Raw genomic sequence first — 64,134 nt, 5'->3', positions numbered from 1 at the left:
GAGGAGGAGGAGGAGGAGGAGGAGGAGGAGGAGGAGGAGGAGGAGGAAGGGGAAGGGGAAAGAAGAAAGAAGAAAAGAAAGAAGAAAGAAGAAAGGAGAAAGGAGAAGGAGACAAATAGTCTAAGAATGAGAAAAGTCAAAAGAGAATGGCTTCCTTTTGGGTACCCCGTTAGTTTTATGATGCCTATACATGCAAGTGTTTGTGTAAAATGAGAAATTTCAAAGGCATGTCATGATTTTCTAGTACTCCAGCTGGTCTATATATTATAATCTTTGTGCATATTTAAAACTGATGGGCAAATTACATCAAGAAAAAATTCAGACCCCGGAAGTCCACCTGCAACTATAAAGTTCTTAAATTCTCTATTTATTTTCTTTTCTGCCTGCTTTACATATGATGTTACTTTTCTATTGAGATAAAAACCAGTTTAGATACAACCTTTTTCCCCCCACTCCCAAACTGGTGAGTTTCTATGAATATCTCATGGCTATGGTTCTGAAGCAAAAGCTATAGGATCTCTGTATGAGTGTGTATGTGTGTTTTATGTGTACAAACACGTATTTTGTTATGTGTGTTTGTCCACTAGATACCAAATTGGCTTAAAGAGTACACATAAATAAGAAGCCTAAATGCTTTTCAAATTCGTGTGACTTAAGTAAAATCCTTAGTAAATAAGGTGACTTTAAAAATATTAGTTAAGTAGTATTAGAAATGTCTTAAGAATTGTTAGCATTTTTATTTTCATTAATTAATCAAGTTGTTTTATACTTACGGGTGCAGAATACTATTATAAGGTTTCAAAATTTGCCAAAACACTTATAAAATTTTAACTCCATCCCAAAACAGAATGGTCTTTCCATGTGTAATTTTTAATAAATAAAACATTTATTTTTTGGTTTAATGAAAACAGATAAATTCTGAGTTATGGGTAAAAAACCCGTATTTTTAACCTTAAGGTTTTACTTATGTGAACAACTGAAATTCATAGTTTTAAAGACAGTTAACAGCAAAATAATTTCAAATGATAATATTCAGAGTTTTATAAATAATCTAGGTAAACTATTAAATAACCAGGTAAATGTACTAAAATAAATGCTTGTAAACAAACTTGCCATATAATATAGAATCTAAGGTTATGTTAAATAATAGATATTTTTCTGCCAGGTTTATATCTCATGTTACTTTTAATTAATATTTTTAATTAGTTAAGTGGGTAATTACCAAATTAAAAATTATGAAAAAAAAATTTAATATATTTTTATTAAAAGGTAAATTTTATCTAATCCAAAGGTTAAAGGTTATATATAAAACAAGATGAAATAAACCAAGAAATAAGAGAGATGTAAAGAAAGCTATAGATATGAAGAGGTAATTTGGTAAGAAATCCTGAAAGCAATATCATATGAGAAAAAATTTGGCATGATGAATTTTTGTCCTAAAATGAAATGATTCATTGTTAGAAAAAGAGGGCTATTTGAGACAAACCAGAAAGTCCAAAAATGTTGTGAATGGTCTCTGTAAGTCATAGTAATATGAGTAAAAAAGGAAATTATAAAAATGTTATATGATTAAGTTGACTATAACTAAAATTATAATTGTTTTTCTAAAAATTGAAATTTGATATAAAATAGTCAAATATAAAACTAAAAAACTGATTAGAGGAAGATTTTATTAAAAATAATGAGTTATGGTGAGAAGTTTTTAATTTTAAAATTCTATAATGTTTCTTTTTGAAATTATTCAGATTAATATCTCAGAAACTGCAACCTGTTGCTTCAGTTCTTTCTCTCTTTTGCAAGGCCTGGGATGGTAACTCTCTCTTTCACCTTTTGTTGGTTCCTGTAACTTTTTAAATTAATTATCTAAAGTAAGGGAGAGAATTTTTGAAAATAAGCAAAAGAAAAATATTTTGGATCTTCTCTTGTGGCATGTCTGTTATATCTATATGCTTGTATGTGTCACGTGGAAGTGATATTTCACTACCAAACTATATGAAAGTGCTCTAATCAATTCGTTTAAAGAAAAGAAAGTACCTATCAGACTAATAAAAGCTAGCTCAGATCCTTTTTAGTTCACATGACCTTGGTAATCTTTGGTAAGCTTAATTTGGTAAATTTAATCTCAAAATTATCTCTAGTAGTTTAAAATTTAAAGAGGCATATTATGCTACATTACATAACTTCAGTTTTTTTTTCACTGGGAATTGAATTTGGGTTACTAAGAGTTAAAATAATAGCCAATAAAAGGTGTTTTTGGTGAAGTTTGTAAAAACACAATGATGTGGTTTTTGCTAAAAAAAATATGTAATTCTTTTGCCTAGTTTGGTGACTGTTTCAGAGTTGCTTTAAAATAAAGAAAAATATCATATAAATAAAACCAAATGAGTAAAGACAAAAATGAAAAGGCAGGTGACAAGAAAACTTGATTATTGAGTGGCCACGTGGTTACCCATCTTAAAGAGCTGCAGCTGGGCTGCATTCAGTTACTAAAGGTAAAAGCTACAGTGGAATTTAGAGATAGATCATACTCATAGTCCCAGTGAATTAGTTCACCGAACTAATTAATTACAGAAATGCAAATTAATAAGAAAAAAGCAAAATATTCAATCTCTTGGTTATTGTTATCTGTAACAGCTAACTGAAAGTAAAAGAGTGCTGGGTTTGGCCTTAAGGATGGGCCAAGCTTAGATGTGGGTCTGTGTCAGGTCAGGCTACCAGTCTGAAAGCTACACACAAAAGGAAAAATTAAGCCAGGGCAATAAAACTTACCTCTTAGACCTGTGGTTACCAAGAAGTTAGTCAATGCAGGGGAAGGGCAAGACCAAGTAACTATTAAAAAGAGTGTATAATGCAAAGGAATTGTTCCATTTTGTAGATTGTTATCATCAGTTTCCTGAGAAATCTTTACTGTAGTGAATTGTACAAATAACTACTGTAAGAACAGAATCCTTCATTTTAAATGCTACAGAATGAAAGGGCTTGTTTAAGTTGATGCAAGGCCCATAGCTTACTATTAAACATTTGTTGATGAGTATACGTAATCCAAATGCACAGGAGGTTATTCCTGAGAAAACAACCAGCCCAGTGACCAGATAAATGCCACTGTAAGATCTGTTTACCCTAAGAAGGAAACTGCCTAACTCTCCCTAAAAATGCCAAGTACAGCACCCCAGATGAAGCAGTTAATATGCTTCATATTTGAAAGTCCGGTGGGACTGGCTTTATGATGACACATCCTGTTCATTCTCTAACATTAAAAGGCCCCACACCAATTTTCTGCATTTACCCCAAGTTGGGGAAATTTAAGAAATATCAAAAGGCAAAGGTTATAATAAGAAGCTAATATTTCGTGAAGCAAGGCTAAGGCAAATTATGATAAAGATTGACAAAAGAGACTGAGTTCCTTGGCTCAACCCGCGGCTGGGGACCCAGATCCTCTTTCAAAGGAAAAGATAAAATAGACTGTGGGTAGGAAAAAAAAAAGGTTCTGGACCAAAGCATAAAAATGTATACATTACTAGAGTTATGAAATTTTAGATGTTTAAACAGATTTCATAAAAGGTAGTTGTGACTCCTTTACATAAATGGCTATGAAAATAGGTAGTATATCTGACAGGGAAAGGTTTCCTTATCTAGTACCATAAAACCGAAGGCATGTAAGTCTATCCTATGAGAAGTGTTCATTGGACTTTGGAGAAAAAGTTAAATATTGAATTTGAACTGAATTGAACATGGACACAAACAATGGTCACCAAGTCCCAGAACAGGTTGTGTGAACCCATTGAGGCGTTTATCCAGTGCTGTTTCAGAGAAATCTCTATTTCGATCTATTCCTATATGTTAGTTAGTGAAAAACAATAGACAATCGCGAAAACAAATGACTTTTTTGTGTTTGTTGAGCCCAGTCATAAGGGCCCTCGTGACCGGGCCTCATGCCAAATAACTTGTTACAAAAAGAGCTAGGGTCCCAGACTGCACCCAAGTCATGAGACTGCTCCTCCTCTGCGGACGGACGAGTAGCTGACTCTGGAGCCCAGGCTGTTGCTATCCAGTCTGGTGGTGAATTCTCCATAGTCTAGTGAGTGTAAAAGTCTTTTCCCTTCTCCCCTTCCCATTCAATTTGCTTATTATGTCAATTTGCTTATTATATTATTTGCTTATTATTATATCATTTGCTTATTACACCTGTATTGCCATTTACATGGTATAAAGTTTGCTTACTCTTAAAGGTATTGTGTATGTATCTTTTCTTCTCCCATCATGCATTTCCTGCACAGAACATGGACATGCTAAATACATAGGAACTAATAAGATTGCCTGAGCCCACAGAATATAGGGCAAAAGCTGGAGTGCTAGTCAGGAAAAATCCTCCACTTCATAGCGCTTTGTGGAACATTTATTGGAGCTTATGACAAAAGACTGTAAGCACTTCCCAATGACAACTACTGGACTAGAGAATTTCCACCTGAGGGGCATTTACCACCTTGCTATGAAATGTTAACTGAAGCTACCCCATGCTAATGGAAGTAATGGTGCCCCAAAGAGTTCTATAATAAAATAAAAATGGTTTAAATAGAATCTTACTACCTAGGGATGGTAGAAGGAAATTCTCGTGGGCAGGGAGCTTCCATTTTCCCTAGAAGTAACTTTATGTGAGGAGCTGCTAGATTCTACAGTACCTAATAAACAGCTCTCATCTAAGAAGAGCTACTTAGCATGTGAATAGCAGTTCCAAGGTGAACAAACAACATCTTGTTTGGAACTGTGCTGCTCCAAGGAAAATTCTAGAAAATTTTTCTCTTTTCTGTTTTTTTATAGTTTAGAGCAATTGGATGAAGTATGTTTTTGTGAGCAAATTTACGTTTCTCTCTGAATTCTCCAAAATTCAGAAACTATGAGTATTCGAATTTTATGAAAATATAGTTATTTACATAAGTTTAATAAGAGTCTTTTCTTTTAAAACAGGACAATTTGAGACACTGGTTATTCTACCAACGTTTGACTAGAATAACATATTTTTACGCAAAGTTTCAGAAAGTCAACTTAAAAGGAGCCTATATGGCAATCAATTCTTGCTACAATTTATGCAAATAATCAGGCAAAGTATAATAAGCCTAAAACTTATTTTGCATATAAATTAGTCTTACTGCAATTTCTCTTCAATGGGAAAGAAGGGCTAGAGAGAGGAAGAAATTGTTTCAAAATAAAACTATAACACTTTTTACTATATTTCAGCCCTGACTTTTGTTTTTGAGTGCAGATTGAATCATGAAAGATGTAAATTTCCCTCATTTGGCATTCCACTGGGCCCGATTTGTTTTTCACTGCAAATGCCCTGCTGTTTAAGGCTACAGAAGCCCCCTCCCTCTAGGCCCAGGGACTATCATGGAAGAGGTTGGCACATAAGATTGTAAGGGCTGGTTTTGAGGGATAGAAGTAGATCAAGGTCAGACACTCTAAATCAAAGATGGGTACAAATACGCCTAAATGGCTAGTAAAACAAAGGACTTTGTTTTCTGAGCTATTATGTGGCACCTTTTCATTCACCTCAACCATAAGGAATCTCCTGCTTCCCACAGAATTAAGAGAAAATAATTACTAGGAGGATGATGATACCTCATGACCAAGCCTCCTTAGTATAATACTCCCAGTTATGAGTTGTGCAGATGAATATATACATTTAAAATTTATTTTTCAGAACAATGTTATGCTTTATATAGTGAATTGTTATATGTCTGTAACTAAAACCAAGATTGCAGTAGCTCAACACACGGAAGTTAAATATAAGTCAGTTTTGTAACTTCGCCTTTGGCTTTTTGATTGTTGGTTCTTTAAAACAAACAAAAAAAAAAATTAAGGGATAATGAATGCCTGTTCATGTTCATTCCTATCTGGCCTAGAATATTTAATTGACCATAAGTCTCTTGACTCTAAGTCTCTTTGCCACAGGGTGTCCCACTAAGGGACAGGATGGACCTGGGGCAGACAATCCTGTAGCCCTGGCAATGCTATGGAACAAAATAAACATTTGGTGGCCATTGATGCTATCTCTGGCAAACCTTGGCCAGAAGGGGGAGAATGTAAACCAAAATAAAATTCTAAGGTCCCCCAACCATATGAATGGCTTTATTACATGTGAATCCTTAACCTTGACAAAAGAAACTTTCTAAATTGATTGAAACCTGCCTCAAATACTTTTGGGTTCACAGTTTGAATAAAAATTAAAAAAAAAATTCAAGTGACATAATGTTTTTCTGAAATCCAAATGCTTAAACAAGAATAAACAGAGTTTTAAAGGATATTGGTAATTGTATCTCAAAAATATTTGAGAAACATGTTATGTTGGGATAAAAGAGAACCTTAAAATAATATCTGCTTGTTGTAATACTGTGTAATATTTCATAATGAGGCATAAACACTTATCATTACCTTTGCTAAGTACAGGGAGTAATAATAATAATAAAAAAAATTTCAGGGTCCTTTTATAAAAAAATGACTACTATATCAGATATTATGATGTGAAGGCATTCCTTTACAGCTTATAAAAAAAGTTTTGAAAAGTATAACCAATATGTAATTAAGGTCTCTTTGAAGCTATCTTGTTGCAACAAAATTTTCTATTGCACTTCTTATTTGAAACTTTTACTACTTAAAATATTTTACTACTTAAAACTTGATATTCTTCCCTGGTGTATTCAAGGACTCATCCAGTTGATTGAATTAGTTAATTGTTTTTCTTCTTCTTCTTCTTTTTTTTTTTTTTTTTTTTTTTTGCAATTTAAATGCTTGTCTCACCTTCATGGGTTATTACACTTCATAAGGAAGAGAAGAAAAATTAGAAGACAATAAAAACAAATATTTCCAACTTCAGAATTTTATTTATGACTATATCATTTTATAAGAATTTGTAATTACTTATGTTTTTGTAGAATTGTAAACATGAATTGCAATAGCTTGCACATGATTAACACACTAATTGAAATAAGAAAAATGTTGCTAAAATGTGCTTTTAAATTTTTTAAGTAGTGAAAATTCCATGTAAAATATTTGTATATATGTAATAATATTATTTGGAGCAGATAATATTGGTTTATGCCTCAAAGCATATTTGATGTTTTATCTGATTTATTTGGTTAAGATTAATTAATCATTTAATTAAAAATTTAGAAGCTCTATTTATAAGCTTGCTGTGCAAGTATATTACGACAGTTTATATATAGATAATAAAACAGAATTAAGCAGCTAAAACCATCTAATACTACAGTTGGTTAAAGAGGTCAAAAAAGATGAATGTGCTTTTTTAAAAACATTCATTTATTTATTTGAGATAAGGTCCCACTCTATCACCTAGGCTAGACTGCAGGATTGTGAACATAGCTCACCGCAATCTAGAACTTCTGGGCTCAACTGATCCTTCCACCTCAGTCTTCTGAGTGGCGGGACTATAGGTACATGTCACCATGCTTGCTCATTTTAAATTTTTTTGTATACATGGTGTCTTGCTTTCTTGCCAGGGCTGTTCCTGAACTCCTAGGCTTAAGTGATCCTTCAGCCTTGGCCTCCCAAAGTGCTGGAATTAGAGGTGTGAGCCACCATGCCCATCTACCTTGGTCAATTTAATATCAATTAATGACAAACAAAACAAAGCACACAGCACAACTCATTTTTCTATTTGTCTGGTGCTCATTCTTCTATGCAATAAAGGACAAGTGGGTATAATGTGCTAATATGGAAAATAAAATAATTTTAAAAAATAATATCTTCGAAGCCAAGAAAAGACAAAAAAAAGAAGAAAAGAACCTTGAGAACAAAAGAAATGAAGAGCAAAATGATAGATTCAACCTCAACATTATAGAAAAGTAAGTTAATTGTAAATGTGCTACAAGCTCCAAATAAAAGGGAGCCATTGATAGAATTAATACAGAACCAAAGTCAATTTATATGTTGACTTCAAGAAAGCAATTTTACTTGTAAACAGGTCAAAAGTTAAAAGATAGTTTCATCGTGTTTTGTTTTTCAAGTTAAGAAGTAGAAAAGACCATACCTTGGCATTGTTATCTATAAAAATCTTATGTGTCTATATTAATATTAAAAAGAGACTTCAAAACAATTTATATTCCCTGGGACAAAGAGGGATGTTTTTTAATGATAAAGAGACTAGCTCACCAAGATGACATAATAATCTCAAATGTATACATGCTTAATAACAGAACTTTGAAATATATGAAGCAAAAATCAAAATAATTGAAAGCAGAAATAGATAAATTCACACTATAAAATTGAGATTTCAACACACATATGCTATTCATTTACATAACATTTATAGGGACAACAATTATGAATATAGAAGGTTTATATTGTTAACCAGTGTTTTCTAAATTACATTTATAGAACATTCTACTTCAAAACAGAAGAGCATGCATCCTTTCCAGATGAAAATGGAATATTAATTAAGATATGGTATGATTTAATTGGTTTAAAAGGAATAAAATCATCTGGCTTTGTTATTCCTATGGAATATAGTCAGAAATAAGAAAAACAGACATCTGTAAAATTCCTAACATTAGAAACTTCAAGCCATATTTTTAGGAGTGACTTCCACTTTTGGGAAGATGGAGGATAAATACTTTTTCCTATTCCTCTCACTAATCATAGCTAAAACCTTGTACATTATACATAAAATAAACGTAAAAAGGCCTATATAGGTATAAAGAAGACAGCAAACCAGTGAGGGACCTCAGGAATTAAAAAACAACATAATGATAGTTTTTCTTTCATATATACTAGACTTGGAGTTGAGAAAGCTGTCTGCTTGAAAATGCCAATGGGCAGACAAAAAATTCTCCAGAAAATGGCTGTTTTCTCTAGCCAAAGGATCAGGAGAAAAGCAGCCTAGCTAGAAAGAAAACTTTTACCTAATAACCACTCTACTCCAGCAAACACCAAAAAACAAATCAAGGAAACAACATTGACAAAAATGGTGGCCCCATCCCAAATGAGTCAGCAAAGACTGAATTGGAAATCTTGATTTTCACAATCACAAGTTTGTTAAAAAATAACTGCTGTCCTGATGGTAGAGAAAGTCAAATAGGAAACCAATACATCACCATCAGCCTGTAACAAGTCTTCTGTCCAGCAATGTCAGTGAAAACCACATGAAGAACGTGGACTTTCACCCCACTCATCAGTAATGTAGTGTCCCTCCTCCTCGATGCCTGGGTGGCATCAGAGAAAGCTTACTGGAGAATCAGGAATTTCACCATTACCCCGTGATAACAAAGCCACTCTCACCATAATGTCAGTAGATTTCATGTGCGACACCAACACATCAGCACTCACCTAGTGTATCAAAAGACCACTCCCCTTGGGTTTCAATGAAGGATGAATAAGGAACCGGACTTGTATTTATAACCAGGTGCTTTTCTTCCTCGGCTGGAGCAATGTCACAGAAAGCCAGTTAAAACAGAAAGTTTAAAGAAAATTTAGTGTCCCACAAAATAACACAAAAATTTCAAGTCTTCAATAATAAATCACTTATCATACCAAGAAGTAGGAAGATATCAGACTTGATTAAAAAGGTGAGCAATAGATGCCAACAATGAGATGACAGAGATGTTCATATCATCTAAAAATATTTTAAACAGTTATAATAATTATGCTTCAGTAAGCAATTACAAACAAATGTCCTTAAAAAACAAAAGGATATGTCAACAAAGAGTTGAAACATCTTAGCAGAGAAATAGAACATATCAACAGGAGCCAAATTGAATTTTAGAATTTAAACATTCAATTACCAAAATATAAAATTCAGTGAATGGGTAGAATAGAGGGGAGAAAAACAAAACAAAACAAAACAAACAAAAAAAAAAAAACGAATGAGAGACTGCAGGCAGAAATTAAACAATCTGCAAAACTGAAAAAATTACACACAAATTCTCCAGCAACCTGTGAAAATATAGCCATATATCACTTAACAATGAGGATATATTCTGATAAATACATCCTCGGGTGATTTTGTCATTGTGCAAACATCATAGAGTATATTTACACACATCTCAGTGGTATAATCTACTATACTACAAAGCTTATTGCTCCTGGGCTAAACTGGTACAACATGTAATACTGTACGCAACTGTAACAAAACGGTAAGTCTTTGTTTATCTAAACTTATCTAAACATAGAAATGGTACAGTTAAATCATGCTATTATGATCTTATGGGACTACCATAATATATATGACCCATCATTGACCAAAATATCATTATGTAGCAAACTATCATATAGTGAAATATCTACATTTTCTGTCATCAAAGCACTGGAATAAGACAAAAGACTGGGGTAAAAAATTATCTGAAGTAATAATAGGGGAATGCTTCCCCAAATTTGGCAAAAAACATAAAAGATACAAATTCAAGAAACTGAATGAACACCAAACAGAATAAGACTAAATAAATCGATGTCACTAAGATACATCTTCATTATACTTTTGAAACTATAGAAAAAAAAACTGAATTATAATTATTATAATGACAGAAATTTTTCTTCACAAACAATGGAGGCCAGGAAAGCTCAGAATCCTATAGACAGTGAAAATTGCCTTCAAGAATGAAAAGAAAATCAAGATGATCTCACAGGAGTGAGAATTAAGATAATTTATTGCCAGTAAATCTATAGTAAGGGTGAGTAGGGGCAGAATAAGTGGGAATTCTTAATTGGTATAAAAAATATAGTTAGAAAGAATAAGATCTAGTGTTTAGTAGCACAACAGAAGGACTATAGTTAATAAGAACTTATAGTACATTTCAAAATAACTAAACAAGTGAAACTGTTAATATTAACATATATCTAGTAAGAGTAAGAAACTGGAATGTTTCTAACAAAAAAAAAAAGTCCTTTAAGTAATGGATATCCCAATTACCATGATTTGATTATTACACATTGTATGCTTGGATCAAGATTTCACTTTTACCCCATAAATATGTACAGCTGTTATGTATCTATAAAAATTGAAAATTAAAAAAAGTAAATAAAAGGGAAAAAATTCTTTAAAAGTAAAGCAAAAAATGAAGAAACAAAGGAAAAATTTGCTAATATGAAACACTCTTCTTCTCTTGAGTTGTCTAAATTATTATTGACATTGAGTCAAAAATTATATCACTGATTTATTTTGTTCTTATTACATGTAGAAGAAGCATTTAAGACAGTTATAGCAGGGAGCAGTAAAAATGTAAACAGAGGTAAGATTTCTATATTTCACTTGAACTGATAAAAATGATAACACCAGTACACCATGATAAATTATGTGTGTGTGTGTGTATATATATATATAGAGAGAGAGAGAGAGAGAGAGAAATACTTGGCGCAACCACCAACAAAGCCTATAGAAAAAAAGAAATAGATATATACATAAAAACACACACACACAGAGAAATGCAAGTCAAAAAACAGTTAAACTACTCATTATAAAAGCAGAAAAAATAAAAAATTAAAAGAGATAAACTAAAATAAAAATAAAATGATAGGCTTTAAACCCAACATCAATATTTATATTAAATGGAAATAGTCTGAATTGTCCAATAAAAATATTGTCAGAGTGGATTAAATAACATGACTCTATTATTTTTGGTCAACAAGAAATTCACTTCAAGTATAATGTTATAGGCAGGTTGACAGTAAAAGGATGGATAAAGACAAATCATGAAAATGTGAATCATATTAACTTGTAAACAAGCCTGAATAAAAGATTAGATGAAGTATACTTCAGAGCAAAGACAATTACTAGAGACAGAGAAGGACATTATATAATTATAGAAAGGGCAATCTACCAAAAAGATATAGCAATCCTAAAGTTCATGCACTGAACACCAGAGCTATAAAATATGTGAAGTGAAAACTGAAAAAAACTGAAGAATAAATAGACGAATCCACAATAATGATCAGAGACTTCAACACCCTTCTCTGAAGAATTAGTAGAGCAACTAAACAGAATTTCAGCAAAACTCAGCAACACCATCAACCACCAAGATATAATCAATATTTCTAGAGCATGCCAAGCAACAACAGGAGAATACACATTAATTTTAAATGCCCACAGAACATAATCAAAGAAAGATAATATTCTGGAACATTAAAAAAATTCAAAAATGTAAAACCCTAGAAATCATACAGAGTATGCTCTCTAATCACAAAGGTATCAAACTAAAAATCAATAACAAAAAGACAACAGAAAAATATTCAAACACTTGAAAATTATCTAGACACTTGTAAATAATCTATGGGTCAAAAGAGTCTCAAAGGAATTTGTGAAAGTATATTGAAATAAAAATAATGGAATAGACAACATACCAAAATTTGTGGGAGACAGCTAAATCAGTTTTGAGAAAGAAATGTAAAGCTATAAATAAAGATTTAAAAAAATTAAAAGCATCAAATAAATCATCTAGTCTCCCACTTAAAGAACATATATAAAAAGCTGTAAAATGAATGCAAAGTAAGCATAAGAAAGAAAATAATAAGACTATAAGTGAATAAAATAAAAAATAAAAACATAAATATTGGAAAACGACCGAGTTTATTCTTTGACAAAATCAGTAATATTAACATGTATCTAGTAAGAGTAAGGAAAAAAGAATAACCAAATTATTAGTATAAATATCAGGAATAAAAATAGGATACAATTATAAATCCTAGAGATATAAAAAAGGCAAAAAAGAATACTATATACAACTCTAAAACATACAAATTTGACAACTTAGACAACCTGGACCAAGTCTTGAAACTATTTTCACAACTTACCCAAGATGAAATAGGTAATTTGAATAATCTTATAGCTATTAAGCAAGTGGATTTTTAAATTATAAACCTCCTGAAAAAGAAAGTTATATGCCCAAATTGTTTTCATCAAGAATTATATCAAACTTTTGAAGTATTAGTATGAGTTTACAAACTCTTTCAGATAAGTAAAGAGGAAGTAACAGTCTTTAATTTATTTTATAAGACTACTATTGTGCTGATATCTGATATCAAAAAAAGAAAGCACAAAAATTATAGAGCCTATCACTTGTGAATATAAACACAAAATCATTTTTTAAATGTCAGCAAGTCTAATTTAGTAATAACAATCATACACCATGACCATGACCAATTAAGGTTACACTAGGAACATATGACTAGTTCAAGGGTCACTAATTAATTAATTCCATGACACATTATTTTAGCCTAGAAGATGAAAATCACTTGATTATAACAATCTATGCAGAAAAAAATGTGAAACATATCAACACCCATTTATTATAAAAACTCTCAGGAAAACAGGAATAGAGAGGTATCCTCCTTCAGCTTGGTAAAGATAATCTACAAAAAACCCTACATCTAACATTGTACTTAATGGTAAAAGATTGACCGATAAATCAATACTTGCAGCATAATCAGAAAAGAACAAAGTTGACTGAAGACATAGGAGCCATAGTCTCTGCAAAGTTTTGGGGTCCCCTTATATTTTGAGTACATAAGAGGGATTAAGCAGGATTCGTAGGGATTGAACATTTTACTTAAAGAGACTCTTAAGTGTCATCCAAAAGAGATTGTTTTCATTAATTGTTTTAGGGAGTTGTATTAGTGTCCTATTACTGCTGTTACAGTTACCTAAAATATAGTAGCTTAAAATAACATAATTTTGGTAGGAGAGCAGTCCAGGATGAGTCTGACTGGGCTAAAATCAAGGTATTTGGGGATTTTGTTGCTTCTGAAGGCTCTAGAGGAGAATCTCTCTTTGTGTTTCAAGCTTCCTGATGCCACCTTCATTTGTTTGCTCATGGCCCTTTCTTCCATTTTCAAAGCCAACAGTGTAACATCTTGAAATCTCTCCCTCTCTCTCTCAGAGGCTGACTCTCCTGCCTCCGTCTTATAAGCATCTTTGTGATTACATTAGTTCCATTAAATAATATAGGATAATCCCTCCATCTCAAGATGTTTAATCACATCTGCATCTGTAAAGTCCCTCTTGACATATTCACAGGTTCTCAGCATGAAACATGAGCAACTTTGAGGGAATAACCTTATAATGGTTCCCACAAGTGTTGAAGTTGGAACAAATTAAATATATACAAAACATAATTTCTTATCAAAAATAGGCAAAAATGAGACAAATCTTATAAAATAGAGAAACTACTTGTTGGTCCATTCTCATGCTCCTAATAAAGATGTACCCAAGACTGGGTAATTTATAAAGAAAAAGATGCTTAATGGACTCACAGTACCATATGACTAGAGAGGCCTCACAATTATGACAGAAGCAAATGAGGAGCAGTAATGTCTTACATGGCAACAGGCAGAAGAGAAGTGCAGTGCAAAAGAGGGAAAATTCCCCTTATAGAACTATCAGATCTCATGAGAACTCACTCACTATCATGAGAACAGCACAGGAAAGACCCACCCCCATGACTCAATTCCCTCCAACCAGATTCCTCCCAATTCAAGATGAGACTTTTGGGTGGGGACAGAGCCAAACCATATCATTCTACCCCTGGCCCCTCCCAAATCTCATGTCCTCACATTTCAAAACCAAATATGCCTTCTCAACAGTCCAAAGTCTTAACTTATTTCAGTATTAACTCAAAAGTCCACAGTCAAAATTCCCATCTCAGACAAAGCAAGTGCCTTCCACTTATGAGGATATAAAATCAAAAGCAAGTTAGTTATTTCCCAGATACAATGGGGGTACAGGCATTGGGTAAATATCCAATGGAAGAAACAAAGGGGCTATAGGCCCCAGGCAAATCTGAAATTCAATAGGGTGGTCATTAAACTTTAAAGTTCCAAAATAATCTCCTTTTTACTCCATGTCTCACATCCGGTTCATGCTAAAACAAAAGGTGTGCTCCCATGGCATGGGAAGTTCTGCTCCTGTGGCTTTTCCAGGCATGTGGAGCAAGCTGTGAATGGATCTACCATCTGGGGTCTAGGAGAAGTGGCCCTCTTCTCACAGCTCTACTAGGCAGTGCTCCAGTGGGGACTCTGTGTGGTGGCTCCAACTCCACGTTTCCCTTCTGAACTGCCCTAGCAGAGGTTGTTTATGAGGGCCCCACCCCTGCAGAAAACTTCTGCTTGGACACCCAGGCATTTCCGTACATCCTCTGAAATCTAGATGCAGGTTCCAAAACCTCAATTCTTGACTTCTGTGCACCCACAGGTCCAACATCACATGTAAGCTGCCAAGGCTTGAAGTTTGCATCCTCTGAAGGAACAAACTGAGCTGTGTGATGGCCCCTTTAGTCACAACTGGAGCTGAAACAGCTGGGATGCAGAACACCATGTTTGGAGACTACATAGAGCAGGTAGGGGGACTCTGGGCCCAGCCCACAAAACCATTTTTTCCTTCTAGGCCTCCAGGCCTGTGATGTCAGGGACTGCCATGAAGGTCTCTGATATGCCCTGGAGATATTTTCCCCATTGCTTTGGAAATTAGCATCTGGCTCCTTGTCACTTACATGAATTTCTGCAGCTGACTTGCATATCTTCGCAGAAAAAGAGTTTTTTATTTTCTACTGCATCAGGCTGCAAACTTTGCAAACTTTTATGCTCTGTCACGTCTTGAATGCTTTGCTGCTTATAAATTTCTTCTACCGGATACCCCAAATCATCTCTCTCAAGTTCAAAGTTCCACAGATCTCCAGGGCAGGGGCAAAATGCCACCAGTCTCTTTGTATAACAACAGTGACCTTTACTCTAGTTCTCAACAAGTTCGTCATCTCCATCTGAGACCATTTCAGCCTGGATTTTATTGTCCATATCACTATCAGCCTTTTGGTCAAAGCCAATCAAGAAGTCTCTCAGAAGTTCCAAACTTTCCCACATTTCCCTATGTTCTTCTGAGTCCTCCAAACTGTTCCAACCTCTGCCTGTGACACAGTTCCAAAGTCACTTTCACATTTTTGGGTATCTATACAACAGCACCCCACTCCCAGTAACAATTTATTGTATTATTAATTCTCACACTGTTAATAAAGACATACCCAAGACAGCGTAATTTACAAAGGAAAGAGATTTAATTCACTCACAGTTCCACATGGCAGGGGAGGCCTCACAATCATGGCAATAGGCAAATGAGGAGCAAAGTCGTGTCTTAAATGACAGCAGGCAATAGAGAATTCCAGTGCAAAAGGGGGAAAACCCCTTATAAAACCATCAGATCTTGTGAAAATTAACTCACTATCATGACAACAGCATGTGAAAGACCCATCCCCATAATTCAATTCCATCCCACCAGGTTTCTCCTATGACACATGGGAATTATGGGAGCTACAATTCAAGATGAGACTTGGGTGGGGACACATCCAAATCATATCAATCAACATGTGTGAATTCATAAATTTTCTCATGACATTATGAAGGTATAAAATACAACAACAGCAACAACAAAAACCCATAAAAACTACTGAACTTTGCACAGCATCCCTATCTTACAGATTGTTACTAAAATGTGAAAATCACACACACACACACACACACACACACACACACACCCCTCAGGAGCATAAAGTTTAGTTTATATGTTGTTTAGGGTTGAAATTATGTTTCAGACAAATTTGCTAAACACAACAAATTTGTGGAATCATGAGGCCATCAGTATTTGTTCGATTTATTAATGTTTGTTCTACAAGTGCATGTGAGGAACCCACTTTGCTAAAAATTAGTTAGATAAAACAAGGATATATAAGTGAATAAGTCATATTTCTGATACATATAGTGTAGTCATATAAAAAGACAACTTCTCAAGTAAATATACAATCTGTTAAAAATAGTTTCATGCAACAAAAGAAGCTAAAATTTCAATCAAAGGAATGATTACTTCAAAGAGCAGTGATTGGCCAGATTATACAAGAAGATGATATACATACAGATTCTGTGATCATGGCAAGGGATATGTCAGAGATTTACTAAAACCCCAGGTCCCTGTCAGAGATTCACTAAAACCCCAGGTCCCTTTTATATTTTCTAATGGTGATTATTTTTTCATAGTATGGCAAAATAGATAAATTATGAATAAATTTTTATTCCTAGCATCATTTGCTAATGTCTCTTGTAAAAAATTCCAAGCAACTATTTCTTTCATAAATGAAGCAAATTTTATTATTGAATATCTATTTAACAACCATATGCTTTACAGAAACAGATGGTTATTTTTATATTAATTTAAAATAAATACATAAATTAGAGAACTCAAGTCTAATATGTTTGCTGGCCTGTTCTTTCAAATATTCAGCTGTTCTACACATAAGTTTCTGAAGTATTAATTTAGCCCTAACTCTTAGTTGTCTATTCAATATCTGTTGTACTCTTTTTTCCCCACTGTAAAAATATCCATATTGAAGTTTCAACATGTAATGCTCAAAATACACACCTTTTTATATTCTCTTGCAGCAAAGTTTCATCATGAGATAAAATTCTAGCCAATAATATGTAAGAGGAATTTGATAAAAACCTTCAGTGAGAGTTTTAGTATCTTCCTGATTAAAACAAAGTCTCATAAATTTCTTTGGTTTTTATTCCTTCTTCTGTGTACCTGGTATATAGTCTGTTATGTGAAGGAGCATCTTGTAAGTATAAGGAAACAGTAAATCTATTTTATGTTAAAGCCATTGATATTTGGGCTTTTTGTTATTTGCAACAAATGTATTTATAATGCAAGCACTTTTTTGTGTTTTACATTGGCAACTTTTGCATATTAAAAAACGCAATAACCTTTACATTAGCATCCAGAAAAGAAATATTTATGTACAAATCTAACAAACTATGTTCAAGACTTATATGAAGTAAAGTACAAAACTGTGATGAAAGAAATTAAAGAAGAGCTAAAAACTTGGAGAGATATTTCATGTTCATAAACAGGAAAATTCAATATTGTAAAGATATCATTCTTTCCAACTTAATCTACAGGTTCAATATAATCTCTATATAAAATCCCAACAATTTATCTTATAGATAATGACAAATTTATTTTAATATTTATATGAATAGGCAAAAGATGCAGAATAGCAAACACAATATTAAAGAAAAAGAATAACGTTGGAGAACTGATACTACCCTGCTTTGAGACTTTCTATAAAACTAGGGTAATCAATTCAGGGTTGTATTGACAAAGAAATACACAAATAGGTCAATGGAAAATAATAGAGAGTGAAGGAATAATCCCATATAAATATAGCCAATTGATCTTTCACAAAGGACAAAGGCAATACAATGCAGGAAAGATATGAGGGAAATTTTTAAAATATGTAGAAAACTGGAATTTAAAGATAAAAATTAAAGATATAAACTTTTAACATTAAGTCCACCAAGTTCAAGACAATTATGTAAGAGATGGTACCAATTATTGAGTCAATCCCTAAAGAACTGAGAGTCTTGAGAATTTAATGATGTCAACGCTTTTCTACATAATCAACTGAAGAAAACTGGCTGCCCTTTTTAGATTTTTTAATATCAGGAAGAAAAAGAAATCAACAGAAACCAAATTAAAACTGCAAGGGGGATGCCTAATGATTTCCCATTGAAACTCTTGTAAAATTGTTGTTGTTTGAGAGGCATGAGCAGGAATCTTGTCATGGTGGAGACAAGACTCTAGTGAAGCTTTCTCGGGTGTTTTCTGCTAAAGCTGTGGCTAACTTTCTCAAAACACTCTTATAATAAACAGATGTTATCATTATTTGGCCCTCCAGGAAGTCAACAATCAAAATTCCTTTGAGCATCCTTAAAAACTGTTGCCATAATATTTGCTCTTGACTAATCTGCTTTTACTTTGACTAGTCCACTTCCACATATTGGTACCATTGCTTTGATTCTTCTTTGTCTTCAAGATCATGCTGTTAAAGGCATGTTCCATCTTTTGTTACAATTCTTCAAAGAAATGTTTCATGATATTGATTCCACTGGTTTAAAATTCCAATTGAAAGCTCTACTCTTATCTGTAGCTCATCTCTGTGCAATGGTTTTGGCACCCATAAAGTGGAAGTTTGCTCATCTTTGATTTTACAATCAGAATTTTGTAGGCTGGACCAATTGAGATATACAGGTTGTTACCTATTTGTGCTGTTAATTTTTGGTGCTCTTCAATTAGGGCACAAACAAGTTTTTTTTTTTTTTTTTTTTTCTTTTCTCATAAACTGAGGTGGATAGTCTGCTCTTTTGAGCTTTCAGCTTCAACATTATCTCATCCCTTCTTAACATCAGTTATAATTTGTAAACTGCTGATTTATTTTGGATATTTTCCCCATAGGCTTTTGGTCAATTATTTCTCTATGTTTCTGCTCAAGCCTTACCATAATTTTGATGCTTGTTCTTGCTTCATTTTATCAGAATTCATGTTGCTCTGATAGGTGTTATTTTCAAACTGGTGTCATATTCTTCTTAGTACCTCAAACTAGGTCCTGTTTAGACATGTTACAACAAGACAATGCAAGTTTATTTTTGTGAGAAAAGTTGAAATTCATGGAAAATTTAGAATATTTTTATGAACTGTTTGAAGATCTTTTGTAGTCTTTTCAGCAAACAGTCATTGTACACTTGGACATCCACATTCAAAAAGATGACTCTAGACACAGACCATTCCATTCACAAAAATTAACTGAAAATGAATTACAGACCTAAATGTTAAATTGAAAAACCATAAAACACTTAGAGATTACATAAGGAAAAATAGATGACCTTTGATTTGGTGATGACATTTTAGATACAACACCAAAGGCATGACTGATGAAAGAAAAAACTAATAAAATAGATGTTATTCAAATTAAAAATGTCTGTCCTGAAAAAGATACTGTCAAGAGAATTAAAACACAAGCATGAGAGAAGATATTTTCAGGACACACGTTTGATTAAAAAAAAAAAAAAAAAAAAAAACCTATTAGGCAAAATATTCAAAGAACCCTTAAAACTCAACAATTAAAAGACACTAGAGTTTTAAATCAGCGAAAGACCTAAACAGAACCTCACCAGAGAAAACATACAGATGGCAAATAAGCATATGAAAACATGTTTCATACTATATGTCATCAGGAAAATGAAAATTAAAACAATAATAAAAAACTACTACATACATATTACAATTGGCCACAGTCTAGAACATTGACAATATCAAATGCTGACAAGGATGTGGAGCAATAGGAAATCTCATTTATTGCTAGTGAAAATGCAAATTGTGCAGTTTCTTTGGAACAAAATGTGGCAGTTTCTTGCAAAACTAAACATACTCCTATCATACTATTCAGTAATCACATTTCTTGGTATTCACCCAAAAGAGTTAAAAACTTATGTCTACAAAAACTTACACACAGATGTTTATAGCAACTTTATTCATAACTGTCAAAAACTTGGAAGCCACCAAGATGTTTTTCAGTATATGAATAGATAAATAAACTGTGTTAAAACAATAGAATATCATTCACTCCTAAAAAGAAAGAGCTATAAAGCTACAAAAAGACATGGAGGAGCTTTAAACATATATTATTAAGTGAAAGAGGTCAATTTAGAAAGACTGTATACTGTATAATTTCAACTATATGACATGAAGGAAAGGCAAAATTATGGAAACAGTGAGATTAGTGGTTGACAGGAGTTGCAAGAGGGAAGGATAAATAGGTAGAACACAAAATTTTGGGGGCAATAAATTTACTCCAGATGATAATAAAATGGTAGATACATGTCATCATACATTTTTCGTATTTTTTTTATTCCTTCTTATACTACAAGGTATTTTGGCTTCTCTTTTTGAATACCTTTCAACATTTTCTAATACAAAAAAAGATAATACATAGTAATGAGTTGTTTAATAACATGGTAGAAAAATATGATCAATAGATCCTCAATATGTTTTAAAATTAAAAAGGTTAATTAAGTGTTATGATTCTAAAGTCCTTATGAATAGAGTGATAGAAGGACTGATAATGTGTAGACATAAGAACAAAAAACCCCATCAGTTTCTACAACTGCACATCACAACAAAAAGTGTTAGTTGTTCAGTAAGACACACATGAATCTGAGATCTTATTAAATATCAAAATTTACTAATAATTCCAGGACCATGATACAGGGACAAGAGTGACTTTATTAAATGCTAATCTGCCATATAACATCTGACTAATCCCAGTCCAGGAATGTCGCCAAAATGTCTAGTTGCTGTATTATTGCTCCTATGTAAGAACACCTATTCACAGCAAGTTTCCTCCAAAACAACCCTTATAGTCCCGGAAATTATAGGCTGAAATGTCTGCAACGACTTACACATTCCTCCAGCGTACATAGGCTTTTTCCCCAAAGTATAAGCCGTGGGTCTGAGAGTTCACAGTGTAAAAATCTACCTGTGTTGTGGTTGCCCAAGGCCACTATTCTTTCTGCAAGTTCCCTTAATAAATCACTCAAAACCAACAAACTGGATTTGTCTGTCTCCTTCTGCAGCTTCTTTGCTCCTTTGGCACTTGGTGGCCACTTTGCATATATAGCCCTGTTACAGAACACATGGGTAATTGTGAAGCCAGAAGAGGCATGGAGAAATCCAGGACTTTTCTTGAGTCCTAAGTTTTTATTTTACAGTGTGTCAGACACAGATTTAACATATAGGTCTCAGCTATGCTAGAAGGATATAACTTACACAAAAGGGAGCTATGCAAGTCATGAAGTATTTTTATGTTATATTCTGAAAATTATCTGGTCTATAAGACATTTTCTAAGGGGATATTCTAGGTGAATTGACAATAAGCAAAATAGACCAACCAGGTACTTAGGCTGAATCATGTTCTCCTAAAATTCGTATGTCAAAGCTGTAATCCCCAGTATCTCAGAAGGTATCTGTATTTGAAGACAGGGCCTTTAAAGAGATAATTAAGTTAAAAAGAGACTGTTAAAGTAGACCTTCATTCAATTTGATTTGTGTACTCATAAGAGGAAATTTTGACATACAAAGAGACATCAGCGATGTGCTTACACAGAGGAAAAACCATGTGAACACACAGTGTGAAAGTGGACATCTGCAAGCCAAGGAGAGAGACACCAGAGAAAATCAAACCTATTGGTACCTCAATATTGTAATTCTTGCCCCTAGAACTGTGAAAAAATAAATTTCTGTTGTTGAAGCCACTCAATCTATGGTATTCTGTTGTGGTAGTTCTGTCAAACTCATAGAGTTCGCCACAATATTTCAAAGATAAGGGCCCACCCACTAGAAAATATCAAGATATGTTTTGCAGAAGTCTTGGCATTCATATGTTTAAAAGATGGTTTCACTGGAAAGTCTTTCATCCTGTCCCATTCCTAAAGAAGAGGTGGAAAAAATAGATCACAGGCCTGCTGTTAACTCTTTCCTTTCATAAACTATGACACAGAAAATCGACTTGGTACATAACCAAAGACCTTATTTCATAGGTAAGTATAAGGGAATATATTCAAGTATGGTATTACAGTGAGACTTGTTGCAGCAAGTTGTACATCAGCAGGCAAGTGTGCAGTTTGCTTTGATGGGCATGCACCATGAAACCCTGGCCAGCTGTTAAAAGACTAGATATGAAAACAACAACATGGACAAATCTCTAAAATCGAATATCCAACACTTTTATTATGCAACTTAAAATTCAAGCACTGAATATAAATGCCTACTTAAAAAAAATGTATACCAAAATTTTTCCCATGTTAAACATTATAAAATGTCTTTCTATGTAGTATAAGGGAGAGGAAAATAGGAATAAAGAATACAGAATAAAGTAAATAACATTTTTCAAGAGTTTTGCGGCACAGATCAGTGACGATGATGTGCCATTAACTAAGGAGTTTTATGAATTCAACACACGGCACCCAAATTCCACATTTTAATAATGAATTAATAATAAATCATATTTTAATAATAAGATTCAAACAGGGAGAATTCTGAGCTAAAAACCTTAAATAAATTTATGACAGTCACAAATATAAACACATAATATATATTCAATACTAAAGACAAACAAGCCAAACAATATATAAGAAAAGAAGATGCAGTTCATTTTAGAAAGATAATTACAGAAAATCAATAAACCCAAGGAAATAATACTAAAGACTTCATAGCTGCTATCATAAATTTTAAACATGCCTTTTGTGGTTGAAGATCTCAGAAGAATGGAAAGGAAAAGAGGAACAAGAAGGAAATTCCCTGAAATATCGAATCACAAGAATTTGGCAAGGTACTGATAACAGAAATAAGACAAGTCAGAGGTGACACTGAATTAAACAGAAGAAAAGTGTTAAAGGTTTTATCAGCAAAAAGAAGAGTGAGCAAATACTCCAGTTGTCTTTTCATTTCTATATTCATTACTTACCTCGTCCACAAGGTTTTACACATGAGGGCAGATTCCTTGTGTGTCTCATTCACCTCACTGCTCAAGCATCTACCCCAGTGTTGAACTGTGCCTGAAACATAATGTTTATTTAATAACTAAAGAGTATATTTAGATGGGGAGCCATAGAAAGAGGACCATTTTATCAACTAACATGAAAATCTCCTGGAGGCAGGTACAACTATGGAATGCTAGAAAAGCTAGAGAATCCTTCTAAACTTTGTTTAACTTAGTCTTTTAAATGTGATCTAAGGCACCATGGAAAGAATCTTACAGACAGGTTGACCCTTGCTCCTCATCTTCTCTGGTTAGCAAAATGTGTTGTCTCTATTCTTGTGTTTTCCTCATGTGAAATAATAACACCAATAAAACTAGACAGACTCTTAACATGCATAACTGTATATGGTGTATTCAGATTACAAGATTTTTTAATTATAAATTTTCTACTGAAAAACTCTAAACAGAAGTGCAGGTGATAGGTGATGTATACATATATATAAATGCAGTCCTTCCAGTTACTTGGAATTTAGTTTCCTTCACAAGCAGAGTGTTCCTCCCTGTCTATTTAAAACTGACAAAGACATTTGTCTTTACTCGTGTGGAGATGCCTGATAACTTATTTCTAACTATCATATGCTCCACAGTCGTGACATTTTAAGACAATAGATCGAATCTATCCTGGATTTTTTTTTTTTCAATTTCCTTTTGATTGCTGCTGGGAGGAGAATAGAGAGATAGTCGAGAATAGCATTAACTTGCAAAGTAAAATAAATTATTTTGAGATAACTATTCCATGTTAGAATACAAAATAGCCTCCTAGTTACAATAACAAATTCAGCAGTGCATGGTTGTAATTCTTTAGCCTTACTAGTTTTGCTACCATGGTTTGTTTTCTCTGGTATACTCCAGATGATTTAAATAGTGAGACTGATACAGAAACCTCCACAATGCATGTATTAAATGCATACACATATGAATTATAAGAGCTTGTTAACTGGTTACAGACTGGATACTAAGGACAGAGTTTTTTAATTTGAATCTGAACATTACTATTTGCTCACTCTGTAACCATGAACATGATCATTCATCCATCTGTGCCTCACTTTTTTCAGTTGAAAATATTAACAAAATATATAGAGAGAATGTATAGAGAGTATATATAGAGATCCCATACATATTTTATGTGTGTATATATGTATACATATATAGGTATATACACACATATGTTTATATATGTGTGTGTATATATACACATATGTGTATATATGTATATGTGTATATATACACATGTATATGTTGTGTATATATACACACACATATATACACATACATATATAGATTTATGGAATATTTATATACACATACATATAGATATATACAGATTTCATACATCTATATATGCATAAATATTTACACACACATATCTATCTATAAAGCAAGAATCAGAATATGTAAAATCATTTGATGAGTGTCTAGTACAGATTAAGAATTAAGAATCAAATGAATGTTACCTGATATCATATGAGTATATACATATATTTAAATATTTGTATATACATTTATGTTATAAATTAAATTTCACTAAGTTAAATTTCACTAAGATTACAACTGTAGCATATCCTTCGATTTAACTTCGCACTTCAGCTTCTTTAAAATTTTTATTTCCAAGAAAGTGTACAAATATCTGCATATCATAAGCAAATAAAATATTTACATAAAAGATGGCTATAGCCACAGTGAGAAAATGCTTCAGGCTCCATATGCCTTAGAAGTAAAGTGATTGTATAACTTATCATCCAAACCACGACAGTTTAAGAATAAAATGTGTGTGCTTTTAATAATCACTCCAGGATACCAAGTGGGAATTGATATTTTTTCAAGAAAACCAGGAAGATTTGTCACCCTACTCAAAACCCTAGAAAATGCAGTAAATAAGAACATATTTTACATGTTCCAAGGACAAACGCATGAGGAAAGTGGTGTCACCTTTTCTTTGTGGTGAAATAAATAGTATCATCTACACTCTCTGCAAAGCTCAGGTTGAATTTGTAACAGGTAGAACTGTTGATTTTGTATTTTAGGGTTTTTTTTTATTATTATACATAATGTGCTGTACCTCATAGTTAAAAACAATTGTTCTAAGCTTCCACATGCTGCTAAGATACAGCTACAGGGATTTAGTGCGAATCACGTTGTTTGAGGCGTAAGTTCAACTGTCTGTTGAATCCCCTGAAACTAATGCTCAGTCTATATTAATGTCTCAGTCCCAAGAAACCTCAGCCTATTCTCTCCTATAATTAATCTTGCAGGTAGTGCCTTGACATTATTGGTTCACCAATAGAGCAGAACTGCCTCAGCCATCAATAATAATTCAACGCATTAGGATGAGGCCTACGCATGGGCCACGGAGGTAGCCAAATGTGCAGGATCTCCTGCATTCCTCTCCAGTTGAAGGGAAACTGAAATTGAAACTAGTTGTTTTGGTGGCTGGATAATTTGTAATAGGGGGGTCTCGGTGTTACTAATTGTTTTGCTTTATGCTTTTCTCCAAATGTAGCCACGGCTTGGCACAAGGGGAGTGATTGTCTGTTTACTGAATCTTAATATTGAGGCTGTTACAAATTGTCTTTCACAGATGGTGGGAGCTTTTCAGATGGAGAGAGGCAAGGAATTTATTACTCAATATTTCTGTATTACTGATTGGAACGTGAGGAGCATAGACAATCTGTCCTACTGCAGGGTTTGCTGCATTTTTTTTTTTTTTTTTTTTTTGCCTCTGTAAAATTATGGCTGGCTCTAGACGTTTTTCTCATTTTGTATAGATAGCAGCTGTGTAATTTCCAGCAGAATGTTTGCTTTGATCCCCCTTCCTTTAATTGAAATCCGCAATTATGAGATTTGTTTCTTTTATGTTTGTGAGTTTATTGGTTTAATCTACAAAATGTGCTGTCTTGCTGTCTTACACAGTTAAAGGCTACAGCACAGTTGGGACTTAAATGACAAACATTGGAGGGAGGGGCTTTCTGTTTTTTGTTTTTTATTTTTTTGGTTGGCTATAAAAAGAATCCAATAGATATTCTTCCACTCAAATAGCAGGCTCTATGACAACTTAGTCATTCTGTATAATTTAAAGCTGTGTCTCTTGCATATATATAATATATAAATATATTATATATGATTAGGCTCATTTCTAAAAATGAATAATATGTGTGTGTGCACATATGTATATGTGTGTTCATACACACACATAATGTATGTGGGTGTTCATAGAATGGAAAGGGAAGATGCCTACGTAGAAGCATTTCTTTGATTATAGTAACTAGTAACATTTACATAATTCTAGCTTTATCAGCACATTTTAGGGGAAAGAGAGTGAAAGGATTATAAAGTAGATAGATATAAGAACAGTAATGCATGGTCTCAGACATAGTTCACAACAAATAATTTTGAGAGTTACATGTCAATATGCTCTACCAGGTAAATTAACCACAAATTTCCTAAATGGTAAAGTTCCAGATGTTTGAAATATTTTAATAAAAAATAAAAGAAAAAGAAGAGATTAAGTGGAGAAGAATGAGTTTTATTTCCAAATTTACAATTCTCTTACTGATAGTCTGTCATAAATTGTTACTACATACTTTAAAACAATTTTTGCTAATATTTTATGCATTCATTTTATTTTCTTTCTGGCACAGTATAGTGCATTTTTATTTGGAACTCTAGGCTGTGTCTATATAAAGGAAATTCCATATTAACTGGTATTAGGCCAATTAATTTATAACTGAATTAATCTTTTTGTGTAGCATCCTTACTCCAACTAATTGGTTTAGCCTAACAGTTTTGGTAGCTATTATATAGGTATTTCTCTTAAATGGTCAAGAATAATTAATTCACATTGACAAGGGATTTTTCACAAAATTCTTTCATGTGTTAATGGTTGTTTTTTAGGCAAATAAACCAAGTGATCATACGGATATTTAAAAATACTTTAGAACTGCTCATGTTAACTGAGTATGTCTCCAATTCACCTTGTGGTCTCCTGATTATGATGTGGTCAGGTCTATAGTCATACAACTGTGATATATATATATATATATATGTGTATACATATATATATACATATATATACACACACACACACACACATATATATATGTATATATATATATCTGGCATATGAGAAAATATCCAAATATTATTTTCTACACTCAAGATACATAACCCATGGATTCTAGGAAGAAAAATTTGCCTAAAAATAAACCTTTTAATGGACTATTTCTAAATCCTGATAGCCACCATTGGAAAAATGTCATGGTATTTTCTGCTTTTGCTTAATAATTACAATGTAATTAAATGTCCACTCATCTAGGAATTTCTTAATAAGAAAAACTGTAGTTAATTATATATATTTGTTTTTTAAGTATGGGAAAAAACAACAACAGTGGCGCTAATGGATCTAAAGTAACTTGCTCAATACATTACATCTAGAACACTAAGGAAAGAAACAGAATTCAAATCCATACCTTTCTATGAAACCCTGTTTAATATGGATCTACCTGTTTTTTGTTTTTTTTTTAGGATATGTAATGACTTAAGATACTAACTCTACATTCTGTGGTAAGAGATGAAGATCCAGGAAATGTATGGACACGTATAGCCTAAAGAATGTTAGAAAAAAATAGTGGGATCTGGAAGCAAAAAGGAAACATAGAAAAGGAGACAGGAAGGTGAAGAAAGTTGAAGATAAACTTTCTTTCTCACAAAGTTTTTATGGGCAAGTTCAGCCCATAAATCAAAAATTACTTTTATGGATGAAATGTTAGTTTTCTTCAAGTCAAGATCATCTTTTTCATTTCCTACATGCAGGTTGAATCTCATTTGTGAAGTGAGATGTCAAATAACAACAAAAAAATGCATTAATTTGCATAAAGATGCTTGGAAGGTAACATTGCTCCACACTTTGCTTTATTCACATCATTAGAGGAAATACTTTATTCCTCTAGTTGTTTCTGGCCATGGCTCAAGGAAAAAAAACTTCCACTCATTCCTTCAGACAATACAGTTAACAAGAGGATAACTTTTTTTTTTTTTTTTTCATTATCATCTGTGTCCTTCTCCCTCAGGAAGCAGAGAGTTATCAGATTGGTGAGAGAGAGGAAATAAAGATCTGAACCTGTGTCTCAAGTCACTACCTCTTTTGGGAGCACTCTGTTCTCAGTTTATTTTAATTCTGTTTCACAATTTAATGAGTTTACTAAAGCAGGGTCCACTATTACCCTGTGGAGATCCTTAATGATACATGGATATGTTTATTTCTGGGAATAAAGTAGTTAAACTGGCTAGTGATTATGCCACATTGTTAGCGTTATTTTTGTCAATAAGAAAGCTGTTCATATTTATGGCATCTGTATCTATTTCTTCAGAAGTGTGACTATTATTCATATATCCCCAATACACACAAAAGATACAGCTTTATCTAAATTTTTAATCGGTTACATATTTTTCTAGGTTACTAGCTAGAGACATCCTGGTTGTTTCCAATTTGTTGTAAATTGGAAATTTGATGCTAAACAAGTAGTGTTATGAGAAGCCTTCTTATTCATAACTTGACATGTTTTTGTCAGTATATTCTAGATTAAATTTTGAGATTATGGTGGAGTCAAATCATATGAACACTTTAAATTTTGCTCCATATTACCACATTCCTGTGCAAAAGTGACACCAATTTACAATGCCATATTGTGTAGATGTGTTTCATGGTACCCTAAAACAATTACAATGTTAATAACAAAGATAAGTAATCACAGAGCACTATGCCAGATATAATACTAAGTTTTAAAAGTTTGAATACAATGACAACTAACAAAATATGACTAGGAGACTCAAAGTGAGCACATGTTGTTGGTAAAATGATGCTAACAGACTTGCTTAATGGTTGCCACAAACAAAAGTAAAAAGTGTTTACTTGTGGACAACCTTGCCAAACATTGACTCTATAAAATGGTTTAAAATTATTTACATTACAGATACTTTGCTTTGCTATTTCTAATTGTGTTATTTTGTAAATTGTTATTTTAGCCACATATGTATTTTTTGGCTCTGGATTTCTCATTTCATTTTAATTTTGTGTGTATGTCCTTGATGGATTCTTTGAATTTTTGTTTTCATTGCATCTTTCTATATAATTATTTTTGGACACTGTGTCATTTTTAAAACTTGCATTTCATAGGATGGATTCCTAATACTTTGTTTGCATGTTCTTTTATGCTATTTTTTTCCTTGTCTTATTACTAAAAAGTGATTTCATACTTGCGATGACTTTCAGGTTGCCCAGCTTAAGATGGGCACTTCTTACACTTTGATGTAGCATGGGCGAATTTGTCTCTACTTTTTCACATCAAGCTACAGTTTCAGGATTGAGTTTTGAAATATGCCCACTTTTTCCCTAGCCTGAGTGTGTGGACAATAAGCAGATGAGCTCAACTGGTGTTCAATTTAGGTGAAAGACCTGGACTCTTTCTCTCACCTAAAGTTTTATTAAATGTCTAACCCCATAGCTTGCTCTCTTTCCAGGAGGCAGTTTTACTGCCGCTAGGGAAATAGCCTTGCTTTCAAATCTCTTCCTTAATTCAGCACGGAGCCACCAAGGCTTTGCTTGTATCGATGAGCCATCTCATGTACCTTCATTCCCCTCATTTCACCAGTCTTTTCCTGGCACTTTCTCCCTCTATTCCTCACTCTAAGACTGAGTGGGGAATCAATATTTGGCTGTAAAGGAGTATATGGTGTCTTATCTTGTGTGCTGAAACAATGTATTTATTCAAAGTTTTATGGATTTTCTTTTTTCTCTACATTATGCAAAGACATAAATTCGAGAGTGTTTATGATGATGCCTCTTTTCCCCTCTGTTTTCTTTCCAAGTTACAGAATCAAAATAATAAGCCTTAACCATTTTCCTGTTTTTAAAAGAAATAGTTAATTTTTGTGGGAATTATTAGTTGTCTTCCAGACTACCCATGTAAACCCTCATTTTACCTGTTTTTAAATTGAGTTTTTCATGAGATGCTCTCTGTGTTTTGTTTTAGGAAACAAAAATAAATGTTATATGGTCTCTCAAATGTCATATGGTCTCTGAAATATCATATGGTCTCACATCTCCACCCCCAACTATTTTCAAAATGTCCTGAGTTTGGGAATGAAGGCCTTATTTGGACATGGATATGATTGTAGGCATTCTCCTTTATATTCCTTTATAACTTACGGTTATGCATCTAGTAGCAGCTGTTAAGGTCACTCCAAAACTGACATTCTCTCCCCATTTCTGCTTCCCACTAAAACCCATCTGGTAATGGAACTGTACACACCTTCAAGTATTTTGAAAACAAACCAAAAAATTACAAGCAAAAACAAAATAAACAAAAGACAGATATATGAATCAGACAGAATTAGTTTTGGATCTCAGACTGACATCAGTTAGTCGTTTAAAATGGAGCAGGTTACTTAACAACTCTGAGAAATATTTTCTTAAAACACTCAAGTATAATATGCATTTTACAGACATTTTGTGATAAGCAAATGAGGTATGTGTGCATGTGTGGGCTTGTGTATAAAATAAACTCACTTGACTGGCCTATATAACTGTCTTTTTCACTCAGGATGAATGATGGGTGACTTTTTTACTCAAGCTACATCGTATTCTATTCAGAATAATCTAATTTCTAATTTGAAATAATTAAAATATGTGATATACTTTGACAAATATCAAGGTAATAAACAGTTGAACAAGGGCACATTTTTTCTGTATTTCCTATAAAGCCAATTCATTTTCCTCTACTATATTTTCTTTTATATAAACATTATTTTAATTTTATACACACACTATGCAGTCTAAAAAGTACAATTGCCTGTGATGTCCATATACTTAACCTTTCTTAAGAGATACATTTGTTTAATTTATTTTTATAATCTAGTTGATAACTAGATTATAAGATATAATCTTTTAGATAACTAGGGGTGAATTTTGCTCCAATTCTCCTATATGAAAATATTTATCATTTCTAAAAAGGCAATTCTCTCAGCCTAGACAAAATAGAACTCATCTTTACAAAAGATACAAAAAAAAAAAAAAATTAGTTGGATGTGGTGGCATGTGCCTGTGGTCCCAGCTACTCAGAGGCTGAATGGAGAAGAGAACATCACTTGCGCCCAGATGGGTTGAGGCTCCAGTCAGCCAAATTCTTGCCACTGCACTCCAGCCTGGGTGACAGAGAGATCTGCAGAAAGGTGAGATGCTCTCCCAAGTAAGTAATAGATCTTTGGGTTGCAGATATTGACAGAAAATTGGCATATTCTGGGACCTCAATCATTTGATACCCAAGAAATATAATTTTAAGTTATGCTTCCTAATGTCTCTGTGGATATTGCCATGAGGAGCTAACTTTTTATATCAGATGTTATGACTTTATTATTGTATTATACCAAGGTGATGTTATTGCTATATTTTCTTTTATTGATTTCATGCTATAGTTATATGTTTGCACCCATCAAGAATAAATATGGAAAATTTGAATTTTCATTATGTGATTTTTCTCCTTACTATTTCAATTTAGTTTAATTTACTTGAAATTGCTTTAGAGTGCAAACTGAAAAACATTTCATACTGTACTTTTGGTTGGCTGTGCTCATTTTATTTTTCAACAATTTTCAAAACTGTTTAAGAGTGGTACCATCAAAAATTAACAGGAAAAATAATAATGGCCTCATTATATTAACACAAAATTATGGCTGAATTTGGTGAGCATATGAAATTTAGGCTTTTTTCTGAAAAGATAGTATACTGCTTATTCTACCAATAGTTTTGTTTTTAACATGAAAAAGGGAAACTATGTCTTACAAAGGACCAAAGAATATTGATCTGGAAAATCTAGATGTAGATGACAATAAGGCATTTTATGTGCTTAGTTTAGATTTTCCTCATCTTAATAGCATACAGTTATTTAACATATCACACACAAAAATTTTGAGTGTCACTTACTTTTGAAATAATGTAAACCATTTACATTTATCGTTATGAGGCTAACTTTGGTTTTAATTATCTTATTTATTTATTTATTATACTTTAAGTTCTGGGGTACATGTGCAGAATGTGCAGTTTTGTTACATAGGTATACACATGCCATGGTGGTTTGCTGCACCCATCAATCCATCACCTACATTAGGTATTTCTACTACATAGGTATACACGTGCCATGGTGGTTTGCCGCACCCATCAACCCATCACCTACATTAGATATTTCTCCTAATGCTATCCCTCCCCTAGCCCCCCACACCTGACAGGCCTCGGTATGTGATGTTCCCCTCCCTATGTCCATGTGTTTTCATTGTTCAACTCCGACTTATGAGTGAGAACATGTGATGTTTGGTTTTCTGTTCTTCTGTTAGTTTGCTAATACTTTCTTACTGTATTCTTCCTTTTACTGTGCACATTTTAATGTTTCTTGTATGTTTTCCACTGATTTTATTATCTCTTTTTTAAAAAATGAATTACGCTTAAATAGCATATGAACAAATGTGATTTTTCACAAAGAATTTCATACTATTTTCTTCATGTTTTTCTCTCATTCCTTATTATTCTATTATATTTCAGAGTCTATTACCGTAATTTTTATATAACATGGTTTATATTTTATAAATCATACATTACATCATATTTCTACATTATTTTTATCCTTTCAAAAAGGAAGACCAGGTGTGGAAACTTATGCTGTAATCTCAGCACTTTGAGAGGTCAAGGTGGGAGAATGGCTTGAGGCCAGTGGTTCGAGGCCAGTGGTTCAATACCAGCCTGGGCAACATAGCAAGACCTTGTCTCTACAATAAAATAATTTTAAAAAATTAGCTTTGCATAGTGTCATGCACATAGTATCAATAATGTATGCAGGCAAGTAGTATTCCTAGTTATTTGGGGGGCTGATGCAGGAGGATCACTTGAGCCCATAAGTTTGAGGCTCTAAGAGTTATGGTCATACCACAACACTCCAGCCTGGGTGACAGAGGGAGACCTTTTAGGGAGACCAAAAAAAAAATAATAAAAATAAAGTACTAAAATCCATTTCACCTTTCCATTTATTTACCTAGGAGCAAAGAAACTTGTATTTATTTACCACTGGTGCTTTTCCAGTAGGACCACTTCTAAATTTATTTTACTTTGTTCATTCTGGTTTCTGTTACAGAGTCATAAATTTTAATTCTTCAATAAAAATTGTTATACTATCTTGAAATTATTTCTGATGTAAGTCAATATCACTTTTTTATTTGCTTTTATGTTGTTCCTGTGTTTTCTGCTCCAAGTTGAGGCCACATACCTTATATAATATTTAATTATTGAAAAGTTTGGTAAAATAATATATTTGTGATAAAACATTCTCACAATATTTTTCTGGGTAATAAAAATATGTCTAATATTCTCACAAAATTTTAGAAATCATATATATACACGTATACATATATACAATGTGGGCATTTATTTTTGTGGTTAATGTCATTTTAGTATTTCTGTTATCATTTTCTGAAATTAAAAATATGATACCATACTGAGCATATTTTATAATAGATAGGGTAAAGGGTTACTATATTTTCCCTTTTGTCCATATGGAATATTAATACAGCCATACTGCAGGCATATTATGGGTTTGCTCCAAGACTACTGAAGTCAATATTGTAATGAAGTGAGTCACACAGTATTTTTGGTTTCTCAGTGCAATAAATGTTACATTTACCCTATAATGTAGTCTATTAAGTGTGCAATAACATTTTATCTTAAAAATGTATATAATTTAAAACTACTTTATTGCTAAAAAAAAAAAAAAATGCTACTAATCACCAGAGCCTTCAATGAGTCATAATCATTTTTGCTGGTGGCAGATCTTGCCTTGTTCATGACTGCTGACTGATTAGGGTGATGATTGTTAAATTTTGGGTGGCTGTGGCAATTTCTTTAAAAAACAATGCAGTTTGCTGCATTGATTGCCTCTTTTTTTTATGAGAGATTTTTGTGTAGTTTATGATGCTGTTTGATCACATTTTCATCCACAATCGAACTTTCAAAATTGGAGTCAATCGTCTCAAACCCTGCTACAGCTTTATTAACTAAGTTTATAGCATGTTCTAAACCTTTTGTTCTCATTTCGACAATGTTTATAACATCTTCACTAGGAATAGATTTCATTTCAAGATACCACTTTTTTGCTCATTCAAAATAACTCCTTATCCATTTAAATTTCATAAGATTGTAGTAATTTAGTCATATCTTCAGATGCCATTTAATTATCGTTCTCTTTTTATTTTTACCATGTTTGCAGTTACTTTCTCTGCTGAAGTCTTGAACCCCTCAACATTATCCATGAAGGTTGGAGTCGACTTCTTCTAAACTCCCATTTATATTAATAATCTGTCCTCCACCAATTAATCATGAATGCTCTCAATGACATCTAAAAATGATTAATCCTTTTCAGAAGGATTTCAATTTTCTTTTCCCACATCTATCAGATAAATTAATATCTATGGCAACTATAGCCTTGCAGGACGTATTTCTTAAATAAAACAAGACTTGAAATTTATCCTTTATCCATGGCTACAGTTATAAGACTTGAAGTTCAAAATTACTCCCTGATCCATGAGCTACAGATGAGTGTTCTGTTAGCAGGCATGAAAACAACATTAATCTGTACTTTTACATCAGAGCTCTTGGATGACCAGGTGCACTAATGGTCATGTCAATGAGCAGTAATATTTTTAAAGAAATATTTTTTCCTGAACAGTATGTTTCAATAGAGAGCATAAAATATTATGTTGCAAACAGATGTACTGTCATCCAGGCTTGTTGTTTCATTTATGGAGCATAGGTAGAGAAGATTTATTGTAATTCTTAAGGGCCTTAGAAACTTCAGAATGGTTAATGAGCATTGACTTTAAATTAAAGTCAATAAAGCCGCATTATTCCCTAACCAGAGTCAGCCTGTCCCTTGAATCTCTGAAGCCAGGCATTGACTTCTACTCCCAAGCTATGAAAGTTCTAGATGGCAGTTTCTTCCAATATGAGAATGTTTTATCTACATGGAAAATCTGTTGGTTAGTGTAGCCACTGTTATCATATTAGTAAGATATTGTGAATAACTTGCTGCAGCTTTACATCAGCACCCGCTATGTCACCTTGCACCTTCATGTTATGGAGATCACTTCTTTGATTAAGCCTCAGAAATGTACCTCTGGTAACCTCCGATTTTTCTTCTGCAGCTACTTCACCTCTCTCAGCCTTCATAAAGTTACACTTAAGGTTTTGCTCTAGACTAGGCATTGGCTTAACGGAATGTTGTGACTGATTGATCCTCTATCCAGACCACTAAAACTTTCCCCATAACAGCAATAAGGATGTTTCACTTTCTTATCACTTATGTGTTAACTGGAATATCACATTTAATTTCCTTCATGAGCTATTTCCTTGCATTCACAACCTAGTTAAATGTTTGGAACAAGTGGCCTAGCTTTTGGCTTATCTCATCTTTCAACATGCCTTCCTCACTAAGGTCAATCATTTCTAGCTTTTGATTTAAACTGAGACATGCAACTCTTTCTTTCACTTGAACCCTTAGATGCCATTGTGGAATAATTAAATTGCCTGAATTTAAATATTGCTGTGTCTCTGGAAATACAGAATCATGAGGAAATGGAGAGAGACAGAAAAAAGGCCGATTGCAGAGCAATTAGAGCAGACAAAACATTTATGAAGTTTGCCGTATCGTACAGACATGTTTCATGGTGCCCTAAAACAATTACAATCTTAATAACAAAGATAAGTAATCAAGACCACTCTGCCAGATATAATACGAATTAAAAAGTTTGAAATATTATGAAAATTAACAAAATGTGACTAGGAGACTCAAAGTGAACACATGCTGTTGATAAAATGATGCTAAAAGTCTTGCTTAATGTAGGGTTGCCACAATTATCAATTTAAAAAGTGCTGTTTGCAAAGTATGTTAAAATGAGATATGCCTGTATATAAATATCCAAATATTCTCATTTAAATATTTGTCTCATAGTTTCTTTCCAGTTCCTGCATGGTGCCATGTGCAAAGTAGTTGTTTCTTAAATAATTTCAAATAAATGATCTAATGACCTATGAGAAGTCATTAAATAATTTTAGTTAATGAAGTTATAGAAGTCAATAAATAATAAATAATCCATTCTTAAATAATTTTCAATAAATTATTTTATGACCTATGAGGAGTATGGGGTACAAAATTCACAGTAAAGAAAGATATAGCAAGTAGGTCAGATCACAAGATATAAAGTAAAACAACTCAAAGGTAATTAATAGAACTCCTTTTAATAATAGGTTAGGTAAGGGAGTGATATAATCAAATTAATGTTTTATGTAAATTATCCTGTTCAAACTGACAGTACGGGAGAAGGGTGATCATTGGGAGGTGAGCATAATTTACATAAAAACTGATGCAGGGTCAAACATAAGAGATTTTACAACTATTTAGAATATAGAATTGTTAGTACTTGCCAACTTTGTGTATGTGAATTTATGTGTGTGTGCAAGGGATGAGGGAGAGAAGGAATCAAAGATACTATTCTAGTTTCATGATATGGCTATTCACTAGCACTGAGAATTTGAAAAAGCATCTTCTCATAGTTTTATTGATACTTGCCTGACAAGCAAAATAAGTGGGGTATATGTAGAATTCAAAGGTTTTCCATGTTTTTAACACAGCATGTATCAGTATATTATTTGACATAAAAGATAAATTGTATTAATGCAAGGCACTTGTATGTTGGAGTTATTCACCATTCATTGTTGCTTACTGGGAGTTCTGTCCTTCAAATCAATATTGATAGCTTTTACAAAAATAAAGCAAGTATAATAAATTAGGCTTAGCCAAATTATCAAAATGTCTTCAAGATTTTGGCAAGAAGTAGATTTGTAAACTATCTTTTAAAAATTTGTCTGAGCATTTATTTATTTACTTCTGAGTCTTTATAAATATGTTGTCGGAACCTTGAAAAAGTTATCTCATGAAATATTAGCCACAAATTAAAACCACTTTGTCATTAGATATTTCTAATACCTAAGTGATTTAACATTGTTCCTTCTATATATTCCTTCAATATACCATATTCTATGGTATTCTATTCATTTGAATACCAACTTGATTATTTCTTCTGTTCTTTGTTATAAACTCTTGACTATTTTATTTTCACTGAACAATTAGTTTATTTCGGCACATGAGAACATAATTATCTTGCATGGCATATTTATCTTATTGGTCTTAGAATTGCTGGTTCAGAGGTTTGTCAGATACACTTTACAAGACAAAATTCATGGAAATGCTTTTCTATTTTGTGACTTTCATTATTTTCTAATTGGGTCAATTTGGACAAGTCTCTTAAGCTCTCATACTTCATTCCTCTTATCAAAAGCAAACAAACAAAAAACAAGAAATAAAGCTAAAGAAATAATTATCTCTAAAGCTAAAATTCAAAGAGCATCATTATAGTATGTATTTTACACTTTTTATATCTACAAATATCAATGTTCATATTTTCAATCTGTCATTTTCTAAGAAACACGAGTCCAATTATTACTGACTTAATTGGCTTAGATATTATTTCGTATGTTTGAAAGGAAATGCATAGAAAAAAAGTGCATTTATTGTTCTGTGAATATATGAAATATAACAATAGAAATTAATGAGATAATGCCTATCTGCCTTATTCCAACTTTTTAACTAGGTCAAATAATGAAATATCTAAGCTGTACAATCTATGAAAAATGTCTCATTTTCTTTCCTGTTTTGACTCTCTTATTTTGTTTCATATGTTTTTAGCAAGTGATTACTGAAATATGACAGGATACTTAAGAAATAATAAAGCGACTATATTTAAAGACAAATACAATAGCTTTCTTTAGCTCATAGCTGTGTGATGAGAAACTCAGGAAAATTTGATATTTTAAAAATTATTTTTCCCTAGTAGTTGATATTTATAAATTAAATGCTACCTAAGCATACTATGATTTGTAGAAATTTAAGTCATTATTCTCACACAATGGATTTTGCTGACTCAAAGTGTCTTTTAAAATAGTTCACTTAAGTATTTAAATATTTAAAATATGTAACTCCAAATATATTTTGAAAGGCAAAATATCTGGTAATGGGCAAAGTAAAACACATGTCATAATACATATCAAAAGATTACTAAGGTGTCACCATCTAATTAGTTACATCAATTAAACAAACGTTTATTGAGTGACTACTATTTTCCAGGTACTGTGACTAAAAAAGTAGAATAAAATGTTAATATCCTGAGGTAACTAGTCAATTAATCAACAAAAGAATGGAAAAAAATTATGAATTATATTTCTGATAAGGGTCTAGTATCTAGAATATATATTTAAAAATCTCTTACATTGCCACAACCACCACCAAAAACTCAATCTAAAAATGAACAAAGGACATGAAAGATATTTTCTAACGAAGATATGCAAATGGACAATAAACACGTAGATGCTCAACATCGTAGACATTAGGTAAATGCAAATAAAATCCATAATGAGATACCACCTCCTACTTGTAGGAACAAGTAGGCTATAAATGATACAAAACTAAACAAAAAATAATCAGAACACAGTTCAAAACTAAACTGTTGATATATGTAAGACAATGCAGAATCCACATTTTTTTCCTGGTCTACACGTCAAACATTTAGCAGAGCTGACCATATATTGGGCCATAAAAAAGCTTCAACAAGATTTTTAAATTTTAAATCGTAAAGGCAATTATTTGACTACAATAAAATTAAAGTAGAATACAAAAAAAAAAGGAAAATTAAAAAAAATCCTCCAAATATTTGAGATGTAAGTAGTAACATTTGACATAACCCATGGATCAAAATAAAAAAGTACAAATTAGAAAGACTGAGCTGAGACCGGGCGCAGTGGCTCATGCCTGTAATCCCAGCACTTTGGGAGACCAAGGCAGTCAGATCATGAGGTCAGGAGATCGAGACCATCCTGGCTAACACAGTGAAACCCCGTCTCTACTAAAAATACAAAAATTAGCCGGATGCGGTAGCGGGCGCCTGTAGTCCCAGCTACTCGGGAGGCTGAGGCAGGAGAAAGGCGTGAACCCAGGAGGCGGAGCTTGCAGTGAGCGGAGATCGCCCCCCTGCACTCCAACCTGGGCGACAGAGCAAGACCCCCTCTCAAAAAAAAAAAAAGAAAGAAAAATTGAGCTGAATAGTTATAAAAATAAAGCATAATAAAATGATGTCATGCAGATAAAGGCATTCAGAAGATAAATTTATACTCTTTCCTATGTGTATCAAGAAAAAAATTTGCTGAAAATCAATTATGTATTCATCTTTAGGAGTTAAAATTGCATCTAGAGGAAACAGGCAGAAGAGAGTAATGGAATTATAACAGAAATTGATAAAACTGTCAAGCAAATCATTATCAAAAAAAATAAAACAAATGTGTAAAAGAGAAAATAGATACAAATTTGGAATTTGAAAAATTAATGCAATTTCTAGAAAGAATCACCTAGAAAGAGAAAGTGTGAGAGGGAAGATTTAAAGGAGGATTTCATTAATGCAAAAAAAGTATCATTGTGGCTTCTAGAGATGTTAAACAAATAATACTATTATTAATCTATTTATTATATAATAGATTATATGATATATAATGATAATTATAGATTATATGATATATAATGATAATCACATGTCATTAATATATTTGTCATGAGTTCAGTTGAGCTGGGAGAGTTAGAGCTAAGTTCTAACTCAGGTGACTGAAGTAGCTCATTGCAGCAGTAAGCCTAAAGGGCACATGTACCCCATAATTTATACAAATAAAATTTAAAGAATAAATGTACAGCTTATGTTGTAATTGCTTTTGGTGTTTTAGCCATGAAGTCTTTGCCTATGTCTATGTCCTGAATGGTATTGCCTAGGTTTTCTTCTAGGGTTTTTATGGTTTTGGGTTTACATTTAAGTCTTTAATCCATCTTGAGTTAATTTTTGTATTAAGGTGTAAGGAAGGGGTCCAGGTTCTGTTTTCCGCATATGGCTAGCCAGTTTTCCCAGCACCATTTATTAAATAGGGAATTCTCTCTCCAGTGATTGTTTTTTCTCAGGTTTGTTGAAGATCAGATGGTTGTAAATGTGTGGTGTTATTTCTGAGGCCTCTGTTCTGTTCCATTGGTCTATATATCTGTTTTTGTACCAGTACCAAAAGCCAAAATTGACAAATGGGATCTAATCAAATGAAAGAGCTTCTGCCCATCAAAAGAAACTATTATCAGAGTGAACAGGCAACCTACACCATGGGAGAAAAGTTTTGCAATCTACCCATCTGACAAAGATCTAATATCCAGAATCTACAAGGAACTTAAACAAATTTACAAGAAAAAACAAAGAATCCCATCAAAAAGTGGGCAAAGGATATGAACAGACACTTCTCAAAAGAAGACATTTATGTGGTCAACATATGAAAAAAAGCTCATCATCACTGGTCATTAGAGAAATGCAAATCAAATCACAATGAGATACTGTCTGACACCAGTTAGAATGGTGATTATTAAAAAGTCAGGAAACAACAGATGCTGGCAAGATTGCAGAGAAACTGGAATGCTTTTACACTCTTGGCAGGAGTGTAAATTAGTTCAACCAGTTGGAAGACAGTGTGGCAATTCCTCAAGGATCTAGAACCAGAAATACCATCTGACCCAGCAATGCCATTACTAGATATATATCCAAAGGATTATAAATCATTCTACTATAAAAACAAATGAACGTATATGTTTATTGCAGCACTATTCACAATAGCAAAGACTTGGAACCAACCCAAATGTCCATCAATGACAGACTGGAGAAAGAAAATGTAGCACATATATACCACGGAATACTATGCAGCCATAAAAAAGGACGAATTCACGTCTTTCGCAGGAACATGGACTAACACAGGAACAGAAAACCAAACACTGCATGTTCTCACTCATAAGTAGGAGTTGAACTCGAGAACACATGGACACAGGGAGGGGAATATCACACACTGGGGCCTGTCAGGGGGTGGGGAGCAAGGGAGGGAGAGCATTAGGACAAATACCTAATGCACGAGAGACTTAACACATAGATGACGGGTTCATAGGTGCAGCAAACCAGCATGGAACATATATACCTAATGTAACAAACCTGCATGTTCTGCACATGTATCCCAGAACTTAAAGTACAATTTAAAAAATATAAAAATATAAAAAATAAATGTGCAACTTAAAAATAAACAAAAATAATACAAAAAAAAAACCACAACAAAGCAACAAGCCAAAAGTGAATGGGTTAAGCCCTTTATCACTTACTGCGGTGGTATAAGCAACACCCTAAATCCAGTGAAAGCTCCAACTTTCCCATTTCCATCTTCCCACATGAAATGATGCATACTCCAGGGTAGGGTGGATGACAGCAGATGTGGAGTTTGTCTCACTGTGGAGAGATCTTCAAGGAAAAGTCTCTAGCCCTATTATGGACTATGGCAGGTATGTTGGAGTGCAGGGGGCAATAGGAGTGAAAAAACTACTGGAGATTGCATCAGTGAGAAAAAGCATCTTTAACGTTTTCCTCTCCTCCTATTATCAGGACGCCTGCTCAGAAGAGCCTGAGAAATACCTCAGATAAAGAGCCCTAGGTATCAGAGCACCACCAGACCAGGAAGGTAAATATGTGAAAGACCATGATTGGCCAGGGTGCTGATATCTTGACTGTAGCTTCCTTTAGAGGTTGCAGTGCACTAGCTGCACCAGTTGTGGTGTGGGAAGGGCAGCCTTCCTAGCTTTACCTGCCTTTCATTTAAAACCTCTGAAATTATCTATGGTGAGGTCTGAGAGATCATTCATAGGTTTGTCACTGGGAACTGGACTCGACATTGAGCAATTTACTGCCCTTGTATTTTGGAAGATAAAAGCAAATTCCTAGAAAGTACCATTTTCAAAGTTGACACAAATAGTATAGTTAAGCAGTTCTGTATTTGTAAAAGAAATTGAATTCATATTTTCAAATATTTCAAAAAAGTAATCTATAGGTCTAGGTTGACTTTATCAGCAATTTCTTCCAAATAGTTAAAGAAGAAATAAAACTATTCAAATAAAATTGTTCGAATAACAATAAGACAGGAAATAAATCTCATCTTTAAAAAAAAAATCAGGTCATTATTATTTTAACAACAAAACCAGACTAGGATACAGTCAGTGAAATAGATAAATTCTAAGTCGACTTCTATCAAGAATACAGAAAAATAAAATCCCAAACAAAATATTAGTAAGTCAAATCCAATAACACATGAAAATCAAGACCAAAAACACTTAATCTAGGACTTTAGAATTGGTTTAACAATAGAAATTAAATGTCTGTAATTTACCATATAAAAAGTATAAGAAAGGAAAGTTTTATGTACTCAAATACAGGAAAATACAGTAATTTTCAAAGTTATATGTCTATTCATTGCAGAAGCTAGTAATCAGAAATAAAACTTTCTTATTCAATAAACAGCACCTAGAAATCTCTGCAAAAATTATACTTAATTTTGAAATATTGGAAGTTTCTCCTGTGATTAGGAATGAGAAAAAGATGCTTGTTATCACCACTTCAATTAACACTGTACTCACAGTGCAATAAGGAGAAGGAAGACAGAAGGAAGGAGACAGAAGGAAGGAGACAGAAGGAAGAAGAAAAGATTGTCATTATATTCACGTGCTGCAACTGTCCCTTGACAATAGTCTTACGATAGATACAAACATTTTTTAGTAAATAAAGTGAGTGATCAAGTGACTATTATATGAGATAGACACAATTAGAAATTGAATACTGCTAATCTAGAAATGACAAGATCAAAATACAAGTGAGTTTTTACATGAAAGAGGAAGAGAAATAGTGTGGAGGCATCAGTGGAGGCCCTAAGCAAATCTGAAATAATTGCTATCCGGAAGAATTATCAAAATCCAGTTTAATATTTTGGATTCACTGGGAAGCTTCGGTAAGGAAATATGGCATATAAAACAAATCATGATAGTCAGAATTCAGTTAGGCCCTCTTCATTTCACAAAATTTGAATCCAACATAAGGAATGAAGGAATTACTTACTTTAAACATCAAACTTTCATGTTAATCATTTTAAATGTCAAGGGTTTTTTTAATTTTAATTTTTGTTTCAATTAGTTACATACAGTCTGGCCATTTTGAAAAGTATATTGTGTAAAATTTATTCCTTTCTTCATAATGAATTATACATATCAAGGCTTCGACATCTCTGGAACACACAGGTAGCCTCAACATCTGGACATTTTTATCAAGATATTCTGTAATTTAGTTTTGATATGTTCATTAATTACACATTTATTTAATATTAGAATTCTATTATGAATTTACCTCAGTGAAGCTTGACCCCACCATATCATAATCCTATACCTAAAATCAATTCCAATTGGATCACTGATACAAATATACAAGAAATATATATCCCCAGTGCTTCCAAAAACTACTAAGAGAATACATTCCTGAATTGTGGTATAGAAAATTTTGTTAAAAAGGATGTATAAAACACAATTCATAAAGTAAATGAATTAATATACTGGACTGCTTTTAAATTAGAAACTTTTCCTCAAAAAATTATTAAGGATAATAAATATGAAAGCAATGGATTAGGAAAATATATTTGAAATGTATGTAACTGAAGGATCACTTCATCAAGTCAGCAAAATCTCTCTGAATTTCAACCACGTTTATACCTGAAGTCAAATTTTACACATTTTTAAAGTTTTAGAAGAGCTCTTAATTTAACATAAGTACTTCAGATGTCCTGAAAGTAGATCAAAAGTAAGGGTGCAGATTAAACTGTATAATGAGCAGTTAACTCAATAACTTTTAATGACCATAAAAAACGGATGTGTCTGAGACTAAAACACAATCTCATCCAGGGTCATAAAAGTCTATTTTATGTGGCATAAATCTCATGGGAGCTGTGAAGTACATATCTTCTCTCCCAGCCTAAACCTTGTGGCTTTTCTGATTGCCCTTTATAATGGGTGACGTTAGTATCTCTTGTCTATTTTATAAGAAATATAAAAAGAAAGATTGTAAACTCACATTTGCTAATATATAAATGTTTACTCAATCCTTTTTATTTAAAAAATTCATACAAATAAAAAAATCTTCTCCAAATTCTTCGTGTTCTTTACAAAACTAATTTTATGTTTTATAATGCATTTCCGGTCAAAAATTCCAGTTTAATCCCACAGTGTTTATGTAATCAAAAATTAATCAATCTCACTAACAATATAGGGAGTGAGAAATTCAGATAACAATCTAGATTTTTTTAAAGTCTGAACACTTCTGTACATAAACAATCTAGGCAATTAAGGGCAAAATAACAGGATTTGTTTTACTCTAGGTAATGTCTTTGATTTTTTACTTTAATTTGAATGTATAGGCGCTGCTTACAAAATTAAGCTAGAAAAAAATATATGAACCTCTGACATTCAAAAATCACAGTGAGAATTATTTATCGACTTTTTTCTTATGTTAGTAAACTGCAAACATCCCATTAACTATAGACTTAGGAGAATTCTCTAACAGTTTCAAAATACATATCCTAGACTGGGAGAGAAAGCTGTTTTTTAGCTATTTTTCCCATAAAATCTTTTTAACTGTTGTTTATTATAGCTACTATTTATGATAATGCTGTTGTATGCATTATTACAACCCTGTATTTTCAGTAAAATGTCCAATAAATGTATTTTTAAAATACATTATTCTCTATATGCTTGAGATAAAATGTTGCTGTCATTTTACTGAATAGCACAGCACATAAACATGGCAATAATAAATGTTTTAAAGTTTTTAAAGCACTGAATGGTTGGAAATTAATCTGCATCATCATAACCACTTTTATAACAACATTTTTAATGAGCAAATTCATCTACTCTATTTTGATGGCAAAGTGGATTATTTCTTGAAGGGAAGAAATAGCAAACAGCAATATAAACTTGCCCTGTGCTTTAAAAGCCTGAAAAAAAGAGAATGAAACTTTCAATTTAGTATGGAATATAACTCTTCATCTACCTTGGTTTTTTTCCGAGATCACAGATACATCATTTAACCTAGAACTAGATGTGCTAAATGGAAAAAGAGAATCATTCTAAAATTAATGTTACGAGACAAGATGATATTTGTTCCAGTGAATTTAAAGCAATTCCGTTAATCAGCATATGTCCTGATTTTACTGCCGCAAAGATGAGATGGAACAACCTGGAATTCCTAAGAAGTAATATTGCCTATTATTACACAGAAATTTTGGGATAAGAAATATGGTCTAAACTAACATATTCTAGAATACTTCAAATATAGTCACTTTTTATGGGTAAAGTGCTACACAGTTATTTTCAGTACTTCTCCTATTTATAAGTATATTTTTACCTTCTAGACAGATAATATGATTTCTACATGCCTTTTTTAATGAAAGAGCTTCATGAACCTTTGATGATATGACAAAGGCAATGGATATATCCCAAAACTTACCATTTTATAACATTTTCAAAGAGTTTATACAGACCTGTAATTTACTAGACTTCCTAGGGACTTATGGGTCCTATTAAGACATTTCTTTCTACAGATTTATTAGTACTATATGTAGTGATTACTAGTTTGTTCCTAGATATTCCAGTTTTCTTTTTCTGTGTACTTAGTAAGGGATTGATTGCATGTCCATACTCCTTTGAAATCCACACAATCAAAAAAAAAATTTTAAAAATGCTGGATTTAATGGCATTCGTGCAAGGGCAAGTAGTTTCAAACATATCGACAGATATTTGAGAAATGGGTAGCAGTAAAACAGGTAAGGTTTTACTAATATTTCTTTATTGAAATTAAAGCTACAACAAATTAAAAGTATCATCTTTCTCAGCAGTCTATAATAAAAACTAACTCTGAAGGAATAGTATGCTAATAATAAACTGTAGTATACAGTTTGTATCAAATAGCTAAATCCTTAGGTTAGCACTTTCCCAGAAAGTGCTATTTGATACAAATAGCTAAATCCTTAGGCTAGCACTTTATTCTGGGAAAGTAAATTTGGTATGTATAAGTGGTTATCAAGAAACTATTAAAATATTTGCAGTGTACTTTAGAAAATGGCCAGGGAAGTATATAACCAAGTAGAGAAAAACTTCCATCCTAAGTAATACAATAATATGTTAATATTTATTAGAAAGGAACATCTCATGACTCTTGATTGGATGTAGAATTAAAGCATTAGAGAAGGGTTATTCAAAGTCCTATCATATTGATTTCTTTCTCAAGTCTCAATTCCTTACCTATGCTTCTTAACATTACCAGCAATATTCAACTCAACATTAATTATTGCTCCATACTCCATGTAATTCACATTTGTGTAGTGTTCCCTAATGCTTTTTTCAAACCCTTTTTTTTTTACCCATTACATGGGCTCATATATCCAAGTCATACCATATTTAACCCTTCTTGGTCTATTATTATATACTGATTACTTGGTCATTCTCTTTTTTAAAGGAGACTTTGGAATATGACTGAAACACTTTTTTCAGGCCAAGTTGTGTCATCATCATAGGTGATGCTATAACAAAGATGATAAATCCACACCCCTTGTCTCTAAATTCTTTCATTTCACAAATATAAAAATAAGCAACTCTGCTGTTTTCACATACTGATCCTCCTATGCATGTCCTGAGCCCATAATCACAGAACTATTCCAGCTATTAGGCATTAAAGTCAAACACTCTCTTCCTGGACCACAACTTCCTAATTTTCCAGTTCTCAGTTACACTGACTTGGTCTTTGACCTCATTACATTCATGAACCCTTTGAATCCTCTATTTTATACTACGTACATTTATCTCTTTACATAGTTGCCTCTATAACTTTAGAGTTCATGACCACTTCAATAACTCTCCTGACAGCACCTTCAAAATTACTGCTTCTATTTTTTAGCTGGTATGATTTCAACTCCTGATTATTTCTACTGAACAATACTTCTATTCCATGGGGAGTCTAAGAGAAAAATAAATACAGATGCTCTTAAACTTATGATAGGGTTAAGTCCCAATAATCTCATCATAAGTAAAAAAATTCCTAAGTTCAAAATGCAATTGATACCCCAAAACCCACCATAAAGTTAAAAAATATAAATTGAATCATTGTAAATCCAGATGCGCCTCAACTTATGATGGAATTACCTCCTAAGAAACACATCCTAAAAGCAAAACAAACAAACAAAAAAAGTAATAAACCAAACAACTGTAAGTCAGAGACTGTACAGCTATGCAAAAGAAAAAAAAATGAATATTGGTAGTCTCTTAAAACAATGTGAAAGGCTGGGTATGGTAGCTCACGCGTGTAATTCCAGCACTTTGAGAGGCTGAGACAGGCAGATCCTTTGAGGCCAGGCGATCAAGACCAGCCTGGGCAACATGATGAAAGTCTGCCTTTACTAAAAATACGAGAATTAGCGGGTTGTGGTGGTGCATACCTGTAGTCCCAGCTACTTGGGAGGCGGAAACAGGAGAATCGCTTTAGCCCAGGAGGCAGAGGTTGCACCAGGTAGCCGGAAGTTGCAGCGAGCTGACATCAAACCACTGCAGTCCAGCCTGAGCGACAGAGAGAGACCCAAAAACGAAAACATAAACAAAACTAAAAACTATAAAGGTACTACCTCCTTCTTTAAACTCTGTTTTTCTCTTTTTTTGACTCTCTCAATAGCTATCCCTCACTTGACTTTTGCTGCAGTTAAGCATTGAATTGTGTTCCCCCAAAATAGCATGTGGAAGTCCTAACTCCTAGTAACTCACAATGTGACCTTATTTAAAAAATAGAGTTGTTATAAATGTAATTAGTTAAGATGAGGTCATATTGGATATAGAGTGAGTCTTTACTCCAATATGACCTGTGATTTTATAAGAGAAGGGAGATGTCCAGAGAGAAGATGGCTATGCCACAACAGATAGAGACTGAAGTGAAGTATCTATAAGCTAAGGAGTACGAAGGGTTTCCAACGAGCACCAGAAGGATAAGAGGCAGAGAAGTATCTGTCTCTCCTCTGCCTGACAGGTTTCAGAGGGATCATGGCTCTGGTGACACCTTAATTTCAGATTTCTAGACTCCAGAACTGTGAGACAATATATTTTTGTTACTTTGAACTACCCAGTTAGGCACTTTATTACTGAAGACCTTGGGAACAAGTACACCTGCTCATCACAAGATTTTCTGCATAGACTATTCCAGCATCTGCTACTGGAGATAATTTTATTTATTTGTTTCCAATTGTTATGCCTTTCATTTCCTTGTATGTCTTGTAGTATTGGCTAGAACCTCCAGTATTATGTTGAATAGCAAGGCAAAAATAGCTGTATTTGCCTTGTTACAATCTCATAAGAAAAACATTCAATTTCTTTCCACTAAATATGACATTAGATATAGATGGGGATTTGGGGTAGACTGTTTTTATCAACCTGAGGAAATTACTATTACCTTTTTTCTGATAGTTCTTATCATTAATGGGTGTTGAGTATTTTCATTTTCTTCTGCATCAATTATCATATGATTTATTTTTCTTTAGCCTGATAAAAAGAGAGATTACATTGTTTGATTTTCAAATATTGAAGCAGCCTTTTATCTTTGGAATAAATCCAAGGTGGTCATGGTACTTAGATATTGTTGAATTCTATCTGCTAATATTTTATTAAGAATTTTGTCATCAATATTCATGAGAAATATTGGTATATAATTTTCTTCTCTAGAGATTTCATTATCTAGTTTTGGTATCAGGGCTATTCTGCTCCATATAATAAGATAGAAATTAGTCTTCTATTTTCTGTAAAATATTTTTTTTAACTGGTGTTAATTTTTCTTTAAACATTTGGTAGAATTCTCCAGTGAAACTGCCTGGGCCTGGAGATTTCTCTTACCTCAAGTTTACCATTACAAATTCAGTTCACTTAATAGTTATAGGACTATTCAAATATTCTGTTTCACATGGAGTTTTGCCAGTTTTCACTGCTTAAGGAATTAGTCCAATTCTTCCAAATGGTCAAATAAATCTATACAGAGTTGTTCATATTGACTCATTCGGATTTTTGCATCGACTGTAGTGACATCTCTTGTTTTCTTACTGATATTAGTAATTTATATCTTCTCTGTGTTTCCTTGTCGAAATTACTAGAGATTTATTTTAATAATCTTTTGAAATAACCTGATTTTTGTTTTAATGACTTTCTCTATTTTTATATTTTAATGTTGCTGATTTGTGCTTCTTTCTTTACAATTTCCTTTCTTCTTCTTCTTCCCTTAGATTTATTTTGTTCTTTTTATAATTTCTTGATGTTGAAACTTAGATTATTGATCTAAAACTTTTTCTCCTTTTATAAGCATCCAGTTTATAACCTCACATCAGCATAACTTTAGTTGTGTTCTACAAATTTTTACATGGTATGTTTTCAGTTTTATTTAGATATACATGAATTGTTTGTTTTTATATTCCTTTTGATTATATATCTATACCTGTAATGTATCTATCTATCTATCTATAAAATTTCTTTAGACTTTGACTGTGACCCTTGGATTATTTAGAGATGCACTAGTTACTTTCCAAATGTTTGAAAACACTCCTGGTGTTTCTCTGTTATTGATTCTAGTCTAATTCCATTATGGTTAAATAACACTTTTTATATCTAATATTCAAATTCTTTATAACTTATTTTATGGCCCAGGATATAGTCTCTCAGTGCATATGTTCCATGAGGACTTGAGAAAAATTGTGTATTCTTATGTTGTTGGAAGGTGCATTTTGTAAATCTCAGTTAGATGCTATCAGTTCATGGTGTTGAGTTATTCTAGCATCTTGCTGATTTGTCAATCACCAAGATTGTAGATTTGTCTGTTTCTTCTCTCAGTTTTATCAATGTTGCTTCACATACTTTGGAGTTAATTGTTTCGTGCATGTAGTTTTAGGATTGCTGTGTCTTCTTGGTGGATTTACCCCTTTAACATTATGTACTGACAACTATCTATTCCATAATTAACTTTGCTCTGGTATCTTCCTTGTCTATTAATACTAATGTGCTCATGCCTAATTTCCTTTGATTGATGTTTTCATACTGTATCTTTTTTGTTGTTCTTTAGCTTTTAGCCTTCCTATATGTTATGGGTTGAATTTTGTCCACTCCAAAATATGCTGATGTCTTAACCTCTAGTACACAAATTGTTATCCTATTTATAAATAAGGACATCATCAGTGTAATTAGTTAAGATGAGATCATACTGAAGAATGATGGATCCCTAATCCAATATGACTTGTGTCCTTGTAAGAAGAGAGAAATTTGGACAGAGACACTTGGGGGAGAATGTCATGAAATTAAAGAATACGAAATTGAAGTGCTATTGCTGCAAGTCAAAGAACACTAACAATTGGCAAATACCACAGGAAGCTAGTAGAGGAAAATATGCATTCTTTCCTAAATATGCATGGACCTACCTACATCTTCAATGTTGATTTCATCATTGCAGAACCATGAGAGAACAACTCTCTGTTGTTTTCAAAGTACCAGTTTGTGGTACTTTGCTCTGGCATCCCTACGGAGCTAATGCACAACATCATATAGCTGGGTCATTTTGTTTTATCCACGGTACTAATCTCTATCTTCTAAATAATGTATTTAGACCATTTATATTTAGTGTATTTATTGATAAGTTTATATATAAGTTTACCTTTTTTTGTTTATTCTCTATTTTTATTTCCATTTTCTTTTTTCTGCCTTCCTATGGTTTTGTGGAATTTTTTAAAATTTCTATTTTTGTTTGTCTATAGTGTTTTTGAACTTATCTCTATGTATAACATTTTTAGTAGCTGCTCTAGTTAATATATATAGTTATATAATATATAATTATATATTAAATATAACTTGCCAGCACAGCATCTACCAGTGCAAATAAAGTATAGAAAACCTAACACATTTTATGTCGTTTTGTACTTCTTTATTTATAATACAATTCCTTAAAAACTTACTCTATATTCATTGATAATTACATGACACAGCATTAAAATTTTTGTTTCAACTATCAAACATAATTTTAAAAACTACAGAAGATAAGATAAATCTGTTATATTTACCTATATTTTTGTTTCTTTTGTTATTTCTTCTTTGTCAATGTTACATTTCTTTTTTTGAGGCACAGTCTCATTCTGTCACCCAGGCTGGAGTGCAATGGCATGATCTCAGCTCACTGCAACCTCTGCCTCCAAGGTTCAAGCAATTCTCCTGCCTCAGCCTCCTGAGTAGCTGGGATTACAGATCTCTGCCACCAAACCAGGCTATTTTTTTTTATAGTTTTAGTAGAGATAGGGCTTCACCATGTTAGCCAGGATGCTCTCAAACTCCTGACCTCAGGTTATCCACCCACCTCAGTCTCCCGAACTTCTGGGATTACAGGCATGAGCCATGATGCCTGACCACAGGGTTCATTCTATTTTATTTCTGTTCTGATTTAAAATGCACTTTGGCTAGTTTTTAGGGTACATATGTAATGAAAAAGTTTATTTATTGATTTTCATTTATATATGAAGGATAACTTTTGCTGGATAAATAATTGTGAGTAGCTAGTTTTCTTTTTGTTGTTTTGCTTTGTTTTGGCACTAGAAAAATGTTGTGGACCTTTCTTCTTGTCTCTGGAATTTTTGATAGAAAAACCTCCTGCCATTCCAAATGTTTTCCCTTATTAGTAATACATTGTTTTTCTCTGTCTGCTTTCCAAATATTCTTAATTTTAGTTTTCAGAAGTTTGTGATATAGCTTGGCATCAGTTTTATTTTTAATTTATTCACTTTGTACTTACTGTTTTTGAAACTGAAGGTTAATATGTTTCTCCAAATATGGGAATTTGATAGCCATTATTTTAAAAATAATTTTTCAGCCCCACCCTCTTTTAGCTTTATTTCTAGCTTTCCAAAGACACACGTTTGAAGTTTTCTTTATAGCTCTACATATGCCAAAGGTTCTGTTCATTTCTTATTTTGTCTAGTATTTCTGTGTCTAAATTTGATCAATTACTATTATTGTATCTTTGAGTTCAGTGATGTTTTCTTTGCAGATCTAGAAGACCAAGCTAGAGCAATCAGGCAAGATAAAGAAATAACAGGCATCTAAATTGGGAAGGAAGAAATCAAATTACTCTTGTTTGCAGATGATATGATTTTATATTAGTAAAACCTAAAGATCCCAACAACAACAACAAAAAAAAAACTAGTAGAATGGATAAACTAATTTGGTAAAGTTTCAGGACACAAAATCAACATACGAAACTCAGCAACACTTCCATATGATAATAGTGAACAATCTGAAAAAGAACTTTAAAAAGTAATTCCATTTACGATATCCACACATAAGTTAGAATTAACTTAATCGAAGAAGTGAAAAATACCTACAATAAAAACTATGAAGTTGAAGAAAACACAAAAATGGAAATACATTCCACGTTCATGGACTGGAAGAATGAATATAGTTAAAATGTTCACATTTCCCAAAGAAATCTACATATTCAATGCTACCTCTCTCAGGTTACCAATTACATTCTCCACCGAAATGTGAAAAGCAATGCTAAAATTTATATGGAACCAAAAAAGACCCCAAATGGCCAAAGTTATCCTGAACAAAGAAGGTCAAAAATAGAGAAATCACATTACTTGACTTCCAATTATACTACAGAGCTGCAGTTACCAAAAAAAGAATATTACTGGCATAAAAACAGACACATACACCACTGGAACTGAATAGAGAACCAAGAAAGAAATGCACACACCTACAGTGAATTAATTAAAACAAAATTACCAAAAATACACCCTGGGGAAAAGATAGTCTCCTCAATAAATAGTGCTGAGAAAACTGGATATCCATAGGCAGAATAATGAAACTGGACCACTCTCTCTTGCCAGACACAAAACTCAAGCTAAAGACATATATTTAAGACCTCATACTATGCAACAGAAAGAAATCATTGGGGAAGCCTTCCAGGATACTAGACTGGGCAAAAATGTCTTAAGTATTACTACACAAGCACAGGCAACCAAAGCACAATAAACAAATTTGATCACATCAAGTTAAAAAGCTTCTGCACAAGAAAGAATAAAATCCACAAAGTGAAAAGACAACCCACAGAATGGGAGAAAATATTTATAAGGGATTAATAACCTGAATATACAACAGGCTTAAAAACTCTATAGGGAAAAAACCATAATAATCAAATAAAAAATTGTGCAAAAGCTTTGAGTAGACATTTCTTGAAAATACATTAAAAAATGGAAAACAGGCATATGAAAAGGTACTCCAAATCATTGATCATCAGAGAAATGCAAATCAAAACTACAATGAGATATCATCTCACCCCAGTTAAAATGACTTTATCCAAAAGACAGGCAATGACAAATGCTAAGGAGGATGTGGAAAAAAGGGAACCCTTGTACAACTTCTGGTAGGTATGTCCATTAGTACAACCACTATGGAGAATAGTTTGGAGTTTCTTTAAAAACAGTAAAAATAGAGCTAACATACAACCCAGCAATCCCACTGCTGGGTATATACTCAAAAGAAAGGAAATCAACATATCAAAGAAATATCTGCACTCCAATATTTTCTGCAGTACTGTTCACAATAGATAAGATTTGGAAACAAACTAGGTGTCCATTCACAGATAAATGGATAAATAAAATGTGGTATATATACACAATAGAATACTATTCAACCATAAAAGAGAATGAGATTCTGCATTTGAAACACTGTGGGTGGAACTGGAGGTCACTATGTTAAGTGAATTAAGCCAGGCACAGAATGACAACCATCACATGTTTGCACTTATTTGTTGCATCTACAAATCAAAATAATTGACATCATGCAGATAGAGAGTAGAAAGATGATTACCAGAGGCTGGGAAGGTTATGGTGTGGGGTGGGGTGGAGGGAATGCAGTTGGAATGGTTCATGGATACAAAAAATATTTAGAAAGACTGAATAAGATCTATTATTTGATAGCACAACAGGAAGACTATAATTAATAATAATTTACTTGTACATTTAAAAATAACTAAAAGAGTAATTGAATTGATTTTAATACAAAAGATAAGTGCTTGAGAGGATGAATGCCTCATTTTTCATGATATGGTTTTTATGCATTCTATACCTGTATCATAATGGGTTGTGTATCCCATAAACACATACACCTCCTATTTACCCACAAAAATTAAAAATTAAAATAATAATTTTTAGCCTTAGCATCTATAATCAGACTTTTGACTCACTTTCAGTTAAGTTTTTGCATATTCTGTAAAGTAAAATTCTAACCACATTTTCTACTTGCAAGTGCATATCCAGTTTTTCTAGTACCATTTATTGAAGAGACTGTCCTTTCTCCATTAAATTGCACTCTTGAAAATTCTTTAACCACATAAGTGAGTGTTTATTTTTGTGTTCTTTGTTCTTTTTCATTAGTTTCTATGTATGTCTTCATGGCAGCATCACCATATTTTGATAATATAATTTTATAAGTTTGAAGGCAGGAAACGTGAAGCTCTGTATTAGTTCATTCTCATGCTGCTATAAAGAACTTCTAGAGACTAGGTAATTTATATAGAAAAGAGGTTTAATCGACTCACATTTCTATACGGCTGAGGAAGCCTCAAGAAACTGGCAATCATGGCAGAAGGGAAGCAAACATATACTTTTCACAAGATCATGGTGGCAGGAAGGAGAAGTGCCAAAGAAAGAGAAAAAAGTCCCTTATGTAACCATTGGATCTCAAGAGAACTCACTCAATATCATGAGAACAGCAGCATGTGGGTAACCACCCCCATGATTCAATTACCTCCCACTGGGTCCCTCCCATGACACCTGGGGATTATGGGAACTACAATTTGAGAAGACATTAGGGTGGGGACATAGCCAAACCATATCATTCTGCCCATGGCCCCTCCCAAATCTCGTGTCCTCACATTTCAAAACACAATTATGCCTTCCCCACAGTCCCCCAAAGCCTTAACTCATTTCAGCATTAACCCAAAAGTCAAGTCCACAGTATCATCTGGCACAAAATAAGTTCTTTCTGACTAGAAGCCTGTAACATCAAAAGCAAGTTAGTTACTTTCTAGATACAGTGAGGGTATAGGCAATGGGCAAATACACCCTTCCTAAATGGGAGAAATTGGCCAAAGCAAAGGGGCTACAGGTCCCATACAAGTCTGAAACTGAATGAGGCAGTAATTAAATTTTAAAGCTCCAAAATCATCTTTTTTTGACTCCATGTCTCACTTCCTGGTCACACTGAGGCAAGAGGTGGGCTCCCCTGGCCTTGGGCAGCTCCATCCCTGTGGCTTTGCAGGATACAGCACCCTCCTCCACACCAGCTGGCTGCTTTTATAGTCTGTCATTGAGTGCCTGTGGCTTTTCCAGACTCATGGTGCAAGCTGCCGGTAGTTCTACAATTCTGGGGTCTGGAAGACCATGGCCTTCTTCTCACAGCTCCACTAGGCAGTGCCCCAGTGGTGACACTGTGTGGTGGTTTCCACCCCACATTTCCCTTCCACACTGTCCTAACGGAAGTTCTCTATGAGGATTCTACCCCTGCGGCAAACTTCTGCCTTGATATCCAGGCATTTCCATACATCCTCTGAAATCTAGACAGAGGTTCCCCTACCTCAATTTTTGACTTCTGTGTACCCACATGCTTAATACCACATGTAAGGTGCCACAGTTTGGGGCTTGCACCCTCTGAAGCCTTGGCCTGAGCTGCATCATGACCCATTTTAGACAGGGCTGGAGAGGCCGGAACACAGGACACCAAGTTCCTAGGTTGCACACATCAGGGGGGCCCTTGGCCTGGCCAATGAAACCATTTTTTCCTTGTAGGCCCCTGGGCATGTGATGGGAGGGGCTGCCTCAAGGGTCTCTGACATGCTTTGGAGTCATATTCCTGATTATCTTGGAGATCAATATTTGGTTCCTTATTACTTATGCAAATTTATGCAGCAGATTGAATTTTTTTCACCATAAAATGGGTTTTTATTTTCTATTGCATTGTCAGGTTTCAAATTTTCCAAATTTATATGCTCTCCTTCCTCTTGAATGCTTTGTCACTTAGAAATTTCTTCTGCCAGATATCATAAATCATCTCTCAAGTTCAAAGTTCCACAGATCTCTAGGATGGGGCAAAATGTCACCAGTTTGTTTGCTAAAACATAACAAGAGTCACCTCTGCACTAGTTCCCAACAAGTTTCTCATCTCCATCTGAGGCCACCTCAGCCTAGACTTTATTGTCTGTATCACTAACAACATTTGGTCAAAGCTATTCAACAAGTCTCTAGGAAGTTCCAAACTTTCCCACATTTTCCTTTTTCCTTCTGAGCCCTCCAAACTGTTCCAACCCCTGCCTGTTACCCAGTTCCAAAGTTGCTTTCACAGTTGCAAGTATCTTTACAGCAGCACCCCACTACTGGGTATCAATTTACTGTTTAATTTGTTCTCATGTTGCTATAAGAAATACCCAACACTGGGTAAGTTATAAAGAGAAAGAGGTTTAATTGCCTCATAGTTTCACACGGCTGGCAAGACCTCAGGAAACTTACAACCATGGTGGAAGGGGAAGTAAACATGTCCTTTTTCCCATAATGGTAGGAAGGAGAAGTACCAAGCAAAAAGGGAAAAGCATCTTATAAAATCATTGTATCATGAGAACTCATTCACTGTCACATGAAGAGCGGTATGGGGGTAATTGCACCCATGATTCCCATGATTCAGTTACCTCCCACCGAGTCCCTCCCTTGACATATGGGGATTATGGGAACTACAATTCAAGATGAGATTTAGGTGAGGATACCAGCAAACCATGTAAGCCTCAAATTGTTGTTTGGTTTGTTTTATTTTAAATAAGATTGTTTTGTCTATTTGAGGTCCCTTGAGATTCCATATGGATTTTAGGATGGATTTATCTATTTCTGCAAAAATACGGGATTTCACTAAGGACTGTCTTAAATTTGTAGGTTTTTTTGGCTAGTATTGGCATCTAAAATATTATTAATTCTTCTCATCCATAAATACTGGATGTCTTTCTACTTATTTGTGTTTCCTTTAATTAATTTATTTTTTAACTTTTATTTCATGGGTACGTGTGAATATTTCATCAACGTTTGCATAATTATGTGTTTTTTAATTCTCTTCAGCAATACTTTACAGGTTATAAGCCTCTTTCATCCTTTATTAAGTTTATGTATTTTCTTATTTTTTAAACTTTTATTTAAAGTTCAGAGTTACAAGGGCCTATTTGTTACATAGGTAAACTTGTGTCATGAGGGTATGTTGTACAGTTTATTTCATCACCCAGGTATTAAGTCTAGTACCCATTAGTTATTTTTCCTGATCCTTTGCATCCTCCCACCCTCTAGCCTTTGAAAGGCCCCAGTGTGTGTTGTTCCTCTCTATGTGACCATGTGTTCTTATCATTTAGCTCCCACTTATAAGTGAGAACATGCAGTATTTGGTTTTCTTTCCCTGTGTCAGTTTGCTAAGGATAATGACCTCCAGCTCCATCCATGTCCCTATAAAGAACATGATATCTCTCTTTTTTATGGCTATATAGTATTCCATTGTGTAATTTTGCTGCATTTTCTGTATCCAGTCTATCATTGAGGAGCATTGAGGTTGTTTCCATGTCTTTGCTATTGTGACTACTGCTGTCATGAGCATACATGTGCATGTGTCTTTATAACAGAATAATTTATATTTCTTTGGGTATATACACAATAATGGGATTGCTGGGTCAAATGTTATTTCTGTCTTTAAGTCTTTGTGGAATTGCCACACTGACTCCCACAATGGCTGAACTAATTTACACACCCAACAGAGTGTAAACATTCCATTTTTCCACAACCTTGCCAGACCCCATTATTTTTTGACTTTTTAGTAATAGCCATTCTGACTGGTGTGAGATGGTATCTCTCTGTAGCTTTGATTTGCATTTCTCTAATGATCAATGATTTTGAGCTTTTTTTCATATGATTGTTTGTTGCATGCATATCTTCTTTTGAAAAGTGTTCATGTCCTTTGCTCACTTTTTATACGGAGTTGTTTGCTTTTTTTGTACATTTGTTTAAGTTATTTATGGATGCTGGATATTAGACTTTCGTCAGATGCATAGTTTGCAAAAATTTTCTCCCATTCTGTAGGTGGTTTGTTTACTATTTTGATAGTTTCTTTTGCTGTGCAAAATCTCTTTAGTTTAATTAGATACTATTTGTTAATTTTTGCTTTTGTTGTAATTGCTTTTGGCATTTTCGTCATGAGACCTTTGGCTGTTTCTATGTCCCGAATAGTATTGCATAGGTTGTCTCCCAGGGTTCTTATAGTTTTGGGTTTAACATTAAGTCTTTAATCTGTCTCGTGTTTGTTTTTTATGAAGTGTAAGGAAGGAATCTAGGTTTAATCTTTTGCATATTGCTAGTCGGTTACCCTAGCACCTTTCTTTGAATAGAGAATAGTTTTCCCATTGTTTGTTTACTGTCAGGTTTGTTGAAGATCAAATAGTTGTAGGTGTGTGGTCTTATTTCTGGGTTCTCCTTACAGTTCCACTGATCTATGTGTCAGTTTTTGCAGCAGTACCATGCTGTCTTGGTTACTGTAGCCCTGTAGTATAGTATTTTATTATTTTAGATAGTATTGTAAATGAATTATTAAAAATTCCTTTTCTGATTGTTCATTGTTAGTATACAGAAACATGATTTTTGCATGGTAATTTTTATTCTGAAACTTTTCTGAATTTATTTTAGTTCTAACCATTGTGTGTATGTGTTCATTTGTGTGTGTGAGAGAGAGACAGAGGAGAGAGGGGGACAGAGAGAGAGAAAGAGGAGAGAGAAAGAGACAGATTTTAAGGTTTTTTACATATAAAATCATGTTGTCTGTGAAAAGAGATAATTGTACTTCTTGCTTTCCAATTTTGATGCCTATTTTTTGGGCGTAATTGCTCTGGCTAAAACTTTTTGTAATGTGTTTAATAGAAGCGGTGAAAGTGGGCAAATTGTCTTATTTATGGTCTTAGAGGAAAAGCTTTCATTTTCCCCATTGAGTGTGATGTTAGCTATAGGTTTTATTTTTTGTCTTGCTTTTGCATTTACATGATAAATTTTCCACCCTTTTATTTATATTTACAATGTCTTATTTCAACAGGTGTGTCTTGTAAATAGCAAAACTATTTTATTTTTATTCTTATTTGACATTCTTTGTCACTGCGAGTAGTCTTTCATTTTTACATATTTAATATTATTAGTGACATATTTGAGTTTGAAGCTTTCTAGATTGTTCATACTGGTTTATCCATCTTTTATAAAAAAAATTAAATATTATGTGATACTCCATGTTTTTGTCTATTATCTTTTTAAAATTATAAAAGCATCTAATTTTTTAGATCCAATAATAGAGAGTTCATTCAATATTTGTTAAATAGATAATGTAGGGCTAACCAATTTAATACAATTAGGGCCAAGACTGGATTATGATACAGTTTCTGTTTTGGTAATATTTATTTTATCTATATTTTATTTATGATCTTTTTGAAACTTCAAATTATATCCTGATGATTTCACAAATAGCCATAGAACTATGGACCCTGAAACCAAATATTTACCCCCTAAATTTTCTGGAACAGTCCTGGATTATGCATGTAATCATAGCATAATTAATTATTTTACCAATTTTACTGTTAAAGGTGTTTATTATTCTACTTATATCCACCCTAGTTATAGTCACCCTATTTATGCAGCAAATAAACCTAAACTGGTTTCTCTCAGTGGGAAAATCCAGCATTTCAATGAACATGATATTTATGCATGAATATATTTGCATTTAGTTGTGTTGAAAGTAAAATCTATAAGTAATATTTTGAGTATCAAGTCAAATTAAATAAAATGATATAAATTTGTAGATGAGTAAAATTGAACTTGGGCATTTTATTTAGTTTTGGAAAATTCTGAATTTTCCCAAATATGTATACAACCATAGCTACATATACCTGTATCTAAAAACACAGATTACATAACATTTATGAAAGGCATATTGTTACTCAAGAAGTAGTCTATATTTTAAGAGGACTTAAACAAGTTAATTCTAATAACAAACCTTTAGTAAATACTACTTTTATCACCATTTTAATACTGAAAAAGATAAGCCTGGATATATGTAAGTAATAAAGCTAACCTTTAAACTCAGGGAGTCTAGGGCCAGAATCCATGCTCTTATCCAATCACTGTGCTCTTCACTGTGCTACACAGCTTTATAACACATGTGCATATGTTTAATAAATGAATTGAAGCTTTGTGTATAGTTCTTGCAACTGAAAATTATCTTCTTTACACTGGTAAAAATGTATGGCCATGGTAACAAAGACATTTAATGGCAAGGGGCTTATAGTAGTGTGTTTCTTTATTTTAAAAAAATAGGAGGCTGGGCGCGGTGGCTCAAACCTGTAATCCCAGCACTTTGGGAGGCCGAGACGGGCAGATCACAAGCTCAGGAGATCGAGACCATCCTGGCTAATACGGTGAAACCCCGTCTCTACTAAAAACACAAAAAACTAGCCGGGCGAGGTGGCGGGCGCCTGTAGTCCCAGCTACTCTGGAGGCTGAGGCAGGAGAATGGCGTAAAACCCAGGAGGCGGAGCTTGCAGTGAGCTGAGATCCGGCCACTGCACTCCAGCCCCGGCAAAAGAGCAAGACTCCGTCTCAAAAAAAAAAAAAAAAAAAAAAATTGGAGATATTTTCAAATATACTAATACAGGATAATTACCCAAACATAAGTTATTTTATCTTGTGAGCTAATACTGTTCTCTATATCTCCCCAATTGACCACCAGAAGGAATCAAAGAGAAATTACAAGATAAATCTAAGAAAGATCCATTGTGTTCAGTCTTCGTGACAGTGAAGTGTGTGATAAATATAAGTGAGTTATCAGGTATCTCCACATGAGTAAAGGTAAATGTCATTTTAGTTACGAATAGGCAGCAATGAGCACTCCACCTATGAAAAAACACTTGATTCCAAGTATCTCAAGAGATTACAGTCATATATATGCATAGATCTAACTAGATAAGCAGTCCTTAGACTAAAGAAGCTAGCAATCTATATTTCCACAACCAAAGTAGTATGTTGAGACTTCTTTGCCCTACTGAAGTGCTTTTATACCTCAGTAAAAAAAAAAAAAAAAAAAAAACTAAAGAGTGAGAAGTCACTATTTTCTGTACAAAATCTTATGTTACATTTAAAAAACTAAGTTGAGAGTAAGCTTCAGACTCTTGTTACCACATATAAACACCAAATATACAACCATAGTCTAAATAAAAAAACTTTACAGGAACTCTCAAAACTATTCAAAGATTTACAGCAACTGTAAAAACACTCATTTAAGAAAAAGTCACATGGAAAATGGTAGGAAAATGTGTGGCATGTTTATACGCCCTTGCCCTACTCCTTTCCCAGTGTGGCACAGAAAGGAGAAAGTTGCACAATTTCAGGTTACTTCCCTTGAGCCAAAAAAAAAAGTACAGGGAAAGTTATTTGCAGTGATTTGGCCCATCTGTAATCTGCCTGAGGGACCAGTATCTGTCTCATATGACGTAGAGATCAGAGCAGAATGGCAGCATAATTAGGTTCCTAGGCTGGAAGGTGCAGAGACAGTGGTGAGTATCATGGTACATGGAAACTACAGGGGAATATCAGATCCATGCATGCCTGAGGCAAGAGGCTATGGGTAACAAAATAAAGCAAAATATCTAAGACACTGAGAGAAGGCTAGAATGGGACGTTTGCAGGAATTAAAGCACTTAAAGCAACTTTGGGAAAAATAAAGAAGTACACACATGGGCTAAGATAGGAAGCATAACTAAAAATTACACCTGACAAAATCTTAATCCTTCACCCCAGGGTGTTATCAAGGCTCAAAAAACCGCTAATTAGCAAAGGTCTTCTACACCATACTGTCCAGGCTGGGGAACTTGGCTGTTTCTTAACATGCCTAATTCTCAAAAATGAGCATAGGTCATACAAAGAAATGGAAATCATGGCCCATTTAAAGGAAGAAAATAATCACATAACCAGTCTGAAAAAACACATGCAGTGGACATACTAGAAAAACTCTTTAAAATAATTGTCTTTAATATACTCAAAGAGATAAGGGAAACATGAGAAAAATAGTGAAGGAAATCAGGAAATGATTCATGAACAAAATGAGAATATTAACAAAAACAAGTTAATTATATACAAAAAACTAAATAGAAATTCTGAACCCAAAATATATGATAGTTGAATTAAAAAATTCACTGGAAGGCTGCAACATAAAATTTGAACAGATTAAAGAATCAGTAAACTTGAAGAAATCATGTAAATTTAAAAATAACAATGAAAAACTGTGAACAGAACCTAAAGGACTTAGGGAAACCAGGAAGTTTCATTGTGAGAAGGCCATCATGGGATCATCAGGAGAAGAATAGAAAAGAGAGAAGATAAATTATTTTTTAAATTAATAGCTAAAAATGTCCAAAATTTGAGGAAAAAGTATGATACACAAATCCAAGAAGTTAATTAATTCCAAGTGGGATACACCGAAAAGACCCACACAGAAATCCATTATAATCAAACTTTTGAAAGACAAAGACAAAGAAAGAATCTTCAAAGCAGAAAGAAAATGTAACTCATCACATACAAGAGATTTTCAGTAAACGTATCAGTGAACTTCTCAAAAACCACATAGACCAGAAGGAAGTGAGATGATATTTAAAGTGATGAAAGAAAAAAGTAGCTATGAGTGGAGAATCATACATCTGGCAAAACTATCTTTCAAAATTGAGGAAAAAATTAAGGCACTCCTAGATAAACAAAAATTTAGGGAGTTAATTATTAGTAGAACTGCTCTGCAAGAATGATAAAAGAAGTTATTAAATTTAAAATGAGGGGACACTAGGGAATAACTTGAAGCTATATGCAATATTAAGTTTTTCAGTAAAGGTAAGTATGCAGACAAATAAAAAAATAAATATATTCACACACACACATAATTGTATTGTTTTGTTACTCTAGGTTTTCGTGTTTATTTGTTTGTTTGGTTTTTGAGATGGAGTCTCTGTTGCCCAGACTGGAGTGCAGTGGCATGATCTCAGCTCACTGCAACCTTCACCTCCTGGGTTCAAGTGATCCTCCCACCTCAGCCTCCCAAGTAGCTGGGATTACAGGCGCCTGCCAGCATGCCTGGCTAATTTTCGTATTTTTTAGTAGAGAGGTGGTTTCACCATGTTCACCAGCCAGGTCTGTAAATCTTTACCTCAAGTGATCTGTTTGCTTCAGCCTCCCAAAGTGCTGGGATTACCGGCGTGAGCCACTGTGTCTTGTTAATTTTTATTTTATAATTATGCAAACACAAATGCATAAAAATAAGCTTAAATCTATGCTAATTGGATGCAATATATACAATGTAAATTATGAAGTCTATGACAAAATGGAGGAGCAGAGGTGAAAAGGAGTCGAGGTTTTGTATGTGACTAAAGTTAAGTTGATATTAATTTTAAATTATTATAACTTTAGGACGTTATATGTACTCTCCATGATAACCACAAA

At 33.3% G+C, this 64,134-nt stretch overlaps 1 long non-coding RNA gene across 1 annotated transcript; it reads left to right on the top strand.

Moving 5' to 3' along the window:
- Positions 1-3,988: 3,988 nt before the first annotated feature.
- Positions 3,989-31,139, top strand: LOC111552846. The gene is made up of 4 exons (XR_002734752.2): positions 3,989-4,078; positions 4,819-4,898; positions 25,671-25,767; positions 27,936-31,139. It is a non-coding gene; the product is annotated as an uncharacterized LOC111552846 (long non-coding RNA).
- The last annotated feature ends 32,995 nt before the right edge of the window (positions 31,140-64,134 follow it).

This window comes from Piliocolobus tephrosceles, chromosome 6, assembly GCF_002776525.5.
Source record: "Piliocolobus tephrosceles isolate RC106 chromosome 6, ASM277652v3, whole genome shotgun sequence".
NCBI classification, from domain to species: Eukaryota; Metazoa; Chordata; class Mammalia; order Primates; family Cercopithecidae; genus Piliocolobus; species Piliocolobus tephrosceles.
This window is presented reverse-complemented; position numbering and strand designations above follow the sequence as displayed.